At 36.3% G+C, this 72,089-nt stretch overlaps 4 protein-coding genes across 4 annotated transcripts; 1 reads left to right on the top strand and 3 right to left on the bottom strand.

Moving 5' to 3' along the window:
• Nucleotides 1-22,243: 22,243 nt before the first annotated feature.
• LOC142179961 (uncharacterized) lies at nt 22,244-24,032 on the top strand. The gene is made up of 4 exons (XM_075250867.1): nt 22,244-22,535; nt 22,619-22,710; nt 22,813-23,323; nt 23,773-24,032. The coding sequence occupies exons 1-4, from the start codon at nt 22,244-22,246 to the stop codon at nt 24,030-24,032; spliced, it is 1,155 nt and encodes a 384-aa protein (XP_075106968.1).
• An 11,674-nt stretch (nt 24,033-35,706) lies between these two features.
• On the bottom strand, nt 35,707-38,839 carry LOC107800107 (remorin-like). Its single transcript, NM_001325683.1, is given in 5 exon segments — nt 35,707-35,901; nt 36,098-36,179; nt 37,941-38,028; nt 38,117-38,164; nt 38,635-38,839. Coding segments are annotated over 5 exon segments (618 nt in total).
• Nucleotides 38,840-55,934: 17,095 nt separating this feature from the next.
• On the bottom strand, nt 55,935-59,145 carry LOC107759983 (transmembrane ascorbate ferrireductase 1). Its single transcript, XM_016577999.2, has 4 exons — nt 58,806-59,145; nt 57,571-57,619; nt 57,197-57,396; nt 55,935-56,523 (listed from the first exon to the last, which is right to left on the bottom strand). The coding sequence occupies exons 1-4, from the start codon at nt 58,947-58,949 to the stop codon at nt 56,221-56,223; spliced, it is 696 nt and encodes a 231-aa protein (XP_016433485.2). The 5' UTR covers nt 58,950-59,145; the 3' UTR covers nt 55,935-56,220.
• Nucleotides 59,146-63,842: 4,697 nt separating this feature from the next.
• LOC107759984 (transmembrane ascorbate ferrireductase 1) lies at nt 63,843-67,497 on the bottom strand. Its single transcript, XM_075250866.1, is given in 7 exon segments — nt 63,843-64,290; nt 64,292-64,372; nt 64,374-64,472; nt 65,281-65,480; nt 65,603-65,651; nt 66,853-66,960; nt 67,300-67,497. Coding segments are annotated over 7 exon segments (864 nt in total). The 3' UTR covers nt 63,843-64,161.
• Between the last annotated feature and the right edge of the window lie 4,592 nt (nt 67,498-72,089).

Here is a 72,089-nt window from a genome sequence, read left to right as displayed (position 1 = left end):
TTTACACACAGAGGTAACATAAATACAGTTGTACTCACCTCAACATTTTTCACATTGTATAAATTCTCATTAGTATTTCCAGTCACTCACAACAACAATATTTCCTTGGCTCATTTGGCCATTCACAAGATTCTTTATTCCTGGCATGATGGCCGTATTTCATATTCCACACTTTCACCTCTTTCTATTTCAAAGATCACCATCAAATATCAACATATAGAATATTTCAAAAATCATATACTTCAAATCCATTTAAAATGAGAACTTCAAACATAAAGGGTTTCTTCCCAAAGAATGAGGCATACCAACCAACAACAGAAACACACATGAAAAATCATAAACAATCAATACACCATTTATTCTTGCAATACTCTTCCCCAGAAATGACAATGTATAATGTACAATTTTAACACATGAGTATATAGAACTCGAATCACACTGGATATATTTATAAAGTAAAGCATTAGTTAAAGCAGCCACTAATGGGCATGAATGGAGTACAAAAGCTCTTAGGCAAATTCTATTTTCCAAATCACTTTTAAAACAATGGAGTCGAGGCTCATTTCATATTCTTTATCGCATCCTCTCAAATTATTTTCACTACTAGTCACAGTCATAACTTAGATTCTTGGCACGTTAGCCACATACTATATCCCTAATTCAATTATTTCATTTCCAACCACCTTTATAGGTTATCAACAATAAGACATTTCCAATTAAGACTTTAAATACATATATGAGCAATTAAGAGTCTTAAGAATATTGAGATTTTCTCACACATTTTGTCATACTAGCTTTCAGTTGAAATACGATTCAAAGCCACAACATTTTAATACGCAACCCATATTTTGAAACTCACGGGAACATTATGGAATTCGATTCTAAGAGAGAAAGTTTAGCCAACATACCTTAATGGAGCTTCCTTAAACTCTAAAATATTCCGGAATTCTTAGCAACTTCAATCTATTGTAGAAATATAACAAATTGAACCAAAATTAGGAAGATGCTCATGGTTCTAGCTCATTTGAGCATTTTATCAAACACTAGGTGTGCATTAAGGTTTCGAGGTCCTTTTATGGAGGATTCCATCATCCCACAACCCAATCTTTACTATTTTTAGCTTAACAATCTTCCTACACCCTTTGTTAACACATGCATGTAAGATGGACAACTCCCATGCCCAAAAATTATCTTGCTAATTACATATTTCTAGACAATTTGAAATTGAGGGATAGGGTGTAGAATCTTACCTCTAGGATGAAGACCTAGTGAGTTTCCCTTCTTAATCTTCCAAATTTGAGCAAGAATTGAAGAACAATTATTGAGGAACACCTTCTCACTCTAGGGCACTCTCTTTCACTCTAAAATGTCATATTTTCGCTCAAAAATGGCCCAAAGCGTGTATTTAACATAGGGTCGGGTTTTAAAAACCTAAAAATGGAGCTCCGGAATAAAGTCTGCGATCGCATAATCGATATGCGGTCGCATATCGGTCGCATAATTGTAGTCCAAAACTGACAAATATCTGCATGTGTCTGCGGTCACTATGTGGCCCGCAGACCAGTTCTGCGGTCGCATAGTCGACCGCAGAATTGCATCTAAACTGACCCTCTCCTGCCTCACTTCTGCAGCCATTATGCGGCCCACAGAGTGATTCTGTGGTCGCATAATGGACCGCAGAAATGCATTTCGCTGCCAAATATTTTCCTTTACTTTCCAGTGCATTGTTCAACCAACAAAGTCCGAGCCGATTTGGTGCGCACCTTTAGCGACCAGATTTGACACTTTTAGCGACGAGATTGGACTTTTAGCGACCACAATAGTGTTTTTTGGGCAGAAACTTAAGGGCCAAAAATGGTCATTTCCTTCATTTCGTTTTAGATTTTTGGAGCACGGTTCTTGGGCGATTTTGAGGATTCTTTCAAAACCTCAAGAATGCAATAAATTGGAGGATTCTTTCAAAACCTCCATGGTTATATTCTTTAAATAAAATAAATTGGGATTTTTGCAAAACCTTTCAAAAACGGAAATTTTAGATTTGGAGGCCGAGTTGTTATCGAAATTTGATAAAATTGGTATAGGTAGACTCGTAATTGAATGGGTTATCGAATTTTGTGAGTTTCGTCAGATTCCGAGATGTGGACCCCACGGGTGATTTTTGAGTTAAATTTCGGATTTTATTGAAAAATTAGTATTTTCATATGGAATTAATTTCTATAATTAGTATTTACTGGTTTGAATTAATTTGGATAGATTTGAGCTGTCCGGAGGTCAATTCAAGCAAGAATATAATTTTGAAATATCGGCCTAACTTCAAAAAAAAGTAAGTATCTTGCCTAACCTTGAGTGGGGGAATTATCCCTTAGGCATCGAGTCTTATGTGCCATTTGTAAAATGTGAAAAGCCGTTTACGCGAGGTGACGAGTATGTACTCTTGCTTATATGTGCAAATTTTATTGGGTTAAAGTCTTAGACATTCTTGTGTAGTAAATTGGATAATTGTTGGCATTTATTAAATCATCTATTTGCCATGCCTCAATCCTTATTTGTTGAATTTATTTTTATATGACAATTTGATGTGATTGTTACTTGAATATTTATGTAAATTATGTGAGTTTGGTGATTTGATATTTCCTGAAAATAATTATATTATGTATTTTTCATCTGCAAATAATTAATAAAATAAGTTTAAACCGAGGCGTTATATAATTATCAAGAATTTGGATTAATGAAGGTGTTGCCCTATACTGAGTATTTTCCATCTCTGTTGTTATTTTGAGGTGTTATACACATTGTGTGGAGCCTTGGACTATTTGTTGTGAAACTATCTGATTTTGTTATATCTTTGGAATTGGTTGTGGCCATTTGAGCAAATTGTGATATAAATTGATTTGTTATGTTTCCGTGATAATATTCCGTGTAAATTGTTGTGTTATTTGAGTTATTATTTTGAGGATATAAGGGAGCAATTTCACTGTTGATATTATGTAGATATAAGGGTGGCATTTCACTGTTGTTATGTGTATTGGGATATTATCTGGGCGGAGTGATAAGGGTAGCTATAGGAGAGATAAGGGTGGCTATATGAGTGATAAGGGTGGCTATTGATATTGTCAGGGCGGAGGGATAAGGGAGGCTATTATAGGAGTGATAAATATGGCTATATGAGAGATAATGGTGGCTATTGTTAGGGATGATATGTGATGATGTGGGGTTATTGCGCTGTTAATTTTCATGTGATGTTGTGATTTTTCTTGTGTTTATTTTTATACCTTGTTCAATTTGTCTTGTTGATGGTAAATTGATAATAGTCTGATCTATGTTGAAATTGGGAGCCTGTAGTTATTGCCAGGCGGATTATAAAATAAAATGTGGGCACGAGGTGCCGTGAGTAAATACTGATGATATTGGCACGTGAGTTGTCCATGCAGTTGTAATATGAAATGTGGGCACGAGGTGCCGTGGGTAAATAATGATGATATTGGCACATAAACTGTCCGTGCAGTTATGATATGAAATATGGGCATGAAGTGTCGTGAGTAAATAATGATGATATTGGCACGTGAATTGTCCGTGTAGTTATGATATGAAATGTGGGCACGAGGTGTCGTGGTTAAATGATGATATTTGGCACGTGAGTTGTCCGTGCAGTTTTGATAGAGAAACTGGCATGAGGTGCCGTGAAAATATGAAAGTGGGCTGAGACCCGTATTTTATGATTTTGAAATGTTGTGTCACAGAGTGACTTTTATTGGAAAAAGATTTATTTGAAAGATATTTATTTGAAGGAATTATATTTGAAAGAGATATATTTGAAAGTATTATATCCTGGATATTTCTATTTGAAAAACATATAGGTGAAAGATTTATATTGGAAGGGCTTGATTAATTGGTTATACTTGTATTCATTATTTGTTGCGCAATATTTATGGTGTTCTTGTCACCCTGCTGTGTATATCACTGGTTCATTATTGTTGCCATCATTGTTATTTGTTTCCTATTATTTTTATATACTATATTGCACAGGTTATTAGACTAGTGATTGTCTCAACTGTACCTCGTCACTACTCCACTTAGGTTAGTCTTGATACTTACTGGGTACCGACCGTGTTGTACTCATACTACACTTCTGCATATTTTTATGCAGAGCCAGGTATTGGAGCTATCGGACTCGGACAAAGTTAAAGTGTGATCGCAAGGATTCAAGATAGAGCTGCTTGGTCGTTGCAGTCCCTTGAAGTCTTTTCATTATATTGTACTGTTAATTATTAATCAAACATTATTGAGTATTCGATCCTTGAGATCATTTCATGTATTCAGTTAGAGTTCATGACTCAGTATTACCAGTCTTGGGAGGTTGTTATATTTGTAATTATTTCCGTTGTTGGTTTATATATAAAAAAAATGGCTTGAATTGTTATAAAATCAGCTTATATAGTCTTAGAGACTAAGTGCCATCACGACGCCTGTGGCGGGATTTTGGGTCGTGACAGTTAGGTGGCGACTCTCCTCTTCTAATACCCATTTAAAAGAGTTGTCACACGTCGAAACCCGCTTTCGCGAGCAAACGGGGCGCGACAGCATAGCGACTCTGCTGGGGATACTTAGGTTCTTACCATAACGGATTTTATCTTTATGTGGAATTTTTGTATGATTTCATTTCTTTTTAGATCAAATTTTTATATCCTTTTGTTTTATTTTCTTATTTTATTTGTTTACCTTTATATGCGTCTCATAATTTTACTGTTTTATTTGTGGCTTTCTTTGTATACCTTCTTCTTCATTCCCTTGGTTGTTTATTTTTCATAAATATCTTTATGTAAATTCAGTTATTTATTTTCATTATTTGTTTAATTCATATAATGTTTTTATTTTTACTTACTTTCGTATATATCTTTGTTTACTTGGTGATTATATTTTAATTTACTCTTCATGTACATCCTCTTCTTCTTTCCCTTAATTGTTTATATTTCAATTACTATTTATTTTTTTCTTTCATGCACATCATCTTTTCCTTAGTTGTCTATATTTTATGCATATCTTCTTCCTCCTTCCATTATTTATTTACTTTGAAGCATGCTTTGTTTTTCATGTACATCTTCTTCCTCTTTCCCTTAATTATTTATATTTCAATTACTATCTATTGTTTCCTTTCATGCACGTCCGCTTTTCCTTAGCTATCTACATTTTATGCATATCCTCTTCCTCCTTCTATTATTTGTTTACTTTGAAGCATGCTTTGTTTTCATGTACATCCTCTCCCTCATTCCCTTATTTATTTATTTTTTTTTAAAAAAATAGTTTGTTTTGACTCTTTTTTAACGATTTTTATGCATATCCTCTTCCTCTTTTCATTATTTGTTTATTTGAAACATGATTTTTTTCATGTACATCCTCTCTCTCCTTCCCTTATTTGTTTTTTATTTATTTTTAAAATACTTTGTTTTGCTTTCCATGCATATCCAACCCCTTTCCTTTATTTGTTAGATTGCGTATCTACTTAGTTTCTTTGCTTTTATTAGTTAACATGTTTTAACCATCTCTCTGGTTTATTTGTTTATGTTTTATTGATCGCATTTACCTTATATTTATCGCTTTCTTTAATTTACGCATTCTTTTATAGCTTTCTTTCAAATTGACTGGATGTCTAATGTTTTCAACTATATTTGCTATATGTTACCGCTTTGATAATTGTCATCCCGTTCATATTTTCTCCATTTGTAAATCTTTTACACTAGCACACTTGTAGCGGTTGCATATTTTCACGGCCGTGCACTCTCAAAATTCCATTTAAGGAAAAGTTCTGTGGTAGGTCGGTCAGCGGTATGCCGACGGTCACAGGCTTTCCACTCCCAAGTTGTCCACTTGGGGGAACCTTTGGTTTAGATGACCTACTCATGTTCCATAGAGCCAACCATGATATGGTTTTTAGAGAAATCATATTTTCTATAAGTTTGATAGTATGACTATGCCCAAGTCCAAAGGGGTCTACCACCCTAGAAGGATGTCATCATAATTATTTGCATTAGGAAATGAACGTGCCAATTTGCCGACTATTGTCTCTTAATTAATCAAATCTAGGAGGGGCAAGACTAACTCATTCAAAGCATCTTTGTCTCTTGTGTCATCCCCATAATAACTTATTTGTACATTTATATGTGTATCTATTTTCTTCCTTACATATCTATATTTATTCGCTTGCTATTTATTTCAAATTACTCAGAACCTATTCTCTCAAATCCCTCCACGCTTAACACGATCAATTCTAGGATAGTTCTTAGACTTCTACTCCTAAGCTTTACTACCCAAAATCTTGGGCCTCGCCAAGTTATATGTTTTGTCTCACGGGCATAATCTCCTATTTTATCCGTTGATTACATAACCTAGCTGGTCTATCATTATTATCAGTCATATTTAATGATATAATTTCTTCTCAAATGATGTTTCATCACAACTTTTCTCATGTGGGTATAGCTTTTTCAAGATAAGTGGTTTACCCTAAAATTATCGCTACCCCCTATTCAACTCAATTCAGATCATGCTTAGGGCTATCGTCTAATTAATATCATTATTGGATATTCGTTTTGTATCCCAACTTATGAAATACTCAAGCTATATAAAACCTTTTTAACCTTGGTTCTTCTGTCCTTTTTCAAATTGGCATAATATTCTATCTCAAAAGATAGAATACTTCTCTTAACAACAACAACAACAATAACCCGGTAAAATCCCACTAATGGGCTCTGGGGAGGGTAGTGTGTACGCAAACCTTACCCCTACCCCGAAGGAGTAGAGATGCTGTTTTCGAAAGACCCTCGGCTCAAAAAACAAAAAGACAAAAGGGGCAAAAAGGGAGACAATATTAGTATCACAACAACAATCATAGGATAAATAGGAACATCATAAAATCCAGAAGAAAGATGCAAAGTAAAGGGAGATAATATTAGTAAATATTAGTATCACCATAACAGTAAATATTAGGATAAATAGGATACTTCTCTTATTCATGCAATTAATCTCCGCTCTGTCAGAGTAATTCAACTCTATCTTCTAGTTAAAAGCAACCTAATCTAGTTCAGACATTATGGTCTTGTTTCTTGGACATCTTGCACCTTGTTTTTACATCCAAGACATAACATCTGAAGTCCAAGCAAGGTAGACTTTTGCATTTGCTTTTGGCACTTCGTTTGCTAAACTCCAAAATATTTGCATGAGTCCCAGATCATTGAGATTAATCTTTGCGCATTTGATGAATCATAGAGACATTCTCGAGATCTGTAGTCTCAATGGTCAATACCACTCATGCAATACGTATTACTCTACCAATCTCTACCCACCCACCCGTGATATTCTTTTAAAATTGGTATGTCAAAGCTTGATCTCGTAGTCACACTCTGTCCTTTTGGAGCATTCACTAGAATTTCAATAAAGGACTATCCGGTCATCTAAATTTTACACTCTCAAGCGATTCTATAAGTTTCAAATATGAACTTTGTTTTGACCAAATTTCTATTCAAGAGGGGATACATAGGTAACTCATTATTGGGTTCAGTCTTCTTATAAAAAAACTCCATTTCCCTCCAAAGACGAAACTGGGGCAAAATTTTGAGTTTTCTCAAAATTTGGGATTGTATCATCAGAGTCTTTGAGAAGGAATGATAGGTACAACAACGTCAAGAATTTCTCAACAGACATACGCTGCAAAGCACGAAGATCACCACCTGCATAGGGCCATACACCGCAAGGCACAAAGTCTTCATCTTCAAAAGGCTAAGAATTTCTTTCTCTTATTTACACAAGGCTAAACATTGCCTTCCTCTACTTACATGAGGCTAACCTCTACATCCATTCTTTACATGAGGCAAAACTTTGCTTCTATTACTTGCATAAGGCTAATTACTGCCTCCCCCTACCTGCATAAGGCTAAACTCTGCCTCCGTAGCACTGCCTTCATCCTTGTATAAGTTAAACACTGCCTTCATCCTTGTACAAGGCTAAACACTGCCTCACATTATTTTCATGGCTGAAAGATTGCCTCATACTGCATTGCATGGCTGAAAGATCGCCTCATACTGTATTTGCATAGCTGAAAGATTACCCCATACTGCATTGCATGGCTGAAATATCGCCCCATACTGCATCTGCATGGCTGAAAGATCACCCCATACTGCATTGCATGGCTGAAAGAGCGCATCATACTGCATTGCATAGCTGAAAAAGCGCCCCATACTACATTGCATGGCTGAACGATCGCTTCATACTGCATTGCATGGCTGAAAGAGAACACCATACTGCATTGCATGGCTGAAAGATCGCCACATACTGCATTGCATGGCTGAAAGATCGCCATATACTGCATCGTATGGCTGAAAGATCGCCTCATACTACATTGCATCATACTGCATTTTCATGGCTGAAAGATCTCCCCATACTGCATTGAATGGCTAAAAGATTGCCCCATGCTACATTGCATGGCTGAAAGATCGTGGCTGAAAGATCGCCCCATACTGCATTGCATGGCTGAAAGATTGCCTCATACTGCATCTGCATGGCTGAAAAATCGCATTATATTGCATTGCATGGCTGAAAGATCGCCCCATACTGCATCTGCATGGCTGAAAGATCGCCCCATACTGCATTGCATGGCTGAAAGATCGCCTCATACTGCATCTATATGGCTGAAAAAGCGCCCCATACTACATTGCATGGCTGAACGATCGCTTCATACTGCATTGCATGGCTGAAAGAGAACACCATACTGCATTGCATGGCTGAAAGATCGCCACATACTGCATTGCATGGCTGAACGATCGCTTCATACTGCATTGCATGGCTGAAAAGATCCCCCATACTGTATTTCATGGGCTGAAAGATCGCCAAATTATCCAAAGGCGTCATAGTCTAAAGGCACTATTTTCATGGTCGAGGACACCATTTCATGGCCTAATGATCCGAATTTGCACATCATTATTCAAAGGTGTCATAGCTCAAAGGCATCATCTGCATGGCATAAGAACACCATTTCATGGCCTGAGAATCTGTCATGGCCCAAAATCCCACCACAGGCATCGTGATGGCACTTAGTCTCTAAGACTAAGTAAGCCGACTATAACAACAATTCAAGCCATTTTTTTTAATCTTTTTTTTTTCAATACAAGTGCTAACACTAACAGCGAAAATATTCAACAAACAACCTCCCAAGGCTGGTAAGACAGAGTCACGAAATCTAACTGAATACATGGAATGATCTCGAAGACCGAATGTACAATACTGTCTGAATAAGAAATTAACAGTACAATAAAAATGGAAAGACTCCAAGGGACTGCGACGACCAAGCAGATCTACCTTGAATACTTGCGATTACACTTTAACTCTGTCCGAGTCTGATATCTCATATACCTGGCTCTGCACAAAATAATGTGCAGAAGTATAGTATGAGTACACCACAGTCGGTACCCAGTAAGTATGAAGACTAACATTAGTGGAGTAGTGACTAGGTACAGTCAAGACACTCACTAGTCTAATAACCTGTGTAATATAGTATACAAAGATAATAGAAAACAAATAACAATGATGGCAACACTAATAAACCAATGGTATACACAGCATGACAACAAGAACACCATTATTATTGCTCAACAAATAATGAATACAAGTACAACCAATTAATCAAGTCCTTCAAATATAAATCTTTTGCCAATATACTTTTCAAATAATAATCCTCAGGATATAATACTTTCCAATAAATATATTTCGAATATACTCCCTTCAAGTAAATATCTTTTAAATATAATTCCTTCAAATAAATATCTTCAAATATAATTCTTTCAATTAAATCTCTTTCAAATATATCTCTTTCAAATAAAGCTCTTTCAAATATAATTATTTCAAATAAATATCACCATGTGAAACCTCACTTAACTTTCATGATGTGAGAATACATTCAATATATCACATCAAATGGCACGGCAATACCTTCGTACACTTGTCTCATTCTCACCCAATGTATATATGTAGATCAAATTAATTGGCACGGCAACATCCTTCGTGCATTTATCTCTTTTCCACCGTGCATACATATAACAATACCAACTAGGTGGGAGAAATACCAATAATAATAAAAGAAATAAAATGGGAGGCACACAGGAAACAACAACGACTACAAGTCACATAGAAAATATAGGTACATAATAACATCTCAAGATAAAGGCCTGAATGATCACATAACGAAAAGATATCACAATATAATGTATATCTCTTATCCTCGCCTGCACGGAAATACCCTTCATTCCATGAACATATGATAATATAAAAATAATGGCACGACACCCTTCGTACTTTTACTCTCATCCTCACCTAATAATATAAATAAAATGGTACGGCATCACTCTTCGTGCTATAAATGAAATGGCACGGCATCACCCTTCATGCTTTTACACTCTTAATGGCACGACATCACCCTTCGTGCTTTACACTCTCAATGGCACGGCATCACCCTTCATGCTTTACACTCTCAAATGGCACGGCATCACCCTTCGTGCTTTACACTCTTCTTTACCAAGCACATGTATATCATTAACAAACAAGGTAGGAAGCATAAATAACATCAAGGAAAGTGTTTAGACGACAACATAATACAACAATTTATATCACAATTTGCCCACTGACCATAACCAAATTTCAAAGATGTAGCACAATCAATAAATTTCTCAACAAATAGCCCAAGGCTCCACACAATGTATATAAAACCTCAAAAACAAAAACATAGATGGAAAAATAACTCAGCATAGGACAACACCTTCTTTAATCTCAATTTTTTGATAAAATATCAATACCACTTTTAAACTTATTTAATTAATTATTTGCAGAGAGAAAATCCAGAATATAATTATTTCTAGGAAATATCAAATCAACAAACTCACGGAATTCACATAAAAATTCATATGACAATCACACTCAATTATCATATAAAAACAAATTCGACAAACAAGGAATGAGGCATGACAAATAAAGGATTTAATAAATGCTAACAATTATCCAATTTACTATACAAAAATGCTTAAGACTTTAACTTAATAAATTTTGCACTTATAAGTGCGAATACGTACTCGTCACCTCGCGTACACGGCTTTCAATCACACAACTTCAACATAAGACTCAATGCCTAAGGGGAATATTCCCCACTCGAGGTTAGGCAAGATACTTACCTTTTTGAAGTTAGGTCGATATTCCAAAATCGTCTTCTTACTTGTATTGACCTCCGGACAGCTCAAATCTAACAAAATTAATTGTATATCTTCATTAAAATTCATCGGAAATAATTTCGGATAATAAAACGTCAACTTAATTTTTTGCATTAAAAAGTCAACCAAAGTCAATGCGGGGCCCGCCTATCGGAGCCCGGCATATTTTTCACGAAATCCGATCACCCATTCCGATACGAGTTCAACCACACAAAAACTATCAAATTCCGATGTCAAATGGACTTTCAAATCTTAAATTTTCGTTTTTGGAAAATTTTATAAAAATATCAATTTTTTCCATCTAAATCCGAAACAAATGATGAATATAGACATGGATTTATGAAATATAATCACTTTTGGTTATAGAACATTTACCCAATGAATTTCTCGAAAAACCCACGAAAAATCATCACAAACCGAGCTCCCAAAGTCCAAACGTGAAATAATACCCAAACCCTCGGTTATATAGTACAAGAATCTGATTTTTCAATGTGCGGTCCGCACATTGAAAAATGCTGCCGCACATTTTTCAAGTTCTGCGATCGCACAAAAATAGTGCGGTCTATACTTCGCAGCCTCTCCACTAACAGACTTCAGTAAATTGGCCATACCTTTCACTACAAATGTCCAAATGATGATTTCTTTACTTTTCTGGAAACTAGACACGAAAAGCTACAACTTTTATTTTTGAATCATCTCCAAATTCCTTCTAGATCAAAGGATATAAGCTTCCGAAGTCAGACCAGTGAACCTGCGAAAATCACAAGAAGTGCGGCCGACACAAAATTGTGTGGTCCGCACTTGTCTTCTGCGGTCCGCACTTTTCGTCTAAAGTGCAGCCGCACTCAAAATTGTGCGGTCTGCACTTTTACAACAGTTCCAGAACAACATTAAGAGTGCCGAAATGCCCGGACTCGCTCAAAACTCAACCTGAAACTCATCCAGAACCTCCCAGACACAAACCATGTAGGAATTTCAATCATAAAACACGCAACGGAAATGTTCGCACACTCAAAAAACTGAAAAGAGGTCGTCTTGACCCGATATTGACCATGGCCAAACTCCCAAATTTCTTAACTTTACTAATCTCTCAATCAATGATCCAAAAATGCGCCCAAGCCTTTCAGGACCTCAACCAAATATACCAACACGTCCCAAAATACAATACGAACTTAGTGGAGGCTTCAAATCTTGTCAAACAACGTCAAAATTACGAATCGCGCATCAAATCTAATTATGAGTTTTTGAATCTTCCAACTTCTATGTTTTGCGCCGAAACGTTTCAAATCAATCCGGAACGACTTTAAATTTTGCACACAAGTCATAAATGACATAGTGTAGGTATTTCAATTTTCAGAATCGGATTCCGGCCCCAATATCATAAACTCAACTCCCCGGTTAAACTTCCAAACTTAAATTTCTATTTTAGCTATTTCAAGCCTAATTTAACTACGGGCTTCCAAATAATTTTTTGGACACGCTTCTAAGTCCAAAACCACCATATGGAGCTATTGGAATCATCAAAACTCTATTCCGGACTCGTTTGCTCAAAAGTCAACTCTCCGTTCAACTCTTTTCTTTTAAGCTTCTTAAATAAAAATTATTCTTCCAATTTGATCCCGAATGATCCGAAGATCAAACTCGACCACACACGCAAGTCCTAATACACATCACAAAGCTACTTGGGACCTTAAGTCACTGAATGAGACGCTAATTCATAAAACGTTAAGTCGGGTCGTTACAGAGTCTCTTAATATATGCTCCATGGCCCAAGACTTCATAATCCAAGGATATCATTCTCATCGTCCGAAGACAACTTTCTTGGTCTAAAGGGAATTTGCATCATGTTTAAATATTTTCAGCAAATTAAAGTCATCATATTAATGCTTACATATGCTTACATACTAATTATCTTTTACAGCAATACTTGAAGTTTGCAGGTACAAGGCACGAAAAATCACAATAAATTCTTGTTATCAAACTGGGGCAATTTTCGCATCTAGTATCTCTTTACTTTTTGATTTCTACTCAATTCCAACGTCACCACAACTTGTCACTGGAGTAACTTTCGAGAATTAACATTCCCTTCAAGTTGTAAGTGTGTATATATCCTCTTCATAAAATTCATTTTCACCGCTTACTTCTCTTTCCTCAATTTTTGCAACCATCTCTACCTTACTTAGAATCACATCACTTCCCAATCCTATTTTCACCATACACCCTTCTATTTTTATATGATCATAATATCCAGTATGATCATAATTCAATAATGGGGTAATTTTTTAGGGATTAATGTCCTTCCCTAATCTAGAACTACACATGGCCTGATTCTCGTAAAGCTTGAGATATGTAGGCAACTCAGAAAATTGGAGTTCGGCCATAATATTTTTCAAAACTCTTATTCTCCTTTGTTCTTACACTACTATATCATCAACCGGACAAAATTGGCTACTACGCTAATTTCTTTGTCCGACAACTCTTTCATCATTTTCGGACAAAGAGGGTCAACTGTTGACACCCAATTTTGCCCTTATATACCCGAATTATCTTACCGAGCTTCTATTTCACTTTAAAAGTCATAATGATACCTATGACATTTTTTATAATATTACAAGTATTATAAGGTTATTTTTTTCACCTTTTGTCGTAAATTTTATAACGTATTTAACAATTATTGGGAGCATAAGGTACTGCAATTTGTTCGAGTATATTTTCATAAAGGTGCATCTATCTATTTATTTTTTGCTTCACAAATTTTATTTAAGTATTTAAATTACCATTAGGTAATGTGTTTTCCTATTATTAACATTTTATTATTAGTTTAATACTATCTATATTATTATTATTATTATTAGTGTAATTATTGGAGTTATTGTTGTTGTTGTTATTATTATTATTATTATTGTGGTATTTTAGTTAAAGTAGCAGCCCAAACACTTCTATATTTTTTTTTAACCCAAGACTTTCTAATGTTCGGCTCTAATTCCTATTCTTAAATTGGCCCAAAATTCGTTAAGGCCAAAACCCATTTCCTTTTAGAAAAATTGGCATCCTATAACAACACATAACAGAAATTGGTAATTATTTTAGCCTTATATTAGGTTTGGCAAAGATATCCCCAAACAATTGGCATTATATATCCAAATCTTAAAAAAATTATTCTCTTTTATATTCTCTTTCAAAAAAAACTACACGTTTATTTTGGTTTACCACCCATTTTCTCTCCTTGTATTTCTTCTATCTCTTCTCTTTTCTCTCATAGTTTAGCAAAAATTCTTGCAAATTATGCAAAACAAATCAGTGGGATGAAAAGGTAAGGTTGATCTCACATCAGAGAAAATCAGAAACAAAAACTAAGAGAGAAAAAATATATTTCAACTTTATTTTTCTTCTCTTTTCTTTTTTTGGTGGGATTGAATGAGTGGGTGTGATTGAAATTAGTTGAAAATACCTAAACGAGGCTATATGCAAATTTGAGCAAGATTAACAAAAACTAAGAGAGAAAAAATATATTTCAATTTCGTTTTTCTTCTCTCTTCCTTTTTTTGTTTGGATTGAATGAGTGGGTGTGATTAAAATTGGTTGAAAATGCCTAAATAAGTCTACATACAAAATTGAGCAAGATTAGAAGTGATTTAGACTGGTTTCAGGTAAAAAAATCAGACCTAATAATCCAACTGCGATATGTGTATATCACTTGTATATCGTGTACATCAGTGTATATCACACACAAGTTTTTAAGGACGTATGTGTATATCACTTTGTATATCGTGTATACAACATAATTTGTTTATGGATGCCCGTGTATATCACATTGTATATCGTATATATAATACAAATTTTTATGGATATACACAGACACACATAATATACATGAGATATCACTGATATACATAGAGATATACACGGGTTACAATAGGGGATACACATGTGGAGTCGTCTTGAACTTGAGTTTTCAATCTGAAATGTGTTATACAAAGAAGGAAAATAAAATTTTAATAAATGTTTTTGATAAACACATTATTATTATGTTATACACTGTGATATACAAATAATATAATTATTAATTATTGATCAAAAAAGGAATTTTTTTTTATATAGCATGTTTAAGCAAGTTCTAAAATATAAAAATGATAAATATAATTGCGGGAGTAAATAATATTTTGGTATACAAAGAAAATTAATTTTTGATATGCACAAAGAATAATAATAAACTTATGATATACAAATGTGGTATACACATGTCTGATGTGCTATACACTGTGATATATAAATAATATAATATTTTTATTGTGATATACATTGATATAAAGGCAGCAATAACTATATATATAATTTTATATTATCGATATACAAAGAATAATATTATTTATATACAAAGAATGAAAATAAAATTTTAATATACATGTTGATATAGACAAAGAAGAAAAAAAAAGTTGTGATATGCATATTATTATTATTATTGTGATATACATTTATTGGTATATAATTTTATATTAGGGCTATTTTCTGCCTATTATATGGGCATGTTGTTATACCATACCAAAACCCCTTCCTTTTATCCTATATGCCAACCCACCTAAACCCCAAAACAAAAGCCAATCCCATATCCCTTCCCCCGAAGACTGCGTCAAACTCGTCGATGGCAAATTAGCCATTGCCTCCATTTTTGTCTCTTTCTCTAATTCTTTGACATATTTCCTTATATTTTTTCTTTACTTCTTCCCTTAATTATTCTTACATCTTTTCCTTCTTACTTCTTTCCTTAATCAAATTCGTAATGTTGCTAATTTTTCTCATTTCCTAGTTGATATTGTCACTATTTTTTGATTAAAATTGTTGTCACTCAAACACACTCCTTTATTGCTTTCCATTCGGATAGCCAAAATCATGGGGTTTTGTGGTGATTCTTCTTGGACGAACTTGGACAGATTATAAGGTAAAAGCTTTGATTTATTACCTTTTCAATAGCTCTATATTGGTTCAAATTTGAATTGATAGTCAGAATATATACCTAGCCCCAACTTCTCGCTAATTGCTATAATCTCATTTTTTTCCTTTTTCGAAATTCAAAATCTATATTCCTTTCCTTTTCTAATTTGTAGATTGCTTTTATTTGTTTAATTTCTCAACCACTCTTTCTTAAAAAGAAAAAAAACTTTTCTTTATTTTTACACAATTTCTTTCCATTCTAGTAGCAGAATTTACGTGTAATTCATAACTATAAATACTAATAAATTCTATGCACTGGGGGGAGGCGACTTTGGGGATCACTGTTTTTACTACTACTATAGCGATTTTCCGCCTTCACTGATGCTCTGCTTTGCCGGATAGATGCCATGTCAATAGGACGTTTAAATGTCCAGGATTATTAATCTTTAGATATCATGCGTATAAAACCATTAATCTTTCATGTTATTATTATCCTTTGTTTGGTTGAATAATTAAGGAACTTTAGTTAATTGCTTGAGATCATGTCTTCAGGAAAAGGATTTTTTTTTCTTATAAATTTGATAACTGCTAAAAGTCCATGCCATATCCATGTTCTGTCTGGAGTGTTAGTGAATCTAACATTATAGAGAGCATATGTTCGGAAGTAGTTAAATTATTAATGATTGGTTTAAAAAAAAATCAATTCTCGTGTTGAAGAACTGCCCATTTTCTGTGTCTCGGTGTGTTCTTATGTGTTTGAAGTTGCGTTTGAAGTTGCAAATGACCTGAATTCGCCATTAAAGAGCATGCTCTTAGGGAGTACTAGTTTTAATGTGTGCAAGTCTATTTCATGGTTAAAAAAAAAGAATACTCCATATCCGTGCATGTTTGGTGTATATTTTGAATGCTTGAAATCGACAGGAATATTTAGACGAGTTGAGAAGTTGCCTGGGATAAGGAAAAGTTCCGAGAGGATTTGTTTGAAGCTCATTTATGCCGAAGCTTTTATAGTCAGTTTGATTGTAGTTCTATCTTTATAATGACTTTGTAATGACGCTATAATAGTTAATGGGTTTGTTGGGATGAGACTATTGTCACGACCCAAAATCACACATGTCATGATGACGCCTATCTTAATACTAGGCAAGCCGAAAACCTCCATAAATCACAATTTCTTTTAAATGCGGAAAATATAATAATTAATTTAAGAGAAAACCCTACACATACTGATATAAATACACTCTCAAAACCTGGTGTCACTAAGTACATGAACATCTATACATTACAAGTCTGGGAAACCCGGTCTATAATAATCCGAGACCAAATACAATAAACAAAAGGGTAGGGAAGGAGAGACAAGGTCTACGAAATATAGCAGCTATCTCTGAACCTTCAAAAAATCAACTGTGTGAAATAATCAATACCCACAGTGTCCGGGATCACCTGAATCTGCAAACGAAGTGTAGGGTATAGTATGAGTACAACCAACTCAGCAAGTAACAATAATAAATAAGGAACTGAAAGTAATGACGAGCTTCCCAGCTAAGTCCAAATACAGTACTTTCCAACATAAAAGGGTAGGCATGCTCTCAAGTTCAACATTTAAGATTTCATTGAAATTTCATAACAAGTTTGATCGAAACAGAAAATAATGTTCCAAAATTTTCAAAATAATGATATATGACAAATGAAATGTAGCAAATAATAAAATCAATGCATCCTCTCAGAGTAATAGTCACTCAGTCCTCTCATTCACTCCAACTTCACAGTCACTCTTTCCTCACAGTCACTCTTTTCTCACAGTAACTCATTCCTCACAGTCACTCATCACTCGGCACTCGGCACTCGCACTCAGTAGGTACCTGCGCTCACTGGGGGTGTGTACAGACTTCGGAGGGGCTCCTTCAGCCCAAGCGCTATATCAAGCCAATCATGAAATAAATCAATAAAACATGTTGCGGCTTGCAGCCCGATCCATAAATATTCTCACAATTATACCCTCGGCCTCACTCAGTCATTAACCTCTCCAGTCTCCCGGGCTCTCAGAAATCATGCTAATCAGCACAACATTGATAATATGATGTTTTAATAAATAACAACAGAGACTGAGATATGATATGAAATGAATAAACATGACTGAGTGTGAAATTACAATTTGAATATATAATTCAACCACAGAAATGACCCAGTGGGTACCAATAATAACAACATATGTCTAAGCATGATTTTTAATACGAGTCTCAGCTCAATTTTCCCTAGCACGTAGAGAATGTACGGATATCAACAGATAATTCAACTATACAGTTCCATAGAATTTAACTCAAGTCACAATTCCTATGGTGCACGCCCACACGCACGTCACCTAGCATGTGCGTCACCTCAAAACCAATCACATAACACATGATTCGGGGTTTCATACCCTCAGGACCAAATTTAAAACTATTACTTACCTCAAACCGTGTAATTTCTTATTCCGCTATGCATTTGCCTCGTGAATTGGCCTCCAAACGTCTCGAATCTAGCCACAAATAATTCGATTCAGTCAATAAAAATCGTAGGAATTAATTCCATATTAAAATATAATTTTTTCATAAAATTCTAAAATTTCATCCAAATATTGCCAGTGGGGTCCACATCTCGGAACCCTGCAAAAGTTACAAAATATGAACGCCCATCCAACCACGAGTCCAACCATACAAATTTCACCAAATTTCGACATCAACTCGACCCTAAAATCTTCAATTAAAGTCTTCAACAAGCCCAATTCACCCATACATATCTCTTTTATCCTTAATAGATTTCATCTTTGGCCTTTAAGCCCCAATCTAGGTTATATGATTCAATAGTTAATCATTATTAAGCTATTGAAGCACTAGAATCACCAACCATCCTAACAAGATTCAAAACTTCACTATTCATTTTCTTCTCCATTCAAGAACCCTAACTCACAATATCCATTTCAAGGACTAGCATAATTCTTCAACCAATTGGTACTTTCTACTTCACAATACATTCCAAATACTTAATCCATAGTTGTATTTAAGTGTAGGGTGGAGAATTTACCTCTTGTAGCTCAAACCCTAACTTGAACCCTTTTGAATGATTCTTGAAGATTAGAGAAATCCCTATGAATTTCAATCCATGTAGATGTCAATACTACCATTAACTAGTGTTAATCCATTATAAAAATATCATAAAACTCACCTTTGATGTGTATTTGAGTTGAGGATGCTCCACCCTCTCTCTAGAACCCAAAACTTAGCCAAAAATGTTATCTTTTTCTCTCTCCCCGAACCTCCCCTGTTTTATAGAAAATGAGTTGTGTAACCTACTCAGATTGGCTACGCAGCTTAACCCTCCCCTTCACTTCCATACTGATTTTGCCTACGCAATGGTGAGTAGGCTACGCAAGACTCACATAGTTGTTCTGTCACTCTTTAGTTAAAAAGGTCATAACTTCATGTCGAAAGCTCCAAATGACGAACGGTTTAATGCGTTGGAAACTAGACTCAAAGGGCTTTAATTTGACCATATAACTCTTCATATCTTGAGAGTTATGCTCGTTTGAAGTTAGATCTTGTGCAAACTCACTTGAAACTTTATTCCATCATATAATTTTCAATTTGACTTAGCCTTAGGGCTCTCCTTAGACCCTAAACTATTTTTAATGCACCTCATACATATATTATCATGATCAATTGATATCATTCAAATTACCAGTCTTGTTCATACCCGAATTGATATAATTAGCACCCGCCAATCTTTTTAATGGTCTTAAAATACTTAGAAATTTTTTCGGGGTGTTACATTCTCCCCCACTAAAGAACATTCGTCCTCGAATGTTTTACAAGTCATAATTAGGCACAATATTATCCTCTTTTCACCTTAACCATCATCTCTAATCGTTCTTGACTTCATATAGATCTTAGATATTCTTCTAACATTTCAACTTCCTTAAAGCTCCAAAATTTGGCTAACTCCCAAATTTTTCAGAATTCTTTGCAGAGTGTCCTCTGCAATTGGCCTAACCACCTGCCAGAGAATCACCAAAACCAGTCCTAACAACATATTCATGAACCAACGACGTAATATAACGTTAAAAAAAAATGCCAACAATGGCCTTACGAGGAGTATACTACCAAAAAGGAATACTTTTAACAACAGACGTCTCTGTACCGATCCGCAAGACTCTATTAAACTTGCTCATGACTCGTGAGACCTATGTAACCTTGGATCTGATACCAACTTATCACGACCCAAAATCACACCTGTCGTGATGGCGCCTATCTTAACACTAGGCTAGCCGACAACCTCCATAAACCACAATTATTTTTAAATACGGAAAATATAATAATTAATTTAAGAGAAAACCCCACATATAGTGATATAAATACACTCCGAAAACCTAGTTTCACTGAGTACATGAGCATATATACATTACAAGTCTGGGAAAGCCGGTCTATAATAATCCGAGACTAAATACATTAAACAAAAGTGTAGAGAAGGAGAGACAAGGTCTGCGAAACATAGCAGCTACCTCTGAATCTCCGAAAAATTAACTGTATGAAATAATCGACGCCTATTGTGTCCGAGATCACCTGGATCTGCACACAAATTTCAGGGTGTAGTACAGTATTATTAAAAGTGCACGCTTCTCGCTTAAAGCGCAAAAGTGAGGCGAGGCGACTGACCTGCGCTTTTTTGCACTAAAGCACGACTCACATGAATAAGCGCACGCTTTACCCTAAAAAGCGAGAAGCGAGGCGATGAAAAAAGTGCAGAAAAGCTCGCTTAAGCGAGGTCCAGCCATCTGCTAGGGTTTTTTAAAAAAGAACTTGCAAATACACTTAAGCACAATACTTCCAGACATCTGCTTCTCTACTGCAAGCGACGACTACACTGTTCGAGTAAGTTTCTCTTCTTCTCTTCTTCTTCTTCAGTTCTTTCTTCTTTTCTCTTCTCTTCCTCTTCTGATTTTCTCTGCTTGTTCACTGTTCGACTCCTTTTTCTATTCTTCTTTCTATTTTTTTCAGTTTTTATTGCTCTGTTCTGCCCTAATTTATGCTATGTTTTTCTCTGTGTGCTCTGTTTTTTTTTTCTGTTCTTCACCGTTCACTGGTTCGACTCCTCTCCTCTGTTCTCTTCTTCTTTTCTATGTTTTTCAGAACTCATTTCTCTGTTCAGCCCTGTTTTCTAATTTATGCTTGTGCTCTGTTTTTTTCAAATTTTTGCTGTTATTCTCTGTTCACTGTTTAACTGTTCTATTTTTTTTTTCTTGGTTGTTGATTGTAGTAAATTCAATCTTATTATTCAATGGCATCAAGCCAAAAAAGAGATCCAGCTTGGGCGTATGAAGTTGCAATTGGCAGTAGTAGCACAAAAATGCGATGTATCTTTTGTCAAAATATTTATAACGGCGGAATACATCATCACAAAAGACATCTAATTGGTGGTTTTAGAGATGTCAAAGAATGTCCAAGTGTTCCGAATTCTGTTAAGCAAGAAATTAGAGAGTATGTTGAGAAAAAAATGAGTTAAAAAATCCAATGAGCCATGGAGCATTTATGATTAATCTTCTTGATGAAGATAGTCAAATGGATGAGGATGACCTTGAAGTCAATGATATATCAATGAGCCCACCTCCCTCAAAATCTCAAAGAAAGAGTTCAACAAGTGGAAGTGGATCATCCACCGGTAGCAATGTGAAAGGTCCTCTTAATCTTTATTTCTCGCAAAAATCAAACGAAAAGATAAAGGGTGAAGCTATTGACTTAAATTCTTGTAGGAAGAGTTTAAGGGAGCGCGCTGTAGATGCTTTTGCCCGGTGGATGTATGATGCGGGGCTCCCTTTTAATTGTGTAAATTACACCGATAGTTTTGGTGAATTCATTGAGGCCGTAGGCCAATATGGCCAAGGAATGAAGCCCCCTACCTATCACGAAGTAAGAGTTCCTTGTCTAAAAAAGGAGGTGGAGAAGACAAACAAGATTGTCGAGGAGCATAAGGTGCAATAAAAAATTTATGGTTGTTCCATTATGATGGATAAATGGACAGAAAAAAATGAAAAAATGGTCATTAATATTTTGGTAAATTCTCCGAGGGGTAGTGTGTTTCTTGAATCTTATGATGCTAGTGACTCTTCAACCGATTCCAATAAAATATTCAACTTGTTTGAGAAGACAATATTGATAGTTGAAAAGGAAAATGTTGTTCAAGTTGTTACTGATAACGCAAGTGAGAATACAAAAGCGGGTGACATGTTGAAAGGAGTTTTTTCGAATTTTTTTTGGACTCCTTGTGCTGCACATTGTATCAACTTGATGTTTGGTGACATTTTCAAGTTAGCCCCATATTCTACAGGTGAACAAGTGGTTCTTATTTTCTATTTTAACCTTCATTTTAATTGCTTATACTTATTAACTATGAAATTTGATTTCCTACAGTTTTTGCTAAGTCGATCAAGATACATTCTTACATTAGTCAAAGGCCGTTGTTGTTGAACATGATGAGTAGATACACAAACGAAAGAAATTTGGTGAAACTGGCTAAGACAAGATTCGCAACAACTGTCATGACTTTGCATAGTTTTTACTTGCAAAAGAAAAATTTGCGAACCTTGTTCATGTCAACCGAATAGAGTGAGAGTATCTATGCCAAGGAAGCTCTTTTGAAAGAAGTTGCGAGATTTATTGTTGGTCCATATTTTTGGAATGACACTGTTCAAGCACTTAAAGTTAGTAATCCTTTGGTTACTGTACTTCGTTTGGTGGATGGGGAGAGAAAACCACCAATGGGATACATTTATGAAGCCATGGACAGGGCTAAAGAAGCTATTGAGAAGGCATTTGATCATGATAGGAGGAAATATGGGAGAGTTTTTGAAATCATTGATGAAAGGTGGATGGATCAGCTTTATCAACCTTTACATGCAGCAGGGCATATTTTGAACCTCGAATTCTTTTATACAAATAACGAGAAGAAGACTTTAGATGTAGAAGTGTGGAAGGGGTATCATGCATGCGTTGCGAAGTTGGTGCCAGACGAAGCGATGCAAGACAAAATAGGGGAAGAGCTTGGTGTGTATATGCAAGCCGATGGAATACTTGGATTAGCTTCGGCCATTAGAGGCAGAACCAAATTGGCACCAGGTGAGCAAGTTGTTTCAATTGTTTTACTCTTTAGAGCTTTAACTTTTAAGTTATTAACTTCTAAAATAATACTTCTAGAGTTGAATAGTGGATGCAATTTGTTTATGAAGTTCCAAACTTGTAATAATTTGCTATTAGAGTTCAAAACTTAACTTGTAGCTCATCCGGATGCGAGAGAAATTGGAGTGTTTATGAACATGTGAGAAGTTATATTACATTATTACTAAATAAAAGTGTATCTCAATTGCCCTAAGTACTCCTCTTAATTAGTTTCTACAACTTATATGCAGATTCATACTAAGAAGAGGAATAGGCTTGAGCTAAAGAAACTCAATGATCTCGTGTTCGTAAAATATAATAGAACATTGGCTCGTCGTTACAAAGCTCGCAATATCATTGATCCAATTTTATTGGATAACATTGATGAAGCAAATGATGGTTAACCGGAGCGCCCAAAAAGCATGAAGAAGAAGAAGTATATGAAGGAGAAGGTCTCACTTTTGGTCATGTTGCTATGGAAAGTGGAGTTGAGGAGAATGTTTATGGTTTTAGGGGAAGTACTTTAAGGAGCAAAGAAAGAGTATCTACAAGTACAAGTAGAACCCTAATTGATAAAGCCTCTGATGAAGAAGAAGAAGAAGATGATGACCAATATAATAACTCGAACATGATGACACTTCAAGAGTTTGGAGATCTTGTTGAAGAATAGGATGTTGCTCCTTTTGTGATTTTATTTTGCATTTGCTTAATATGTTATGGCTTTTGAGGATTATTGACTATCTAGTTTTAGTATCTATTATTTATTTCTTGATTTAAGAATTGAAACATTTGCTTAATATGTTATTTTTATTGAGTTATTGGTCATTTATCTATGCTTATTTAATTTTTTTTATTTATGTGTTAAATTGCACTTCACATGAAAAAAGCGCGCGCTTTGCTTCGCGCTTCTCGCTTCGGTGAAGCGAGGCCTCCTCGCTTTTTTCCGCTTCTCGCTCTCTAAAATACTGGTGTAGTATGAGTACAACTAACTCAGCAAGTAACAATAATAAATAAGGAACTGAAAGTAGTGACGAGCTTCTCAACTAAATTCAAATACAGTACTTTCCAACATAAAAGGATAGGCATGCTCTCAAGTTCAACATTTAAGATTTCACTGAAATTTCATAACAAGTTTGACCGAAACAGAAAATAATATTTTTTTGAAATTCTTGAAATAATGATATATGACAGCTGAAATGCAGCAAATAATGAAATCAATGCATCCTCTTAGAGTAATAATCACTCAGTCCTCCCATCCACTCCAACCTCACAGTCACTCTTTCCTCACAGTCACTCTTTTCTCACAGTCACTCATTCCTCACAGTCACTCATCACTCATCACTCGGTACTCGCACTCAGTAGGTACCTGTGCTCACTGGGGGTGTGTACAGACTCCGGAGGGTCTCCTTCAGTCCAAGTGCTATATCAAGCCAATCATGTCATAAATCAATAAAACATGTTGCGTCTTGCAGCCCGATCCATAAATATCCTCACATTTAAGCCCTCGGCCTCACTCAGTCATCAACCTCTCCCGTCTCTCGGGCTCTCAAAAATCATGATAATCAGCCCAACATTGATAATATGACGTTTTAATAAATAGCAACAGAGACTGAGATATGATATGAAATGAATAAACATGACTGAGTATGAAATTATAATTTGAACATATAATTCAACCACAGAAATGACCCCAGTGGGTACCAATAATAACAACATATGTCTAAGCATGATTTTTAATATGAGTCTCAGCTCAATTTTTCCTAACACGTAGAGAATGTACGGATATCAACAGATAATTCAACTACACAGTTCCATGGAATTTGACCAAGTCATAATTCCTATGGTGCACGCCTACAAGCCCGTCACCTATCATGTGCGTCACCTCAAAACCAATCACATAACACATAATCTAGGGTTTCATACCCTCAGGACCAAATTTAAAACTGTTACTTACCTCAAACCGTGTAATTTCTTATTCTGCTATGCCTTTGCCTCGTGAATTGGCCTCCAAAAGCCTCGGATCTAGCCACCAATAATTCGATTCAGTCAATAAAAATTGTAGGAATTAATTCCATATGAAAATATACTTTTTCCATAAAAATCTGGAATTTCATCCAAAAATCGTCCGTGGGGCCCACGTCTCGGAACCCTACAAAAGTTACAAAATATGAATGCCATCCAACCACGAGTCCAACCATACAAATTTCACCAAATTTCGACATCAACTCGACCCTCAAATCTTCAATTAAAATCTTCAACAAGCCCAATTCACCCATACATATCCCTTTTATCCTTAATAGATTTCATCCTTGGCCTTTAAGCCCCAATCTAGGTTATATGATTCAATAGTTAATCATTATTATGCTATTGAAGTACTAGAATCACCAACCATCCTAACAAGATTCAAAAATTACTATTCATTTTCTTCTCCATTCAAGAACCCTAACTCACAATATCCATTTCAAGGACTAGCATTATTCTTCAAACAATTGGTACTTTCTACTTCACAATATATTTCAAATACTTAATTCATAGTTGTATTTAAGTGTAGGGTGAAGAATTTACCTCCTGTAGCTCAAACCCTAACTTGAACCCTTTTGAATGATTCTTGAAGATTAGAGAAATTTCTATAAATTTCAATCCATGCAGATGTTAATACTACCATTAACTAGTGTTAATCCTTTATAAAATTATCATAAAACTCACATTTGATGTGTATTTAGGTTGAGGATGCTCCACCTTCTCTCTAGAACCCAGAACTTAGCCAAAAAAGTTATCTTTTTCTCTCTCCCCGAACCTCCCCTGTTTTATAGAAAATGAGATGCATGGGTTGGCTGCGTAGCCTACGCAAATTGGCTAGGCAGCTTAACCCTCCCCTTCACTTCCATACTGATTTTGCCTACGCACCATTGCGTAGGCTATGCAAGACTCGCATAGTTGTTCTATCACTCTTTAGTAAAAAAGATCATAACTTCTAGTAGAAATCTCCAAATGATAAACGGTTTAATGCGTTGGAAATTAGACTCAAAGGGCTTTAATTTGATAGGTTATACACCATATAACTCTTCATATCTTGAGAGTTATGCTCGTTTGAAGTTAGATCTTGTGCAAACTCACTTGAAACTTTATCCCATCATATAATTTTCAACTTGACTTAGCCTTAGGGCTCTTCTTAGACCCTAAACCATTTTTAATGCACCTCATACATATATTATCATGATCAATTGATATCATTCAAATTACCAGTCTTGTTCGTACCCGAATTGATATAATTAGCACCCGCCAATCTTCTTAATGGTCTTAAAACACTTAAAAAAAATTTCGGGGTGTTACATTCTCCCCCACTTAAGAACATTCGTCCTCGAATGTTTTACAAGTCATTATTAGGCACAGTATTATCCTTTTTTCACCTTAACCATCATCTCTAATCGTTCTTGACTTCATATAGATCTTAGATATTCTTCCAACATTTCAACTTCCTTAAGGCCCCAAAATTTGGCTAACTCCCAAATTTTTCAGAAATTTCGGCAGAGTATCCTCTGCAATTGGCCTAACCTCCTACCAGAGAATCACCAAAACCAGCCCTAACAACATATTCATGAACCAACGACGCAACATAACATTAAAAAAAATGCCAACAGTGGCCTCACGAGGAGTATACTACCAAAAAGGAACACCTTTAACATCAGCTATACAATTGATACATAATTCATACAAGGTAACTCTTAGCATTTTCGTAGAACACAACTTTATAAATACATGACTATTCAAACAAATGAGGGTACTTCTTCTTCATTTCCTCCCCGGCTTCCCAAGTGGCCTCTTCAACCTGTTGGTTTTTTCACAATACTTTCACGGAGGCAATTTCTTTATTTCTCAACTTTCGAACCTATCGGTCTAAAATGGCCACCGGCTCCATATCATAAGTCAAATTACCGTCCAGCTGCACTGTACTGAAATCTAAAATATGAGACGGATTCCCAACATACTTTCAAAGCATAGACACATGGAATACTAGATGAACACTTGATAGACTAGGTGGCAATGCAAGTTCATAAGCCACCTCTCCAATCTTCTTAAGTATTTCAAAAGGCCTAATATACCGAGGGCTCAACTTTCCCTTCTTCCCGAAGCTCAGCACACCCTTCATGGGTGAAATCTTGAGCAAAACCTTCTCCCCAACCATGTAAGCAACATCACGGACCTTCCGATCGGCATAACTCTTCTGTCTAGACTGCGTCGTGCGAAATCGCTCCTGAATTAATTTACCTTCTCCAAAGTATCCTGAACCAAATCAGTACCCAATAGTCTAGTCTCACCCGGCTCAAACCAAACCATCGGAGACTGACATTGTCTCCCATATAAAGCCTCATACAGAGCCATCTGAATGCTCGATTGGTAGCTGTTATTTTAAGCAAACTCTGTCAGTGGCAGAAATTGATCCCAAGAACCCCCAAAATCGATAACACAAGCGCATAGCATATCTTCCAATATCTGAATAGTGCGCTCGAACTGTCCGTCCGTCTGAGGGTGAAATGTTGTACTCAGTTGAACATGTGTACCTAATTCTCGTTGTACTGCCCTCCAAAATCGTGATGTAAACTACGTGCTAAGAGTTGTTCCTAAACCTTCGAATCACTATTCCACCATACCACGCACATACCCGGGGATGATCCCACGTTATCATATTCTATATAGGCCTGACAACACAACATAACTTAAAATCATTAATTTAACCTTTGCCAAAAAACCTTGGAGCCTCATTTCTAACATCCAGAATTCTTTTCAAGACCCGAATCTCACATCCACACCAATCTAATCCAATCTGCAAACTGCGCAATCCGTGTACCCAAAAATGGAAAAATATTTCAAAGAAGAGAACCGTTTCACAAGTTCAACTAACACTTCTACAACCGACATGCTATGAGCTCACCATACATGGCAAAACCAAGACACACGAATCTAATAACGGTAACCAGCTCTCCTAGAGCTCACATTAAGATCAACCCACATGGACAACTCACGTGTCAATAACATAATCCGCCTGGCATGGTCACAGGCCTCTAGTCCAAGCATATCATATAGGAGCAACCAAATAAGTACACATGTCTATGATAAATGAAATAAAATTCACGTGCTCCTGGACTGGTATAAATAACACGCCATAGAGTAAGCATGTGCAAAGTGCGCTATCACAACTCAAATCGGCAAGTGAACGCAGAAATAGTAACTACCCAGTTTATTCAAGAAATTAGCCTCTTTGTAACCTCAAGTATAGCCAAGTGGTTCTCAACAAAGGTACGAATACGAGAAACGTCATAACTTTACGTTTAACCATCAACTCTAGGCATATCATAGTCTAAACATTTTCCCGAGTCTGAATACTTGCCCCGATGCCCGCACATGGGCTCAAACCTCACATATATATATACGCACTCGTAGCGCGTAGTCATCACAGAGGCAACTAGTGCCTCCACTGAGTTAAAATAAAATACTCACCTCAAACAGGCTGCAACCCTGAAGAAATATGTTTCTGAGAACCCCCAGTCTCCACATTCATAGAACACAGGAATCACCGTGACTGGTCCCAACTCCAGCACTCGAATGACTAACACATCTTTCATGCATGATCATCCCATGAGGAATACTTCCATATTTCCTCCCGTGCCACATAACAATAATTAGAATATCAACAGTCTATTAACCATGTGAGTATCGCAATACCAATGACATCTGAAAGTCAAAACACAATGCCCATTTTGAAATGCACACCCTTCTCAGGGATTATCGAGTATTTATAATATCCGTCTAAACATCTGAAATCGACCATTTTGTCCATAATTTGAGGTTTTGCTTTCCAAAATGAACTGCCACCTTGTACATGTAAGTCTTAATCCCGCACAATACACCACATCTATTATGCCATCATGTGACAAGCATGAGAATCTCCTTATTAACTTTGAGTCACGAGCATATTACATACCCGATTAATTAGAAACTTTCTATTTCCTCTCATCCATGAGGAATTCACAATGCACAACATGTCTCCCACACCGGTAGAAATATCTAGTTCAAACCATGGTAAAAACTATCAAGAACAATTTCAAATCCATTTGCACATAACCAAACTATCAAAACTGAATTCCTCTAACTCGACCAATCCACGCAGGTCGCCAAACCCAAGAATATTGCCACCGAAACATCTGTAAAGTCTCACCACATCATAATTATCCCAAAAGAACCGAACATACCCTTACCATACTGGTCTAGTCTACTACCCAGTTGTCCTATTTTCTTCGAGTTTCTTCTGAATTACCCTCAAGTTGACACTTCTCCTTGTCAGAACACTACGATCTTTACCCAAAGCTCACTATATTCTTCTTAAGCACCTCCATAAATACCACAACCGAGACATCCACGTATAAAGACTTTATTTGAATTTAAAATTGTTCCTCTTTCCTTTTTTTATATTGAAATATAAAATCCATAGTCAAACAGAATTATTGCACGTCCCGATACTATCCAGTGTAAGTAACCGATTCTAGTGATATAAAAATTCGAAAAATTTTCAATTGCCACATATACATTTTGAATCCATTAGAACCCTCTCGAGAGTCATCCACTATGTTCAAATATAATTTGCTCCGCCCAAACGGGCCGAAAGACACGTGTTCCTTTAGCACACTCAACACTCAAAGAAGTAACCTTTCCTTAACACGACCAATCAAATTCATAATTCATGCGCACTACATCCTTCAAAATAATAACTTAATCATTCCATAATTTATAAGTACAATGTAACTCGTATCCAGGAATTTCCTTATCCGAGTCATCCTCGATCTCCACTTCTGCAAGTCATAACTAACCCACAAGTATTCCTCAGACCAAAACAAAATTTAATATATATCCATGAAATTGAATTATCAATAGCAGGCTCCCCCACTTGGCTCAAAGCATACAACAAAACACTCCATAACTCACAATATCATACTTTATTACTGCCATAATACCGCAGTCAGTTCAACAAAAATTCTTCTCAAGCTTACGCAACAATCACCATAAAATACCTCAATCATCCGCTAAGTTCGCATTTATTCTCGTGACAGTCAAGTCAACTTTCTCAATAGGATTCAAATTCAAATCTCAACACATACGCCTAGCTGGTAGAAAAGAAACTCTCCATGCCTGCTGCCTGCGCAAATGATCTCCACACTTTATCTAATGTTGCGCTGTGTGGATCATTGAAATTACTACTACAGCTGGTTCGACTAACTGGACATGGAAGTTTCCGGCACATCCCGTTATCCACAGATGATTTTCTTTCTATGCCCAGGTATTCTCTTGTTCTGGCCATGACGAGGTGAGTCCTCAAGCTGGCAATAACAGAGGATATCACAGGTTACTAATTCTGGGAATGTCCACTGACTGCACTGCACAACTATGGACAGTTTAATTACCGTATGGTGTTGTACCTTCCCAGTGGTATTAGCATTTTATAATGCTCATTCTGATAATGGTGTAGAACCATATGGGAAAGAACTGTTATACTTGTACTAGATTATGGACTATGGGCAGCTAGTTGACCATCTCCTGGAGTTTCAATTTCTCAAGACCAATTTCAAGATGGAGAAATCAAAAAGGGAGAGAAAGAATGAAATGATCAAGAAAGAGTGATGTTAAGTCTCTCTAGTCTTCAATGAAAAGAAAGTGCCTCTAAGAATTGGCAAAGTATGAGCCGAGAAATGATATATGGAGTGCTTAAGGAAAGGTGTAACCACTCACCCATATTGTATCCGACCCTAATCCAAAAGCCTCCATTACATCCCGAAAGAAGTCCTACTTGATTTCAAGCCGAGTGAGCTTACATTAGTGGCGATCTATATGAGAGGCAAGCATGTGGCACTTGAAGCCGTACTTGTGACATTCTCTTGAGAGAGAAGAGTGAACCTTTTATAAATCTTTGGATTGAGTGCTAAATTTCTTAAGTGAGCTTGGCAAATGAAAATTAGAGGAGGAAGAGTTTGGAGTCCACCATAACCTACATGATAGAGCAAGAGTCCTTGATGAGTAAAGTCAATTCTTGAAGCTCAAATATCACATTAGAACTATATGTGCATGAATGTTTAACTTATCGCCTTGTTGATAATACATGAGTGTGTGGGTAATTGTTGGTCCCACTAATTAGTGTGTAAACCTTTTGGATATCTAATTTAGTGCTTGTTTATGATTGGGTGTTGATTATTTAGCTTAGTGCATGCTTCAATTTTAGAATTAATGATTGCACACATTGATTCATGCCTATTTGAGTTAGTCTCTACTTGAGAAAGTGGGACCTAGTCTAGGCTAACTTAGCTAATAAGAAATTGGGTTAATTGAGAGATTGATTAACCTAATTAAAGGATTCAAACTAGATATAGTAATAACCCGACTTGAGCTCTTATCAACTGTTTTGGTTGATACTCATTTGGACTTGAGAATGCCAAATTGGCAAAATCACTCTCTGACCGAGAGGTATTGAGTGCTTAACGTAGAGTTGAGAGCTATAAGACACCCCAATCAACAAAATAAGAATTAACGTCTTTATCCCATTAGGCAAACACCTAGGTTATGGTCACAGCCTTAGGCCTTTAACCCAATTGGAAAAACCTCAAAAACATTTATTTATAATCTATTTTCTTTGTCTTGTATTCATTAGAGTAACAGTAGAAATAAAAAATAAAATCTTGTTGTGGAAGTGTAATCTTAGATAACACATTTGCTTGCTTCAAATATATACTACTAACTCCTATCATAACTCCCGGTGGATTCAATACCGACTCCTAGTTGGGTAATTATTATTGTATACGACTGTGTCATATCTCTTATTGAGGTGTATTGTGGACGTGATCAGATGGCCTATAATATAGAGGTGGGCATCGGTCGGTTCGGTTCGATTTTGTAGAATTTCGGTTCGATTTTCGGTTTGTGATTTTAACAACTAAAACTGAACCATAATAACTTCGGTTCGGTTCGGTTTATTCATGTTCGATTCGGTTTAATCGGTTCGATTTTCGATTTAGCCATGACAAAAATAGTACAAAATAACGAAAATAGATTACTTTTTACCGTCGATGCAAGTGCTTCTACTGTCAATACAAAGAGGACATTGGACCTAATGCAACCCCAAAAGTTAGAGATGATTGCCCAAAATCAAATGAAACGGGACAATAGTTTGTAACATTCTAGGGAAAAAAGAAATTTGAGAAAGGTGGTTAAAGATGTTACAGATGGCTTTCCTCTCCGATCTTCAAAGACAAGTAGAAGCACCAAAGTGCAATATGTGTAACTGTAGCAGGCATATAAGGAAGAACCTAAGTACAAAAAGATAATTTCACGGTTGTCGCACCTACTATTCATAAGTTCTCCATGCAGCCTTGCTTTCTTCCTTGCTCTCCTTGTGGGCATTTCTTCATAACTTTACCGAAAATTTCCCATATTGTTCCCTTTCCTCTATCAATATTTTAGGTAAACAAGAAAAAGATTTTCATTTTATATGTCGAGTGTTTATCATTTTAACATCTGTTATTGCTCATGTTAGGCACATTTTTTACGCTGGGAAAGCAAAGAGGTGATCTCAAGCACCTATGGACAAGAGGAGAACCCGTTACTGAAATTCGATTTTTCGGTTTTTCGGTTAAACCGAAAACCGAACCATTAAAATCGACCACCAAACCGAATACCGAACTTGTTAAAACTATAAATCGCAAACCGACCGAATAAATCGGTTTTTTCGGTTTGGCCGGTTTTTTCAGTTCGGTCGGTATTATGCCCACCCCTACTATAATAGCCATTTGTTGTTCCCTCAGGATTCTCATTGTTTCCACAACGTGCTCGTCTTCAGTTTCATCAGGAATTGCCTCCCAAACATATCGTGGATATTGCTTATCATGGACCGGCGTGGCTTTATCCCCCTATTTGCGGTTATCGCTGATAGAATCTTCCTGTTGAGGCTGATTTCCTTGGGCCTCAATGTTGTGCGTGATGTTGACATCGTTATCTGTTATTTTTTATGATTTTTCGCTAAGAAACAAGGAATTAAACAGGTTAGTAATAGATGCAAGGATCAACCCAATTACGCAATTGTCTAAACCCCGTGATGGGCGCCAAATTGTTCACCCGTAAAACGGTATAGTTAAATTTGTGACGTGATTTATAGACAATCGAATCGATTTGATCCCAAAATAATAAATAAATTAAATAAAATACAAGATTTAGTATTGAAATCGAGAAAAGATAGCAAATAGTTTGGTTCCGGGAGCAAAGCTTCCGAAGGCAGCATTATGAATATAAGTAAGTAAGAAATAAAATGTTATTGAGTGAATAGTATATAGCATAAGTTTGTGAGAAAATCCGTGTCCTTTACAATGGCTGTTGAAATCACTATTTATAGTTATACCTAGGGATCAAGGTTCTAGGATCAAGCCCCTCTTAAATGATAATTATGGGAGCCATTGAAGAATGTGTAACGGCGGGCTATGAATGCCAAATTTCTCCAATGAATGCTATCGGGTGACATGCATTTGTTTGTCTCCATTAGCAATATTCCCTTCCGGGACTTCCCGGTGCTACCCGAAGCTGCTGCTCCCGGTCTTGGTTTCTACATGTCTCACTTTCCGTCTGTCTCTGGTTCCACGTGCCGCTCTATTATATGAGAATTTAATATAAATCGATTTTACCTTATACAATAGCTCCTCTTTATTTTTAGACTTCGATAGCAAGAAAGACTGTTTGAATCCAAGATGCTTGATTCCTTTCTTCTTTTTATTAAGATGAAGACAAAGGTGATAAGTATTTCTTTATGCTTGTTCTTGAAGTATAAAACGGTCCATTTGTTCCTAAACAACTTCTTTCAAAAGGGCTTTTGCTTCCTCAGTAAATGTCTTGGTAGAAGATATGATTTCTTAGAACTAAGGTTTTTAAGTTTTTCAAGTAAGAACGTAGCTCAATAAGAAATTTCCTTATCTGTCCAACTTCTAATGAATCAAGATAGTCATTTTCTTCCGGTATAAGTAATCATTATCTGCTCTTCTACCGTGAGAGGAGCTGATTGGGATTGTTAAAGCAATTCGCGCAATGGTTGACCATTTGCCAATTGATTTTGAGAGGCTTTATCAAGGTCAAAAGCAAATTGTGCAAAGGCTTCTAATTTTGCGAATTGTGCTAGTTCTAATTTTAATTTACCACCTACTTGTTTCATGACTTTTATTTGAGCCGCAGACCCCACTCCAGAAATGGAGATACCCGTATTAATAGCATATCTGATTCCAGAATTGAATAGGTCGGCATATAAGAACATTTGTCCATAGTAATGGAAATTACATTAGTAGAAATATAAACCAAAACATACCCCGATTGGATTTCAACCATTGGTAAGGGGTCATACTTCCTTCACCTAAACTAGAAATTTATTTAGTGGCTCTTTCCAAAAGGCGTGAATGCAAAGAAAAACATCTCCTGGATTGGATTTTGGCTATGTCGACATGTTCAACAGTATAAACTACTTCAAAAGCCTTGTGTAAACTTAGGTTCTGGCAGAAGCATAGCACTGCTTTTGTAATCCCAGCCCTCCCACCAGTTGATAGCCATAACCTACAAAGGTACATTTGAAGAACACATACTGGAGAGTACTGCAAACTAGTCGATAAAACGAGCAAAACAACTCTTGGTTCCTATCCTAGCGATTACAGAAAAGATAACAATCGACAAGCAGGAGGAAACATGGCCAAACCTGTAAGTATAAATAACTAAAGTTCTCTATAAGATATTATGCACTTGTCCTTACGCTTGCGTGTATTCTTTTACATTTTCAGGAGGCAATGGCAGGAGTAGCAACACAGGAGAAATGAGTGGAACTGATAAAAGCGCGCTAAGTTTCTCTAAGACGGCAAGAGGCAAGTAATCACAACCCTCGGGGGCTCAGACTTCTTTAAGTCGTTCGTTGCCATAGCAAAACATTTTACTGCAGTTATAAGTATCTGCATTAATTGGTACCATGATGACAAAGCGGATATATGTGTACTATAATATAATAGCGAAACTTCTAAATAGAGAGGCTTTCTGTGCAGGAGATGGGTACTAACATGAAGATTTCCTTCAACACTGGTTCATACAATCCCGCAAAGTTAATTTTGTCCAGGTGATATATACACTGGAATACATCACTATGCACACATAATAATAAACAATGATTGATTCTAAAATACATAATCACACAATGTATCTAATAAGAAAAAAAAAATTCCAATTGCACAAACTTTACAAAAGCATTTTCAATCACCATCGATGCAGGTCTAATGCTTGCTGCTTCAAAAACATCCAAGGAGTTTCTTTGGAGCAGTTCCGGTGGCACGGTATTTTGCTGCCAGTTCCTCTGCCTTAAGAAGATCTTCTCCACGTTTAGCTTCAATCATCGCTCTTTTTTCTTCTGCTTCCTTGTGGAGTAGAGCGATTTTGTTTTTCATTTTCTCAATATATTCTGCCTTCTTTTTCTCCAGCTGCTCCTGCTCCCCACAAGATATGTAAAGGTTAATAAAATGAAAACTTCTTGAGAAAATATTTCTCAGTTAACGATCTTAGGTTAATATTGAGATTTATAGTAAAATCAACAAAGGGTTGATCTTTATCATCAAAATAGCAACAAATATTGTATTTTATACAACTGATTATGTATAGCAAAATTGAAGAATAGCCACTCACCTCCATCTTTTTGAGCTCAGCCTCCAGGTTTGCTTTCTTGCTGTTCTCCCATGCACCAATTGCAGAAACCTTTTTCTGAGCTCTGTTAACAGATTCAGGTTACCATACTCAGTAAAACATAAACACTTGCAAAAACAAAGGCAGCACTTCCCCATAGTTTGAGTAGAAAATGTGACCATTGCCCACTCCTTTTAAGAAAATTACATTTAAGGTATATGCAGATCTTACATTGGCTACAGGGCTTTCTCAAAGAACTGATCCAGGTTATAATTGTTACAAAATTTATACTAGTGTCATGACTCATATTCCGCATGTCGGGCAAAGTTTGCAACAGATAAATGGGAAACAAAGAAATAAAGGGATTGGCCTCTTGAGTCACAACATAAATCACCTCAAATCAATTGAAAAAAATGGCAAATGAAGCAAATTAGTGCACTGTCCCTGCTGAATCCATAATCAACTATTGGAACACACCGTCATTTACTAGTTTACACATGAAGAAAATTCTGGAATTACTCTCTCAAACATAGGACAAAAAGGATTGATACTAAATGTGCAAATGACATAACCAAGTGAAGCTAACTGGGAAACACTAATAATTTCCTTGAGAAAAATGTCTCACAAATAGGCTTCCACACGAGTAATCAAGAGCTGCCCGGTGCACTAAGCTCCGGCTATGCGCGGGGTCCGGGGAAGGGCTGGACCATAAGGATCTATTGTACGGGGCGGCCTGACCCTAAAGCAAGTGAAGAGGCCCCAAAAATTTAAGGGCCCCAAAATAATTATTATTTCTCTATATATAGTAGTATATTATTTATATAATTATCTCTTATTATTGATAAATTTATTTCTTTATTGTCATATTAATTTTTGATAACTCGATTTCTTCCTCTAATTAATATAACTAAAATAGTTTTCTGTCAATCTTATTTTACTTTTTTACTTAATTATATTTCTCTATTCATTAGTTGGTCACGTAACTATATCTAATAATCTAACTTATTATTTATTTTCCTTACATAAATTATACTCTCTCCGTCTCCGTCCCAATTTATATGAAAATATTTGACTGGACATGGAGTTTATGAAATAAAGGAAGGCTTTTGAAACTTGTAATCTTAAATAAATCATAGAAATTTGTGGGCTAGAAATTATCTCATTAATGGTAAAAAGAAAAATCTAAAATTGAATTGTTATCAAATATAGAAAGGGACTTACTAAAAAAAGGGAGTCACTTAAGTTGGGACGGAGGAAGGATGTTTTCTGGGTTCTCCCATTTCAGTTGTGATGCAATCAACGTTAAATTCATTTAATTTTCTGTACTTTATAAAACTAAGTTCTCATTTTTTTTAATTCTACATCCTCACTTGTCTAATTTTTTAAAAAGTGATGTTCTTTAAATAATATATATATATATATATATATATATATATATATATATATATATATATATATTAAGTCCTCTTTAAGGCTTTGCTTTAGGCCTCAGATGTTGTTGAGTCTATTGTACGCACTCTTACCCTGCATTTCTGCAAGAGGCTGTTTCCGCTGCTCGAACCTGTGACCTCCCGGTTACATGGAGGCAACTTTACTAGTTGTGACAAGGTTTCCCTTCCACATGAGTAATCAACAAGATCTTATTTCTGGGGAAACAAAGTAAAAACTGATAGTATACTGAAACTTCTTTTGCTTATTCATTGTGTACTTTGGAAACCACTGTTTTATTTGTAGTCAGCATAACTTATACAATTATCTTCCTACACATTCTAAACCAAATCATGTATATTAGGCCTCAGTACATAAGCATCAACATGTATGAGAAATTAGCAGATTGAGTACATACTTGTTTTCGGCTTTTGATTTCTCACTTTCCTCCCATGCTTTGATTAGTGACAGTCTCTTCTGTGTTGCAACTCGAGCAAGCACAGCATCTGAGGATGATATAACCAAATTACTCAAATACCCTTAGACAGTAAATGATCCAAAAACAACTGAAAGCAAAAGAAAAGTCCAAATTACCTCTGTCAATAGATCCCTCCTTTTTCTCCTCAGCAGGTTCTGCTGCTTCTGCGAACGACACAAGTTGCACAAAGTTAGAGAGACCATAAAAAAGGTTTAAAAATATTGATAGAGCAGTCTAAGCTAAGGACTGAAATAGAAGTGAAATTGGTCAAAATTTTGACTAGGCCTAAGGAAATAGAGAGGACAAAGCCACAAATCAAGCCTGACTGAGAAAATTTTCAGGATCTTTCTTCAACATGGGTGATAAAACGTACTATTCAATTGTTCATCAATTGCTTCAACAAGCAATTATTTTTCCTTTTTTACACTACTGCTGACATGTTTATACTACAGAGTCCGTAGGAAGGAAAACTAACAAAACTAACTTTTCTACAAAAGGACAAATATTATTCACAGAGTAACATAAAATTCAGCTAAAGACTGCAGATAACACAGAGTATATATACCCAAACATATAGTATAGTAATAATTACTAAAATATATGAGAACAGAGACAAGATAAGGAGAAATCATACTATCTTCGACCACGACTAGTGCTTTAGAGTCATCGGTTTTTTCTTTGACTTGTTCAGGAGGAGGCAGAGCTGGTGCAACTATTGCTTTCTCATCAGCCACTTCTTTAGGAGATTCAACAGCAGGTTCTGCTTCTTTTGCAGCTGCAGGGGGAGTAGGGTCCACAACTTTCTCACTCTCCACTTTCTTAACTTCTACTTCTGCCATGGCTACAAACAGAATTTAGAAAAAGAAGAAGAATTCTGGGATTTGGAACAAAATCAGAGTCTCAGAAATGAAAAATGAAAGATCTTTTTTAGTAGTTGGCGGAAGGTAACTGTCAACTTAATAAATTGGTTTGGACATACTTATAAATGACCATAGAAGAGTTGACAGATGGGACTCTAAGGCCTTAGCTGGCTTATGATTTGTACAGTCTTGCAATGGTGAGCTGTCACATGTCGTTTGCTCCTCTCCCACAACTTAGCGATAAATTATAATCATGACAGAGCCGTTGGCCTAAAGTATTTTGGGACAAAATCCTCTTTTAAAAATCATGTTACTACTTTTGATTTACAACAATTTATGTGGTCCTTAGGTCCAACGTTATATTTACCTTGGCATGACCGTTTCATCTCTTCTTTATGCACCAATTGTGTAAAAAATAATTACAGAATCAGATTGATAATAAGTAATAAATTTTATAATAAATATTAATCAATAACATAATAAAGATAACTGTTTATCCGAAAAACGGATAGAGTTGAATTTGTACGTAGTTCTAAGGATATGTGGTATCGCTTAATGCAAATCGTAAGGATATATAGATATATCAAATATGGATTGCAAAATAAACAAGGTTGGAAAGAAAATAATTTTTAGGACTAAGCAAGATGAATCAATTAATGAAGCCTAAAAGAATAATCATTGAATATAAGAGAATATGATGCTTGAATTACAATATAAGCAGAAACTCAAAACTGTCCTTTACGGAAATGTAGCCATCATCTTTATAGTGGAGGATCCTACTTTTGGATATAATTAAAAATACATAGTGGGAGACCCATGATAAATCAGTTTTTCCATGATTCCTGCCAAGATTTTCTCCTCTAGTGGGATTTCAACGGCTTTTGTCTGTGAGCTCGATATTGACTCGAGCTCTCGATCTTGACTCGAGCTCGATTCTGACTCGGGTCCCTGTATTGATTCGGGGTCAGTGTTGGTCGGTCTCTGAACCATAAGCTCGATAACTTTATTTTCCATCATAGTTCGATTTGGACTCGAGTTTGATGATAACATCGAGCTCGACGTTGATAGATCCTTCGGGCTCGAAGCTTGGTGACCTGAGTTCGGACATCGAACTGGTGTTACGAAGCCGCCCTTCGATCAAAGTATTATCATACCGACCAGTCCGTACGACGAACTAATCGGTTTTGACCGTATACAGATAGTCCCCGCGTTTCTCGGGAAGAATGTAACGAGAAATGATATGATTTTTCAACGGTATGATCAGATATATACTGACGTGTGCATCGAATCCGATCGTGACGTATACGATAGTTGTCCCATCAGTTCAGTTTACCGAGGCATTTAAAGCATGTCAGACGGTGGTTGGTCATTACCGATATTGGACCGCCACTGCTCAGCCTATAAATATCCCATTCTTTCACCACTAATCACTTTTACATCTTCTAATTTCAAAATTTCCTAAGCATTCTCACATACGTCTCAATTAAGTGCGAAATTCTCCTTCTGTGGTTTTTACGCAAAATTTTTCTTTGAAACACCGCATCTTCTTTATTCCTTTCTTCTAAATTCAAAAAATGGTGAAAACATCAAAAATCGTCCCTCAAAAAGAAGAAGCTTCTTCTTCACAGCCCACTGTCGATAAAACACTGGTGGAGCCACGGCCTGAGGAATTTGTTCCCGGAACATGTCTTCTCACCTCCGATTTTAAGGTCGATAAGGGCTCGCTGGTTCCCGGTCGGTGTGAGCAGGTATCAAAAAATTTGTGCTCGATAACCAACAAGAAACTTGCTCAGTTAAAAACAGATTGCAACTGGGATAAGAAGGAAGTGGTAATTTCGGCTCCCGATGAAGATATTACCACCCACGTGGAAGGGTTCCTTAGTGTGTATACTTACCCTTTTACGTTAGGGCCTCTCGACCCGGTTATCATCGATTTTGTCGTCAATACCGAATAACTCTTGGTCAGATTCATCCTTCCTTTTGGCGGATCGTTATCTTGATCTGTTTCTTTGCAAACAAGATCGAGGGGATGCCTTTCACCCTCGATTATCTCATTAGATTGTATAGTCCCCGCCTCTTTCGAGGTGGATTAATAAAACTTCAACGCCGGGCTACCAAGGTATTGTTCTCGAACATAGATGAGGACATAGATCGAGGTTGGATGGGCAGGTTCATTCGAGTGAAGACTTCGGACCTAATCCCAGCCGAAAAGATGCCATTCCCCGAAGAATGGAATATGAAGCGTAAGTGTAATTCTGCTATTTATTTCCTATCGCCTTGTCTCTTCGTTTCTTTTTTGCTAATATCTCTTTTGTGCTGCAGTGGTTCCTTGGATGCCCGGTGACGTTCCCGATCTTAAGAGCTGGGTACGGGCCGTGGCTTCGACCTCCACATACGCCGAACGTTCATGGCGTGATTTGGCGAAGGGCCGATGGGAGGCCAAGAATCATGGTAAGCCTATTTCTCATGTTTTGAGAGTTTGAACGAAATATTTTCCACATATTCAACCGATTTTATTGTGTACAGGCCTGGGCAGAGATGCGGTTTTGAGGCCCCTGCCCGGCGAGGAAGAAGCTTCAGACACGGTTCCTAAACTGGCAGAAGGAAATAAGAGAAAAAGGGCCTCCGCTTTCGAAAATCCGAAACCGAAGGCAAGGTCGACTCGTAAGTCAAGGAAAAATACCATGCCTTTGACTTTAGAATCGGTTCAGCATCTAAGGGATGAAGATGAGGAAGAGGAAGAAGACGGGTCCGTACTGGTGGCCCGATCGAAGAAGACCACCGACGTTCCACAGGCTGCTGGATCGATGGTGGTTTATAAAGCTTTGCCTCGAACTAAGGATATATCGGAGAAAGATTCGGGCAGAGTCCCCGAGTCATTGGAGATTGAGGATGCTTCCCATCGAAGCCAATGGATGGGGGATATGTCTGAAGGGGTCTCCCCGAATCTCTTCGAACCGAAGAGAATGCCCCAAGTGACTCACTTGGGGCAGTAGCAATCGAAGACTCGCCCACCCTCCCTGCTTTTTTCGAATGGGCGATTCGGGAAGCCCAAGCATTAGGGGCCCTCGAACTAGACGGTCCTCATGATGGAGAGGATCCTTTTCGTGATCTGTTTACCAGAGTCTAGGACGCTGCCGGTACTATTGACGCATCGGATCTTTTTTATGGAGTGCAGCAGGCTTTGAATCAGGTAAGCCTTAAATTATTTTGTTGGTATTATCTCTTATGTCTGTTTTTATTTTCTTACTTTGTTTCTTCTTTCTTCGTAGGTCATGGTAGCTCATCGAGAAGCATGTTCTCGATCCCAAGCTAAGCTGCGTCGATACGAGGACGATCTCCAACAGGCCACGGAGGAGAGGAAGGCCCTTAAACTCCTTTTAGGGCAAAGGGAAAAAGAAATCAAGGACCTCCGAGCTGAGTTGGCCAAAGATCAAGCTGATCTGTCCGAGCAGGTAATGACACTATTAAAAGCCTATAGATTCGATACTGGAACGATGGCTAATCTTTCGGTCTCACAGCTGCAGCAGAAGCTTGAGATGATCGGGAAGCTCCGTGAGTAGGTCGATGTGATAAAGGCGGAGTCCTTGAAATGGAAAGGAAATATGGACCGCTTTGTTGCAGAAAAAGAGGCTGCTCGAGCCCAATTATCATCGGCCGAAAATCAACTTCAAAGTTTAAAGGAAAAAAGCTTGGTTCAAGCAAGGAAAATAGAGGAGCTCGAGGCTCGGTTGGCTTCTGAACTTGCCAATGTGGAAAAGACAAAGGCCAATGCAGACGCATTTGTGGCCGTTTATCGGGCCGATGCTGAGGCCGCTCAGTCGCATGCAAGAGAAGTAGTTGAGACCGCTCGAACTCGAGCACATTGGATAGCCGAATTTGCCAAATGCTAATCTCATAGGGAAACCCTTGAAGAGATCTATGCTCGAGGCTTCGACCTTATTGAAGAGATAATAAAGGCAAAAGAGCTTGAAGTCGATGCTGGTGCCTTGGCCTCCGATGATGATGACGATGATGATGATGACGATGACGATGACGGTGATGGGAGCAAGAGCGGGTCTCAGAGTAGGGAGGAACCCGATGGAGAAGAGATCGCCCCGGGGGATAACCAAGAAACTTAACCCTTAGTTTCCATTTCGGATTTTGCAAACAATTATGTAAACAATCTTGTAGATATATATTCTTTTCCCGACTTACCTTTATTTTCTGCCTTATGAAGATTTTGTTTCATTTATGCCTTATGAAGGTTTTCGTAAGGCTTTAGGCAATTTAGTCGAGTGAGTGATTCGAACTTGTAGCCCATAAGCTTAATGGTCGAGTGAGCGCTTTGCTTCGAACTCGAAATAAGAGTAGCCCGTAGGCTTAATAGTTGAGTGAGTGATTCAAACTCAAAGTAATCTAGCTCGTAGGCTTAATAGTCGAGTGAGTGATTTGAACTCGAAGTAATGTAGCCCGTAGGCTTAATAGTCTAGTAAGTGGTTGCTCGAACTCGAAGTAAGATAACCCGTAGACTTAATAGTCGAGTGAATGATTTGAACTCGAAGTATAACCCGTGGACTTAATAGTCGAGTGAGTGATTCAAACTCGTAGCCCGTAGGTTTAATGGTCGAGTAATCGCTTTGATTCGAACTCGAAATAAGAGTAACTTGTAGGCTTAATAGTCGAGTGAGTGGTTGCTCGAACTCGAAGTAAGATAGCCCGTAGGATTAATAGTCGAGTGAATGATTCGAACTCGAAGTATAGCCGGTAGGCTTAATAGTCGAGTGAGTGATTCAAACTCGTAGTCCGTAGGCTTAATGATCAAGTGAGCGCTTTGCTTCGAACTCGAAATAAGAGTAGCATGTAGGCTTAATAGTCAAGTGAGTGATTCGAACTCGAAATAATGTATCCTGTAGGCTTAATGGTCGAGTGAGTGGTTGCTCGAACTCGAAGTACGATAGCACGTAGGCTTAATAGTCGAGTGAGTGATTTCAAACTCGAAGTAATGTAGCCCGTGGGCTTATTAGTCAAGTGAGTGATTCGAACTCGAAGTAATATAGCCCGCAGGCTTAATAGTCGAGTGAGTGATTTCGAACTCGAAGTAATGTAGCCTGTGGGCTTATTAGTCAAGTGAGTGATTCGAACTCGAAGTAATGTAGCCCGTAGGCTTAATAGTCGAGTGAGTGATTTCGAACTCGAAGTAATGAAGCCCGTAGGCTTAATAGTTGAGTGAGTGTTGCTCGAACTTGTTGATTTACCTTAAGCCTGTTTGCGTAATAAATCTCGAAAAAGGGGAATCTTTCTTGGATATAAGATATCGGTAAAGAAGAAATTTTTCTTTGCAAGTCATTGTACATGTGTCCATGTTTTGTGTCAGGGGTCGGGCCAACTACATGAGCATGGTTCGTTTTAACCATTTAGCTCTTACAATTTTTCCTATCGGAACCCTGTTGTTATGAAGTAACTTTCTTGCATCGAACTTGATATATTTGAGGGCTAATTCCCCCCCCCCAGTATTCGAGGTCGATTGTAAAGAAGCCTTGGATACTATTAAAATGTCCTCAGGTAGCACATAGTTGTTGTCTCGTTAAAAACCTTGCCGGAAAAACCCGGTTGGGATAAAAATCGATCTAAGGGAAAAAGAGTGCAACGCGTACTTTAAAATCTGAGGTCTCGATATTTTTGGCTGAACTCCTGCAATGGGTTAGTATCGAATATATATAGACGAAAGAAGGGAGAAAATCATACCATAACAATAATATGGTTTGAGGTGTGACACGTTCCAATTGCTTGGTAGTTGTTCGCCGTTTATAATACCGAGTTTGTAGGATCTTTTACCGACGTTTTCGAGTACTTGGTACGGTCCTTCCCAGTTCGGACCTAGTTTTCCTTCATTTGGATTTCGGGTGCTGAGGGTGACTTTCCTTAGCACTAAGTCTCCGATTTTAAAATGGCGAAGCTTGGTTCTTTGATTATAGTATTTTTCGATCTGCTGCTTTTGGGCGGCCAATCGGACGAGAGTGGCTTCTCGTTTTTCATCCAATAATTCGAGACTAGTGTTCATAGCTTCGTGATTTGATTCTTCTGTTGTATATCGAAACCTGGCACTGGGTTCTCCGACTTCGACTGGAATCAAGGCTTCGGAACCATATACTAAGGAGAATGGGGTTGCCCTCGTACTGGACTTTGATGTTGTTCGATACGCCCAAAGAACTTCGGGTAGGATTTCTCTCCATTTCCCTTTAGCGTTATTCAACCTTTTCTTTAGATTTTGAATGATAGTTTTGTTCGTCGATTCATCTTGTCTATTCCCACTAGAGTGATACGGTGTTGATAATATCCTTTTTATCTTATGATTTTTGAGGAATTTCATAACTTTGTTGCCGATAAATTATTTCCCATTGTCACACACTATTTCGGCGGGTATCCCGAATCGACATACGATATGATCCCAGATAAAGTCTATAACCTCTTTCTCTCTTACTTTCACGAACGCCTGTGCTTCAATCCATTTAGAGAAATAGTCAGTCATAAATAGAATGAACTTAGCTTTACCTGGGGCCGACGATATCCATTCCCCATTTCATGAATGGCCATGGGGATAAGATTGAGTGAAGTTGCTTTCCGGGCTGATGGATCATTAGTGCAAATCTTTGACATTTGTCACATTTTCTAACAAACTCTTTTGCGTCTTTATTCATATCGATCCAATAATACCCTGCCCTGATTATTTTTCGGACTAATGAGTCGGCACCGGAGTAATTTCCACAAGTGCCCTCGTACACCTCACGTAGGACGTAGTCGGTGTCTCCTGGACCTAAGCATACTGCCAATGGTCCATCGAATATCCTTCGGTATAACGTTCCATCTGCAGTTAATGTGAATCGAGCAGCTTTGGTTCGTAGGGCCCTCGAATGTTTAGGGTCTGATGGGAGCTTTCCATTCTTTAAGTATTCAATATACTTATTCCTCCAATCCCAGGTTAAGCTTGTAGAATTTATCTCGGCATGACCTTCTTCGATCACGGATCTCGAGAGTTGAACGACAGTCCTCGAGCTTATCTCGCCTTCCTCGACCGATGATCCCAAATTTGCAAGTGCATCAGCCTCACAATTTTGCTCTCGTGGAACATGCTGTAAAGTCCATTCTTTGAAATGGTGCAAAATGACCTGCAATTTGTCTAAATATCTTTGCATTCTATCTTCTCGAACTTCGAAGGTTTTGTTTACTTGATTTACCACCAGCAAAGAGTCACACTTGGCCTCAATGACTTCTGCTCCCAAGCTTTTAGCTAGTTCGAGACCTGCAATCATGGCCTCATACTCGGCCTCGTTGTTAGTCAACCTAGTAGTTTTGATAGATTGCCTAATAATGTTACCTGTGTGTGGCTTTAAAATGATGCCTAGCCTAGACCCCTTAACGTTCGAAGCCCCGTTCGTAAAAAAGATCCATACCCCCGATGACGTACCCGATTTTAATAAGAGTTCTTTTTCAACTTCAGGTACGAGGGTCGGCGTGAAATCGGCCATGAAGTCCACTAAAATTTGAGACTTAATGGTCGTACGGGGTTGATATTCGATATCATACCCACTGAGTTCGACGGCCCATTTGGCCAATCGTCCTGATAGTTCGGGCTTGCGCAAAATATTACGGAGTGGTTAAGTGGTCAATACGCATATGGGGTGATATTGAAAGTACGGTCTTAACTTTCTAGAGGCGCTTGTCAGTGCAAGTGCCAATTTTTTTAAGTGTGGATATCTAGTTTCTGCTTCTCCTAAAGTTCCACTTACATAATAGACGGGAAATTGTGTGCCTTGCTCTTCTCGAACTAGAACACTACTTACCGCGATTTCCGATACTACCAAGTACAAGCAATGTTTTTCGTTTATTTTTGGAGTATGAAGCAGTGGTCGGCTCGATAGATATCGTTTTAATTCCTCTAATGCATGTTGGCATTCCGGGTTCCAAGCGAAATCGTTCTTCTTTTTAAGTAGAGAGAAAATTTTGTGACTTCCATCTGACGACCTTGAAATGAATCGGCCTAAGGCTGCAATCCGTCATATTAGCCTCTGCACGGCTTTTATACTGTCCACGATGGCGATATCGTCGATGGCCTTGATTTTATCGGGGTTAATCTCGATCACCCGATTTGATACCATGAAGCCGAGGAACTTGCCCGAACCGACCTCGAATGCACATTTATCGGGGTTGAGCTTCATGTTGTATTTCCTCAAAATCTCGAATGTTTCCTACAAATGATCCAAATGGTCCTCTGCACGCAGGGACTTAACTAGCATGTCATCAATATACACTTCCATCGATTTACCTATTTGTTCTTCGAACATTTTATTTACTAGGCGTTGGTAAGTAGCTCCTGCATTTTTTAGCCCGAAGGGCATCACAGTATAACAATATGTTTCATACTTGGTGACGAATGAAGTCTTTTCCTGGTCTTCCAGGTTCATTTGGATTTGATTATACCCGGAATAGGCATCGAGAAAAGTAAGAATCTCGTGGCCGGCCGTGGCATCGATCATGCGATCCTTATAATCTACATACATTCTAAGTTTGTTCCCTTTTTTAGGCACTACAACCACATTGGCTAACCATTCAGGATATTTCACCTCCCGAGTGGACCCTATTTTAAGAAGTTTGGTTACCTCGTCCTTTATTAATGCGTGCTTTACCTCGGACTGAGGTCTTCTCTTTTGCTTCACCGGTCTGAACCTAGGGTCCAAGCTTAGCCGATGCGTCATTATATCCAGTGGGATCCCTATTATATCTAAATGGGACCAAGCAAAATAATATACGTTATCGATAAGAAATTGAATAAGTTTTTTCCTGAGTTCGGGGGTTAACCCCGTTCCCAGGTATACCTTCCGTTCGGGCCAGTACTCGATTAGTGTGACTTGTTCCAATTCCTCAATCATTGACTGGGTAGCGTTGGAATCATCGGGAACCACAAAGGATCGAGGGATCCTTTGATCATCATCTTCATCAATCTTCTGATTTTCTGGTCGGGTTAAAGCTGATGTCTGTGATTGCTATTTTCCCGTTCCCCTTTTGAGCCCGATCCCTTTATTGGCGAAGGTAAGGATATCGTATTCGCTTCCTCAATGGAAAACATTTCTCTTGCGGACGGTTATTCTCCGTACAATATTTTGACTCCCCTTGATGTTGGAAATTTAAGGACCTGGTGTAGGGTCGAAGGTACAACTCTCATGTTATGGATCCATGGCCTTCCAAAAAGGGCGTTGTATCTCATGTCGCCTTCGATTACGTGGAGCTTCATTTTCTGGATGGTCCCAGCCACATTTATCGGCAGAATTATCTCGCCTTTGGTGGTTTCACATTCCATATTGAATCCGTTTAGAACCAGGGTTACGGGTACGACCTGGTCTTGTAGACCGAGTTATTCTACGACCTTCAATCTAATGATGTTGGCCGAGCTACCTGGATCAATTAACACACGCTTAACTTTAGTTTTATTCATAAGTACGGATATTACCAGTGCATCGTTATGAGGTTGTATGACTCCTTCTGCATCTTCATCATTGAAGGACAAAGTTCCTATGGGTGCTTAATCCTGAGTTCGAGATCGCTTTTCTCTCACAATCGATGTCTTAGTGCATTTAAGCACCGGTCCTTGAGTGGTATCGGCATCGCCGATGATCATGTGAATGACGTGTTGTGGTTCTTCTTATTCGTTTTGCTTGCCGAAATCCCTGTTTTTAAAATGGTTCTCCGCCTTGTCGCTTAAAAATTCTCGAAGGTGCCCTTTGTTGAATAACCGGGCTACCTCCCCTCTTAGTTGCCTCCAATCTTCCGTTCTATGGCCATGGGTGCCATGATATTCGCACATTTGATTGGGGTTCCTCTGGGCAGGATCGGTCTGCATGGGTCGAGGCCATTTAGTGTCTTCGATGCGTCCGATAGCCGATACGATGGCGGATGCATCAATGCTAAAGTTATACTCCGATAATCGAGGCGCTTCCTTAGATCTGCTAGGCCTGTCAAACCCACTTCTGTTCATCATCCCTCGAGACCCTTGACCTCGATCACTTTTTTTGTTATTTTGTCCGAGGTTACATCTCGATTCATTGATTCTATGGTTTTCGTTATACGGTCGGTATCGATCCCTGATCGGACCTTTTTCTCGATTAATATCCCTTCGAGCACCGGGTTCAGACCCCAATTGATTATCTTCTACCCTAATTTTTGATTGGTACCGATTGTGTACATCGGCCCACGTGATACTGGATATTCGATCAGGTTATGCTTCAACCGCCGTGAAGCCGCCGAATTTCGTTCGTTTAAACCTTGAGTGTAAGCCTGAACATCCCAATCGTCTGTGATGGGTGGCAGATCCATTCGTTCCATTTGAAAAAGAGATACAAACTCCCTTGGCATCTCGTTATCCTTTTGTCTTACCTTGAAAAGGTCTGATTTCCTTGTTGCGACTTTTATGGCGCCGGCGTGTGCCTTTATAAAAGAATCTGCTAACATGGCAAACAAGTCGATGGAATTCGGTGGTAGGTTGTGATACCAAATCATTGCTCCCTTCGAGAGGGTCTCTCCGAATTTTTTAAATAATACAGATTCGATTGCATCGTCTTCTAAATCATTGCCCTTGATGGCACATGTGTAAGAGGTGACGTGTTCGTTGGGGTCGGTCGTTTTGTTATATTTGGAAATTTCGGGCATACGGAATTTTTTGGGGATTGGTTTGGGGCTGCGCTTGACGGAAAAGGCTTTTGCACGAATATTTTGGAATCCAACCCTTTTATCATTGGTGGAGCTCCCGGAATCTGATCGACCTTGGAGTTATATATTTTTACTTTTTTATCGTTGGCTTCGACTCTCTTTGTGAGCTCCTCAAGTATTTTAGCAATTTCGGGAGTAGTCCCCGATTCTTGCTCATTTGACCTCACTATGGCTGGGCTCCGTTCTATGGGCAATTTTTCGAGGTGGACTGGGCTCTGGCCTGCTCAGTAGCTGGGTTTGGCTCTGCAACTGAGCTATCGCTGCCTGTTGGGCTTGCAACATTTCAAAAATTATACGCAAGCTGACGCCGCTTTCCTCAATGTTATGGGTATCTCGGGCTGCAGATCGAGCACCTCCATGAATGCTATGTTCAGGTTCAGAACATTGGTTTGCCTCAAGGGCCATATGCGAATTAACGTCTAGTAGTACTTCGACTCGAGCTTCAACGACATCGACAAGCGGCCTTCCGGCCCTGGACGTCAAGTTGTTGGTTTCATCTTGAAGGTCGGCTTCGTTGTCGATAGGTAAAGCCATTAATCGGGGGTTTGTCCTTGCTAATCCGAAGCCAAAGATACTTTCGAAAGACAAGCGTAAAACGGTGTGTGTTGTAGGTTTGTATCAAATAACCACTGTTATCCTTAGCCCCACTGTGGGCGCCAAACTGTTTACCCGAAAAACGGATAGAGTTGAATTTGTACGCAGTTCTAAGGATATGTGGTATCGCTTAATGCAAATCGTAAGGATAAATAGAAATATCAAATATGGATTGCAAAGAATGCAAAATAAACAAGGTTGGAAAGAAGATGATTTTTAGGACTAAGCAAGATGAATCAATTAATGAAGCCTAAAAGAATAATCCTTGAATATAGGAGAATATGGTGCTTGAATTACAATATAAGCAGAAACTTAAAACTGTCCTTTACGGAATATAGCCATCCACTTTATAGTGGAGGATCCTACTTTTGGATATAATTAAAAATACATAGTGGGAGACCAATGATAAATCAGCTTTACATGATTCCTGCCAAGATTTTCTCCTCTAGTGGGATTTCAACAGCTCTTGTCTGTGAGCTCGATATTGACTCGAGCTCTCGATCTTGACTCGAGCTCGATTCTGACTCGGGTCCCTGTATTATTTCGGGGTTAGTGTTGGTCGGTCTCTGAACCATAAGCTTGATAACTTTACTTTGCATCATAGTTCAATTTGGATTCGAGCTTGATGATAACATCGAGCTCGACATTGATCGGTACTTCGGGCTCGAGGCTTGGTGACCCGAGATCGGACATCGACCTGGTGTTACGAAGCCGCCCTTCGATCAAAGTATTATCATACCGACCAGTCCGTACGGCGGACTAATCGGTGTTGACCGTATAGAATAATAATTAATATGTTAGAGTATGTTAATCCATTTGATTATTTCTTCCTCGTTGTTGATATCGGCAAGACCCAGCCAGATGATGTGTGTTGGTTGGTAGTGAGAAGATGTAACCGAACGAAGTGAAAACCCTGCAATACGAGAGCAAAAACCTGTTGCGCTAGCAGGTACTACGAGCCCTCTGTCCCACGCATCTAACCAGCTCGCGTGGAGGCATAAAGGATTTGATTGAATGAATGCCACCTTGACTTTGGGCGGTGCTTTCTCGATCAATTATTTGCCTTTCTGTTAAACATTTCTTCATCTCATGAGCGGATTTATAGCCTAATGTATGGGGCACGTGAACTGATGATCTCTCCACCAAATTAGGTATTTTGTGTACATATTTTTTAGAATTGATCTAATATAATTTATTGTGTAAGTGGTTGAATGTTGAATTATTTACCTAGAGGAACATAGATTAATTCCTCTTAATACTTAATTTTTTTGAAGCTTCAATCAAAGATGAAGAAGAAAAGCAATGCGATTATTACTTGGTGCGGTTTGCACCTACTTCAAACTCCATTTTACATCTTAAAAATGATTCACAAATGAAATGTTCAAGATACAGGAAAGCAAAATAGTTTTCGAAACCATACCAAAAAAATAAAACTTTTAGGCCAAGAGTGCTATGCCTACTCTAATATTTTAACCATTTACCTTTTTATTTTATATTCCATCAGAGATAAAATTTCGCTTTTTGATTCTCACCATTGTAAAATCTTGAAAAAGACAATCTTGGTCCAATGCGCAAAGGAATAGAGTTCAAAATTAATAAGCTAAAGGGACAGGGTATAGAAAGAAAAGGAAAGTCTAAATGAAAGGGTGAAGATGGTACACTAACAAGATACGCAATATCAAAAGATATTACTAGAAATTAAGAGTGTCATGGTAGGGCCTCTAATAGTCTGTGCTAGTAGGAAATCTTTTTTTTTTCTTCTTTTTGGTTGCGTGATTAATTGATAAGAATTAAAAGAGTTGGTTGGAAGATTGTGGTAAGCACGACTTCATCCACATGGAACTATTAATTGATTGCCACAACTCTCAAGAATGTATGCGTTGTTCAAAATTTCCAAATCATGCCCAAAAAGAGGAGCACTGAGTACAGGGAATTATTCATGTTTTTCTCAACTAGTATAGTCTTATCAAGAAAACACAAAAGAGGAATGCACTCATTTGCCATGCACCTGAGGGTATAAAGTCGCAGAATTTTCAATGAGAATCTGTACACTTCGCATTTGATTAGTGCGTGTTAATGGGATGTTATTCACTTTAATAAAGTATTCCAAACATCAAAGAACATATAGAAAGGAGGAGCCCCTTGCCGACATTAAGAAAAAAGAGCTTTTTTTCACTTTTAACCCGCCTCCAGAAACTATTTATATTCGGTAATCGAAAAAATATATAAAATTTGTATAATTTTTTTTATATAACATACAATATATATATATATATATATATATATTTTTCGACTATTATTTTAAAAACGACTATACAGTATCATTATTTTCCTAATCAGAATGAGAACACGAAAAGAAAGGGGCCAATTATTACCTTAATGATAAGATACTTTAGATTGGAAGAGAGGGAATATAATAAATGTTGTTAGAGCTATAAGGTCCCCCCATATTCTCAAAGAAGAGTATCAAATTTAGCTCATACGGATATAATTCGCTTGATCGGATTAAGTTTTGACAAACTGAGTTGGACCCCAAATCATAATGGGTAAAAAGATCCATATATAAAAGTAGTCAAGACATGCGTAATGAGGTGTAGGTGTATGGTTGGGGGGCCAAAGTTTTGTCAGTTGGCAAACCCACAAAGCACAAAACAAAACGATAGGTTCGGGTATTAAGAAAGCGTCTTTGCTTGGCTGAACGAGGGGTCCCCCCACACCACCTATTAAAGCAGTTTGGCATACGTAGCCTTCAGAATCTTTCGAAAATAAACGACATGTGGTGTGGTCATTCTTGCAAAACAGATCGATTGCTATTTCTTTGCTGGCCAAATGGCTTCTTTAATTTGTTATCCACACTAACCTTATTATTGTACATCCATTTGTATTAATTTTCTGCTGCTATCATTAATGTGTTTACTTTCTAGCTTCTTTAATTTCTCTCCGAGGACCCTAATATACATCAATGTGATGCATGAATAGTATTTGTTATGTTCCAGTCCAAGTTCATGTAACATAGCTTTGATCCAATGGGTCTTTTGGATTTATTTTTTAAGCTAATGTTATTATCGAGCTCAAAAGCGTATGTACCATGTGAACTAGTGATATGTTTTATATTTATAATACTTTACTCTTCTCTATCTGAAAACATCTTTCTATTTCTACCTGCAGGTTGCATTTCTTTATTCGTCAAAATTTCCCTAGCTTTCTGGCGTTGCTTTAATTTTTCTTGCAAAAAGGATTATAGTTGCTTTGAAGTTCTGTCTGCCCTTTGCTGGATCGCTCTTCCATAACAGCGTGGATTATCTTTACATAAGATAATTGATTGCACAGTTTACAACTTATATATGCCACCAATAGTATTTAATTGCACAAGTTGGGGAAAGATCTAAAGGGAGGTTCGAAATATCTATTATGTAAGTTTGGTATTCGAGATGATATGAAAGGTTGCTACTATACTCGTTCAAACTTACACAACTTTTTTTAACCAAACACGGACAAAATTCTTGAAAAATATATATTTTTAGCTGTTCTTAAAAATAATAGCCGACAAAACTCTATATTTTTTGTATATATGCATATTATATAAAAAAAATATACATATTTTATATACTTTTTGACTAGAAATACAATTACTTTTGGCCAATTGGTCAATTTTATATTTTGCCCAAAATTCTTCTTTGCTTTCTTAGAAAATTGGAAAAATTATTCAAAAACTACTTTTAACTAGCTTTTATAGTTTTCATTTTTTCTAAAAACTTAAAAGTTTTCTTTTATGGCGTTTGTTCTTACAAAAAAGTTCGGAAAAAAAAATATCTTGATTAAAACCTTTTCTCATTTTAAAGATTTGAACTCAAGTTTTTCATGACATTTTAACCTTATCAACATAGGAGGATATAGTTGGCTATATCACAATCATATTTCAATCATTTAATATGGAATTTATCAGCCGACAACGGGTCGGGTAGACCTTTCTGTTAGGCCCTGGTTGTCAGCTCCCCTACATGAATTATAGTAACTATTTCCCTAACCCCTAGGTATCTTTGCCATGGATTCTCCAAATTTAAATTAAACAGATAAAAAAAGGTTATGCTCCCCACCAACATGTTTAAACAACCACATGAACAGAATAAAAGGATAAAGACCCTCCTTAGTAAAGACATTAATTGTTCAAGTATCAAGCATTTTTTTAAAGGAAATATGCGGAGTATTTAAGTAAAACAATGATAATTAAGGAATTCAAAATGATTTTATGAAAAAATGGTTCTTCGTAAGATTTAAAGTTCAAGATTCGTGCATATTAGAGTTCGATATTTAGCAATTCAAATTTAGCACAATAGCATAGGCGAGCTATAAATTTTTCAACATCATATAATTTACTGTTGAATATCAACTTATAACTATCTAATCAGGAGAGGATGTAGAGTAATTGATCCAACAAGATGTATGTCCTTTAGAGTTAAAATATTAATTTTTGATATTTAAGATGTATTTTGCTAAAACAATTGCATATGAGTTTTATGGTCTTTACATTTCAAGTCAAGTAATTTACATACTGATTAGAATGACTATTATTTGTATAGAAGGGGGTATTCTTAGTCTTAAAGAACTAATTGTCACTTAACAAAAGTGGTGCATTGTCTATTTCTCTTTCCCCTTAATGTGAGTGTTTAAAATTACGTTGGTAATCATTTACACAATTACACCAATAAGAATGTATCTACCAATTCTCAGAAACTAAGTGTTTAGTGGCCATTCAACACATTTAATGGTCTAATCAATAATCATCTCATCTAAAAATTTCGAAAACCACTTTAACTTGGAATAATCGTGCTAGTTGATTTGGAAAGAAAGGCTTCTTGGTATGTCACCAATATAGATTTGGCAAGTGACGTGGCTCTGCATCTGATTCTAGTATTAATTACCAAATCTAAAGAAGATTGATACTTAAAAGTTAAAATTAATTTAACGAGAAATAAAAACGGGAAACTTTGAAAAAATGAAGAGAAAAAGGTGAAGCGAATACCCAGTCAGCTATACTTTTTAAGTTTTTTGAGAAAGCTATACTATTTAAGTTTTAACCTGCACTGACACTAATAAATGGATCTCTCATCTCATGTAGTTTTGACCTACAGTTATGCAAACCATGTAGCCAACTTTTCCAGCTCAATATTATCTCCTTGAGATTGGTACCGATTACCAAACATAGAAGAAAACCAGATCTTCATTCATATTTTGTCATTAAATGCAAAGATTACATCCTTCAATTGACTAAGTTCCAGCTATGGAAGATTATGCAGATTGCACGTTAACTCAGGAAGTGGCTACTTTCGATCGCTGTGTAAACCAAATCCAAGATTGTAATAACTGATTAGTAGTAGTAAGTGTTTGTCTCACCACTTCCAACTAAATAATTCCAGTTTACTTATAGAGAGATGGAAAATTGAATTTCAACAACACTCAGTGTAATCCCACAAATAGGGTCGGGAGGGTAGTTTTTACGCAATCCTTACCCCTACCTTGTGCAGGTAGAGAGTTTGTTTACGATAAATTGAAATTTTAACAATTTATCAAACTATTCTCAGACAAAAATATGTTGAGATAAAGTTTGAAGTTCCAGTATTATATATCCACCGCAAAGATATAAGCAGGTACCAGCATTTTCATCCATTTTAAGTAGGAAAATTTTTCAAACAAAAAGAAGAGTTAGTTAGAGTAATTCAGACAATTGAGAAAAAAATAATTTGAACAAAAGAATTCAAAGTATTCAAGGCCTCCCACCACAATCATTTTAACTACAAATATTAGCTCCCATATAATAACATGAACATCAAGATTGTGCCATCATCAAGATGGAGATATATGATTACAATAGTGCAAAGAAGTCGGATCATACTCCACTATACAGGCAGATGATCAAAGACATCAAAACAAGAAGACCAAAGTAGAAAGGTAGAGGCACCAATAAGAGTATCTGCTAGTCGACGTGCAATAGAACACAATATGCAACAATAGTTGAGTGGAACTCATGAGATGGCAGAGTAACTATAATCATCCTCAGTAGGAGCCTGAGAAAGAATGGTCAGAAACACAAAGACCCCATATAGAACTGTAGCAATAGCAGTAAAGTTGACTAGAAAAGCCTCAGAACCATATTTAGCTAAACCGTTAACCTCAAGGAATGTAAGCTTCTCAAGGAGTCCTAGACAGGCATTACCAACAGCCATGACATACACAAACATCCCAAAAAGCACATGCCAGGGAAGTGAATCGCGTCTAACTTCAGCACTACCCCCAGGGTAGAAGAACACCACAAAGCCATAAATCCACTGCAAATTATGTCATCAAGTGATGAGAAACAGCTCCTCACCAGCATATTTCTAGTTAAACAGATAAATATTGGATTAAGCTAGGAGCCACACTACATGATCAGCGTACTAAATTTTTCTGCTAATATTTAGACGTTTTGAAGAACCCGCTAAAAGTGACAGATCATACCTATGTACACCTTACATTGGGTATATCATGGCAGATAAATGATTAATAACATAGACCAGGAGATTCAAGGAAGAACGAATGGACATATTGCGAGTCAGTCCACTTGCAATGGAAGGGCCTTTAAAAGGGGGCTTTCCCACAAAGTTCTCAAGGTTGAGATCTAAGAAGTGTATTTCCTCATTGTAAACAGCTATCATTTACTTCTGTATAGTAAAGAATAAAGATCAAGAAATGCAAAATAAACAAGAACTATTATGAAAATGTCCTAACAAGAAGTCAAACTCTGTTAGGATCAGAAAACACATGAAAGAACCTACTTGGAACTTCATCTCATGACAATTTACCAGCCTCAAACTATTATTCCTTCACTCATCATTTAGATAAGAGGATTAAAACGGAGCACTGTCTCAGTTATTAAATCTGATCCCACAAAATGGCAAGGAGATGAAAACATAGGTAGTCATATTACCAGGTATATGGAGTACTCAATAATGGGGTGTTTACCTGAATGCCATAGAGAATAATAACACCGATCCCGACCCAGGAATGTAAACTGTACATGTTGGGGATGTTGCTTTCGTTGTGATTTTTGAATGCAGCGCAGATTCCAACTATACCAAGTACGAGTGCAATAGCATGTAAAATGAGATGTATTACTTTCTTCACCTGCTTCTTCAGGGGGAAAGATTTGTAACTCATGATGGCTGCACATTTTGGATTAATAAATCATTAATCCTCAAATGGAATAATAGAGAACAAACCTAATTCTTCCGAAATTTTCTATTCCAATCAACGGCATCTTACCAGGTGATAATGAATATCGTAAAATAAAATAAATAAAAAGACGAGGAAAAGATGTCTATAAACATCTCAATCACCTTCTCCCCCAAGAATAATGAAGCCAATAAGCATCAGTACAGGGTGAATCTGGAAACAAAAAAACAAAATGAGAAAAGATGAAAATACTATAACAGGAAAAATGATGTTATAAGCATCAGTATCAATACTGCTTAAAGTAGGGAAACTATCATGTATCTACTTAGCTAGAAGAAACCTGGAAGTGAAGGTTGAGGTTGTACCAGCTGAATCCATAACAAGAAAAGATCTTCCTCTAATTTTCTCTTTATAAGTAATTCAATAACGTTATCCTTAATTTTCATAATTTGACTAAACTTTCATCTAGCAACATTGTGCAACTACAAATTATCCATCATTAGTGTAGGAGGGCCACAGGGCCGATAGTTGTATTCTAGCTTCTGCAGTCATAAGGTTCTCCCATGAGTATTGAATATTAGGTACGCGTAACAATAAACTAATAAATTCACTGACTTCCCTACATTTTGGATTATTGTTAACGATTTGTAAAAATAATCAAATTGATCACTCACTGTGCTGCCTAAACATTAGTATTAGAAAGAGAATTGTCTTGGTCCAAAACAAGTGATCACTACTTCTATGATGTTACTGGACGACCTACTGCATCAAGATTAACAGACTCCTAATTTGTATAATCCAGTGTTTCATATTTTAGAGACAGATACCTACCAGTAAAGAGTAAAGGTAGGTAGCCAAATGATCAAAAGCATGGATGTCAACTTCAAAATACATACTACAAAAGAACACACCAAAAAAGGGAGAAATATCACCATATCATTCAACCTTTTCCTAAATCAACCCAACAAGGCAAACACCACTAAATACTTCCGCTTGCACTTCCCTCAAATTAAAGCCTGGAATTTCTAATGCGTAAAAAGGAAGAAACTAATCAGATTCAGTTCTTGCCTGTTAAAATTTAAAACCAGGAGGAACCACTTTATGTCAAAAAAACCCAGAAGAAAACATATCTCCTCGTCTCGAATAGAGTTGACTAGTATTACAAAACTAATTGCAGCCCAACATATCATGATCCATACTACAAAGTGTTATTATCACTTTACAAACCAAATCTTCTAATCCTCATTTATTAAAACCATAGAATGATAAAAATTGCCCAAAAAAAATTATGCAGAAATAGAAAAACAGCAAGATTCCATATATCCATGTCAAATACTATTCCAGAAAAAGGGGGCAGAGATAAACTTGAAAATAAAGAAGGCAAATATGAAGGGCTTACATTAAAAATGAGATTTTTGTTATCAGCTTCCCAAGCTAAGCCACCCCTAAAGTGAATAGACCAAACCAACACCATAATAGCGGCAACTAATGCTAGAAAATGTGCCCCAAATGAGAAAGGCAGTGCCTTCAACCCCGTTGCCATCTCCCTTCCCACTCTCTGATTTTCTTCCTCTTCTGTGTTACTATGCTAAAACGTGGAACTGCACAGAAACAGAGAAAATGTGGAGTATTATCCTATTTTTCTGAACTTCTGGATTTGATTTCTGGGAAATTCTCAACTTGTAAATTTTACAGGTGATAATCTTTAAGCCGTCGGATGATGAGGATCTGTCCATCATACGTGGGTCTTTGACAATTGTCCAAATTGGATAGGTTCAGACAGTAACACACGTATTTCGTCGTGTTTCGGGATTCGTGTTTCCCTCTTAAGCACTGCGTTTGTCGCTTTTTAGTTTTTACTTCCCCTGAATTCACACGTGAGAGATTATCTTTAGTCCAACACAATAAGAAAAGTACTCCTATTCCTATATGGTAAAAAAATCGGTCTCGATCCGCATTCCAAAATTAGGTGCGATCTATGTAGAAGAAAGGAACACGTTTGGGGGTAGGTGGACCGTGGGAACTCGAAAGGAGGAAACTGAGCATTATTATTACCCCATTATATACCACAAGTTTACTTTAATCCAGAAATAAATTTAGAATTTATATTTTATGAGTTCAATTTTTAAATTTTAGGTTTGAATTAATTAAATTATTAAAATTACGGCTTCATATCTATTATTTTGTAATTTTAATGAATTTTTACATATAACTTTATATTTACATCAAAAGTTATGAGTTCAATTGAACCTGTCATTAACGCACTACATCCGCGCTTACATCTTATATTATCCTTTGGAAGAGGCACTATCAGTCTTAGGAGTCTTTAATATAGATTGGGGGTAAAGATGACTCCATACTAAGATTAGATTCGAGATCTTTGTTTAAAAGTATACAAGACTATTTACCATTTCATCATAATTTTTAAACAATTAAATGTCAATTTATGTTTAACAAAAGCGAATAAATTAATGAATTTATTATCTATTGGAAAACTTACGTGAGAGAAATTTTACATGAGACATGATAATTATGCACTTGCATGAGTCAAATGATAACTTTGCATCCATATGCTTTAGAACTTAATTAACTTTAATGATTAAAATGAAATAAATTCCACCTACATAAATATAGAAAAAGAGAAATTTTTATACAAGCAGCATGAATATGTTCACACAATTTTATGGCTAAAATTACTACTATAAATTTTCAAGAAAATCTCTATAAACTTCTGTTTTAGGTTTTGAAAATATTTACCTTACAAATTTAGCACATCCAGACTTTTATACAAAAATTTAAAAACCGAAATTGCAAACTTAACAAATTCCCAAACTTAATGTATTCATAGACCAACCTGGTTCCATCAATCACGGTTCACGACTACTACATTTTTGTTTGCATCTAACCATTTCCTTCATACGGGCCCTACTAATAATACGGTATTGGCTGAGCAGAAGAAAAATATGCTCCATGGATCTTTTCTAAATCATTAATGTTTGTATTTTGACCCAATAAAAAAATATTTTGAGAAAATAGTCCTGTGCCAGATTTTTAAAGCATATTGGGCAAGATTTTGCTTGATTACTAGAATTCTAAAGTACGTTGAACATAATTTAAGAGCATGCAATAATTTTGGTAATCATCAAAATTTTATAGCAGAATTATGACCATCACCAAATTTTCAGCTACAATCTTAAAATTATGGTGATCTATCGGGATTTTGTAGCGTGTTTTAAAATTCTGCATAGCGTATTTTAAAATTCGCACTCGAGAAAAATCTTTTCCAACTTTATCCCAAAAATTCTGTTATCAAGGTTAAAAAATTATTAGTGACACCGAAATATTCTAGTTACGTCATTGTCCATTGAAGAACTTATCCCCATAAGAAAGTGATCTTTAAATATTGTCCCCTATTTTTACTTTGTTGCAAAAATAAACTTCTTTTTCAACAGGAACACCATAGTTTTTCAATATTGAAAGCTTGAAATTCTTATTTAGGGGTACAAATTTGAAAAAATAAAATTAATTATTGTTAAAATATTTGAATTTTGATAATTTATACTTAACTTTCTAGTTCAAACACTACTTTAGTGATTTGTTTTAAAATCCTCATTAACTTCATTAATGCTCCTTAGAAAGTGATAAAAAGATAAAGTGAGTCTTCTTAATTTGGTGCTACTTGACATTTGTGTTGCTATTTGAAGGCTTTAATTTAAATTTGAGATCATTTGGAGTAGATTTGATGTGGTATGATCGAAATTGAAATTGCAAATTACTTTGTTGTACAACACTAATAGCAGGCTATAATTATGTAGTTTGGCCACTATTTGCACTCTAAATTGGCTGCACTTTATTGATAATAAATTGCTCTGATTGAGAACTTTATGTTTTGCAGGAGCAATTCCGGGCTATGATGAAGTTAAGGAGCATTTTGGAGCTAATATGGAGCATTTAAGGCCAAGTAAAAGCTTATGGAATAAATTGGAATCCCATTTGAGTATCGAAAGAGGTTAGCGCGCTTAAAAAGAAGAACGAAGAAGAGTGCATGAAATTGCCCAGCTGCGCGGTTGGTGCGAGGCCGCGCACTGGGCCGCGCAAGTCAAGCAGAAACTGGCCAAAATGTGCGGCCAGATACGCGGTCACCTACCCAGGTGCGCGGCCGCGCACGTCCCTCCGGAAAAAAAAATTTCCAAGGCTAAAATTGTAATTCCAGAGGCGACCATCCTTGACCTATATGAAGCGCAGCTCACCCAAAAAGATGGTATCTGGTTTTTTAGAAGAACTTTGAAGGCAAGAACAGACAAGGAGCGAGACGGAAGAATCGAAAACGAGTTTTTATCTCTCTTTCTCCCTTTTTTATCATTGATGATGAATTCTTATGTTGTAATTGTGAAAACAATTATGAGTAGCTAAACTCTTTATTCTAGGGTTTAATGGAACCTCTTGGAGGATGAATCTTTGTTGAGTTTAATATAAATTTGCCATTGAAATTTTCTCTACTTATTCAACTACGGGATTATTGTGATTGATTGAAGGCCCCTCAATCGGCTATGCCTATTTAGTGTGTATTACTCGAAAAAGGGTACACGTTTAGGTAGTTGTTGAACAATATCACTCCTAACGTATATGAGGAATCAATACATAGGATTTAAATGTGAGTTTAGGAATAACGAAACCTTGGTGTGATTGTAGTGAGCGGTAAACTAGTGCTAGCTAGCGTAATTCGGAAGAATACGTTTAGTAAATTGTTGTATTTACTCGGAAGAGAATTACGATACCTAAAGTGCTCACGATCGGTAAAGAGTGTCTAGGCGAATTTGTAGCAGACGTAGCAGGGAGGATTCCTATAAGAGGGTAAATCGTAACTCTAGATCTTCCTAATCTTGTCCACAACAGTTGCTTTGTTAGTAATAAAATTTACAGCTTTATAATTACCTTGTTAATTGTTACTAAACACTCAAGTCATTATTCAATCTTGTTGGAAGTTGATTATTTGTATTCTTGTTCAACTAGAAGTTGTGATTAGTACGTTAATTCCCCGTGGGATTCGACTCCGGACTTGTAAACCGGATTATATTTGCAACGACCGCTTAGTCCTTTTTATAAGGCATAGTTATGCGTGATCAAACACATACAAATTTATGCCAAACAAGTAGATTTTGATGAACAATTTAACACCTAATTGTGTAGAATAAACGTGTAGATGGATAATTGGAAGTAGAAAATAGATAACACATGACAGTGTCCGCCATCTTCCTTCTTCCTGGATATGGAGCTTCCACGGCAGAATAAAAGTGCTCTACGTATTGTGCACCCATCACACGACTCTTTAAACATTTTGATTTAGGATTCTTTTTCTTAGGTCACTTGTGATATACAAGGACTCGTGCAATCAAACTAGCAGAAAATTGATATATATCATTGCCTATACTACTGTCTGAATGCTTATCTTTAAGAATCAATCAATCAAAGAAGCAATCAATCAATCAACCAAAGAAACAATCAGCAAGTTAATTAACATATGAAAAGCCTTTACATTATTGAGAATATATATGAAATTCTAAAACTTTAATCTTGTTTTCATCATTATGAAAAACAGAAGGATGAGTTCTTTTGTGGAAGAAAAAGGGGATAGGGTAAGGATGTCCCGTTACTTCACGCATTTACAGATCACAATTGCAAGGATGCAGGAACCAACAATAAGAGTATCGTTATGCAATTACACAAGACTGGTATATATAGACTAAGAAGAATGAGCTTGAATTTGAAATTTATGGGTTCAAAATTCTAGTCCATTTTAAATTATTGGGTTTTAAATTAATAATTTATACATATTCAATAAATTTTTAAGACATTATAAATTTGTATTAAAGCCACTGGGTTAGATGTGTTGTAGTTACTCCCCTGCTAAGAAGTCAACAGTTAACAACGTCTTTGTTGGGTCTGGAAAAACTCAAATCAGTTCAGCGGTAGCATCATATTTTACCAACCTACACTTTTTTATGGTCATCGGTAACTCAAATCGGACTCTTAGGTGTCAGAAAGAAACCCAATAACTAGAAACTATCAGTTGTCGAGGATCTATAGTTTCCAGCTTAAACAAGAAAAAAGTTAAAATAGAATGAAAAATACCGCCCATTTGATACTTCATTAGTTACCAAATCCAAAGAAGATTGATACTTAATTAAATTAATGAGAAATAAAGACTGGAAACTTTGAAAAGATGAAGAGAAAAAGGGAAGTGAAGACACAGTCAGTTAGTACTTACAATCTTGGATTTCATTTTTCTCCCCATTTCCAATTAAATCATTCCACCTGACTTATGGAGAGATGAAAAAAAAAATGAAATCTCAACAATGTATCAAATTTTTCTGAGACCAGAAAATGTTGAGATAAGAGTCTCAAGTTCGAATATTATATATATCAACCGCAAAGATAAAAGCAGGTACCAGCCTTTTCATCCATTTTATGTAGGAAAATTTTTCAAACAAAAGAGAAGGTAGTTAAAGTAATCCAGACAATAGAGCAAAAAGAAGTTTTCAAGCCCTCCAACGACACATCAAGATTGTGTCATCGTCAAGATGGAGCTGCATGATTACAATAGTGCGAGGAAATCGGATCATACTCCACTATACAGGTAGATAATCAAAGATATCAAAACAAGAAGCGCAAAGTAGAAAGGTAGAGGCACCAATAAGAGTATCTACTAGTCGACGTGCAATGGAACACAATATGCAACAATAGTTGAGTGGAACTCATGAGATGGCAGAGTAACTATAATCATCCTCAGTAGGAGCCTGAGAAAGAATGGTCAGAAACACAAAGACCCCATATAAAACTGTAGCAATGGCAGTAAAGTTGACTAGGAAAGACTCAGAAGTCAGAACCATATTTAGCCAAACCGTTAACCTCAAGGAATGTAAGCTTCTCAAGGAATCCTAGACAGGCATTGCCAACAGCCATTGCCATACACAAACATCCCGAAAAGCACATGCCACGGAAGTGAATCACGTCTAACTGCATCACTACCCCCAGGGTAGAAGAACACCACAAGGCCATAAATCCACTGCAAATTATGTCATCAAGTAATGAGAAAAAGCTCCTGATCAGCATATTTCTAATTACATGGACTCATCATAGGTACATATTCAATATGTATGTTTTCAAGTATCCAGTACAAATATGTAATTTTTTCTGCTGTAAATCTTCTGCTAACTTTAGATGTTTTGAAAAATCCGCTAGCTTTCTTTTTTTTTAGTTCTTTTTCCTTTTCGTTATGGTAATGCAATGCAAGAGGTCGGAAATCCGGTTGTTTCTGACGATGAAAAGAGCTTCTATCTTATGTGAAATTTATGAAAACCCGAAGTGAAGTGACCATACATATATACAACCGTTCAACATAGGGTACATCAACACAGATAAAGGTTTATATAGCATAGAGCAGGAGATCAAAGCAAGAAGAAATGGACATATTGCAAATCATTCCGCTTGCATCGAAAGGGCCTTAAACATGGGCTCTCCCACAAAAATTTCAAGGTTGACTCTAAGTAGTGTGTTTTCTCATCATAAACAGCTATTATTTTACTTATGTATGGTAAAGATCAAGAAATGCAAAATAAACAGGAAGCATTATGAAAATGTCCTACCAAAAAGCCAAACTCTGTTTGGATCAGAGAACACATAAAAGAACCTATGTGGAACTTCATCTCATGAGAACTACAAGCCTCAAACAATTATTCCTTCATTTTTCAATTAGATAAGAGGATTAAAATGGAGCACTATTTCAGGTATCAAATCTGATCCCACAAAAAATAGCAAGTAGATGAAAACATCATATTACCAGGTATATTGAGTACTCAATATGGGATGTTTACCTAAATGCCATAAAGAATAATAACACCGATCCCGACCCAGGAATGTAAACTGTACGTGTTGGGGATGCTGCTTTCATTGTGATTTTTGAATGCAGCACAGATTCCAACTATACCAAGTATGAGCGCAATAGCATGTAAAATGAGATGTATTACTTTCTTCACCTGCTTCTTCAGGGGGAAAGATTTGTAACTCACGATGGCTGCACATTTTGGATTAGTAAAAGCATTAATCCTCAAATGGAATATCAAAAGGAAGAAGGAACAAACTCATAAGAAAACAAAAAAGATGAAATGAAAAGATATTTACAAACATCTCAATCACCTTCTCCACCAAGAATAATGAAGCCGATAAGCATCAGTACAGGGTGAATCTGGAAACCAGAAAAATGAGAAAAGATGAAGATACCATAACAAGAAAAATGATGTTATAAGCCTCAGTATTGGTACTGCTTAAAGTAGGGAAAACTATCATCTACTTAGCAAAAAGAAATCTGGAAGTGATGGTTGAGGTTGTACCGGCTGAATCCATAACAAGAAAAAATCTTCCTCTAATTTTCTATTTGCAAGTAATTCAATACCATTATCATTAATTTTCATAATTTGACTCAAATTTCATCCAGCAATATTATGCAACTACAAATTATCCACCATTAGTGTAGGAGGACCGCAGGGTCGATAGTCCTCATTCTCTTGTATTCTAACTTCTGCGGTCATAAGGTTCCCCCAAGAGCACTGAATATTAGGTATGCATAACACTGATATAATAAATTCACTGACTTTCCAATATTTTGGATCATTCTTAATGATTTGTAAAATGATCAAATTTTGATCACCGTGCACCTAGACATTAGTATTAGAAAGAGAAATGTAGTGATCACTACTTCTATGGTGTTGTTGGACAACTAACTTACAGACTCCTAATTTGTATAATCCAGTGTTTCATATTTTAGAGACAGATACCTCCCCATAAAGAGTAAAGGTAGGTAGCCAAATGATCAAAAGCATGGATGTCAACTTCAAAATACATACTACAAAAGAACACACCAAAAAAGGAGAAATACCACCATAACATTCAACCTTTTCCTAAATCAACCCAAAAAGGCAAACACCACTAAACACTTCAGCTTGCACTTCCCTCAAATTAAAGCGTGGAATTTCTATTTATAATGATCGCAAATGCGTAAAAAGGAAGAAACTAATCAGATTCAGTTGCTAACAGCCTGTTAAAAATTAAAACCAGGAAAACCACTTTATAGTTTATATCAAAAAAGAACCAGAAGAAAAGCATATTTCCTCGTCTCAAATAGAGTCGGCTAGTATCACATAACTAAAAACTCATTGCAGCTGAACATATCATGATCCAAACGACAAAGGGTTATTATCACTTTGCAAACCAAATCTTATAATCCACATTAATTAAATACATAGAATGATAAAGATTGCCACAAAAAAAAGACAAATATACAGAAATTGAAAGACAACAAGATTCCATATATCCATGTCAAATACTATTCCACAAAAAGGGGGCAGAGATAAACTGGAAAATAAAGAAGGCAAAGATGAAGAGCTTACATTAAAAATGAGATTTTTGTTATCAGCTTCCCAAGCTAAGCCACCTCTAAAGTGAATAGAAAGTGTGCCCCAAATGAGAAAGGCAGTGCCTTCAACCCCGTTACTATGCTAAAACGTGGAACTACACAGAAACTGAGAAAATGTGAGAGTATTATTTTTTCTGATGTAGCTATTGGCTTCTTCTGGATTTGATTTCTGGGAAATTCTTTTTTTTTTTTTTGAATAACCTCATTCCTCCATAAAAATTAGAATTGTCTTCTAGTTCTACTAGCTGTCGGAGCAGTACATCCTATGAATGAAAATTTCAGTTTTGGTTCTCCAATAGAAAAAAATAGCATTCAAAATCGTGTCTACAACTGACAAGAGGAACATAAAATTAAAGATAATTGGACAATATGCGCCAAATCAATGGCCTTGCATATCAAGCGTCTCATCCAAACGTTTCACTCTTTCCAACCCTTCACTAATCAAGAACCGAATTCTCTGCTTGTCATTGCAACTCCTGTTATTCTCCATCTCTTGTCTTATAATCTGCCTCAAATCAGCTCTAGCATGAGAAGGTGCTCTATTTGAGATTCTCAAAGCTTGTCTGTACAGCTTCAGTACTCGGCCACGAATAAGGAAGTCCTCTAATGAGAGAACCATTACCGAATCTCCAATGCAATGAAACAGTTTCAATAATCTAAAGAGTATTGCAAGATTTCGCCGAACAAGAGATGGGAAGGAGCGAATTTATTCAGAATTTGGATTTCTGGGAAATTCTCAACCCTAGTTTTTAAGTTTTTACAGGTGATAATCTTAAAGCCGTCGGATGATGAGGATCTCTCCATCATACGTGGGTCTTTGACAATTGGCAAAACAGGATAGGTTCAGCACACGTGTTTTATCTTGTTTCTTACTGCGATTGTCGCCCTTTACTTTCCCTGAATTCACACGTGAGAGATTATTATCTTAAATTCCAACACAAGAGGCAATTTGGTAAAATCGGTTTCGATCAACATTCCAATATTATGTACACTATCTCAATAAGAAATAATTTTAAAATAATATATTAAAATATTATGTTTGAGAGATAAAATAAAAGTTAATATTCCCTAAAATAATTAATCTTCATACAAGTTCTCAATCATCAGTCAATATATTCAATTAAAAATTTATTTCAATATTTTAATTCAATCACTTTAAATTCATAAATTATCATGCTTTTTTTAAATTTCAGCAATCACATATAATCCTTGAAAAATTAAGAAATGTTTTGATTTTTTTTTTCTGAAAAACTCTTCACAAGAGATTCAAACAGGATTAACAAATTGATAAAAAATAACAATTTTTTGTCAAGAGTAAAATGTAAATTATTTTATTTTTTAATTAATAATAAATGTTATATGAATTATTTCCAACATATTAAAAAAGATACATTACTGTATCTCGTTTTGTATAATCAAATTATATAAATATACGAAGAAAATGAGTTCTGAAAATGAAAGAAAATAAACAATACTAAATCTAAAACTTTTTAACCAAAAAAAAAAAAGAGCTCATAAACACTAAAAGTGAAGTAAGAAAAGGACAACAAGGACTCTTAAAAAAAATTACAACAAAAAGATAATGCTCGTAAACTTATAAAATACTTCTAGCTATAAACATATTTGACAGTGAAGGACTTCTAGAACCGGAACGAAATTGAAAGAACTCGAATTAAATAATTATATGATTTTTCATATCAAAGTCCTAAATATTAGGTAATTAATTAAATAATTGTATCTAAATATTAGAAAAATAATTAATGTCTATTCCTACGTATTAAGAAAATAACTAAAATTACTACTTTGTCTAATATAAAATATATTCTTAAAGGGTAAAGAAGACGAACGATATTTCTCTAAGGGTTTTCGAGCTTTTAATATAGTATAGATATATATAGACGGAAAAAGGCCTAAAATACCCCTTTACTATGTGAAATAGGACGGGCTAACCCTCCATTAAAACTTGGCCTCTATTTTGCCCTTGTGGTGCACTTGCATAAGTCAAATGATAATTTTGCATCCATATGCTTTCGAACTTAACTAACTTTATTGATCAAAACAAACCAAATTCCACCTAAATAAATATAGAGAAAGAGAAATTTTCATACAAGTAGCATGAATATGTCCACACAATTTTATGGCTAAAGTTATTATAAATTCTCAAAAATTCTCTATAAACTTTTGTTTTAGGTTTTGACACATTTGAAAAAATTGAGTTTACAAATTTAGTTCATCCATACTTTTATACAAAAATTTAAAAATAGAATTTTCAAACTTAACAAATTCCAAAACATTAAACAAGTGCATGATAATGGCACATAACAATCATAAACTTATTTATTTTGAAAATAGAAAGCACATGTTTTGACATAAAATTTGGGAATTTTTTCCCAATTTGTTTTCAAATATCTGTTTGTTAAAACTCCCAAATTTTATTTTCGATTATCTGCTTGTTTATAGATTTTAATTATTTTTTAGCAGATTTTGAAAATAAAATCTTCAAATCCCAAAAACAGAGCTAGAATAATTTTTGAAGTTCTCTACTCACAAAACTTCAAATTATTTTCAAGTAAAATGTATGTCCAAACATGATAACAACACGATAGGGGATTCAAGAATTACTAAAGAAACTCAACAAACGTGCGGAAGCTAAAAGAAAATAGGGAAACGAAAAAGAAGACATAAATTAAAGATAGATTGAATTCAAGAAAGAGTTTCTTGAATTCAAGAAATCTATTCTTGAAGTTGAATCCTAGCAACAACAATTAGCTAACGAATAACTAATTGCCTTTGGTAGAAAATTAAAAATAAGAGATAGATTGTGAAACCCGATCCTTTTAGAATAACAAGAACAACAATAAGCCTAAACTTATCACCTTTCTTGAATACCTAGAAGTGATCTAAGATTTCGAAAAGGGTTTAATCTTACCACTTTGAGTTGATTCTTGAAGGTTGAAGAATAAATCCAAGAGTAACCACGCACAAGAGTGCAAGAAAAATCTCACAATTTTTGTTGATATTGTCTATATTAATCTGCCCTAAAACAAATAAGACACCCCTTTATATAGAAGGGAGTCACAAAATTCTACCACAAAAACAAACAAAAAAAGTCCTAACTACTTTAGACAAAGTCCAACTACTTTAGAATAGGATCTTGAAAGTCCAAAATCAATCTTGAAAATCTTAGAAATGTTGAAAAAGAAAGAAAGTCCTAACTACTTTGGACAAAAAGTCCAACTACCTTAGGATAGAATCTTGAAAATTCAAAACCAATCTAGGATAGAATCTTGGAAATCTTGAAGGACATTTGCAAACAACTTGGCACCAACTTGCACTCAACCTCTAGCACGACTATTGGACCCTTCTTTTACATCAAGTAAGTCCTTTTTATGTTATAAAAATGTGATTTCATGCACGACTTATTGGGCTGCAAGTTTGGACACATTTTAGGTGCCAAAATAGTCCAAACGTGGACTGATTAGGACCTTCTTCTAAGGATATCTCTTGGGAATCAATACTCCTCTTCTTGGACATAAATTTGGACCATAAAATAATTATAACACCTAGCCAATTCACATCCGTTATCCTTGAGCTCTTCCTCCCAATTAACAACTTCTTTATTTGCACTTGAAGTATAATGATCTTATTTTGAAACTCTTTAGCTTGACATCTTGTTAAAGGCCCTCTTTGAGATTCCAAAACTTCATTCTTGTCCTTGAATATAGTTGAGCTCCCTAGGATGCTATCAAAACACAATTTCAACTTTCAAAAACTATTTTCATCTCATCTTTAATAATTTATTTTTTTAAATTTTAACTAAATATATGTTCAAATGCTAGCAAACACGTATGAAAAACGAAATTGGAGTATCAAGGAGTAGATGGACCTTACAGTACTCAGGTATCATGGACCAATCTGGTTCCATCAATCACGACTGCTACATTTCTATCTCCATATGAGCCCTACTAATAATACGACAGTGGCTGAGAAGAATATGTCCATGACAGGCTTTGAGGTATCGAGGAAGCAAAAAATGACGTTGGAATGATCTTTTTAAAATTATGCATGTATTTTGACTATTAAAAATATTTTGGAAAAATAGTCTTGCGTCAAATTTTAAAGTATGTTGGGCAAAATTTTGCTCTATCGTCAGAATTTTGAAAAATGTGGGGCAAAATTTTAAGGCATGCAGTAAATTCTAGTGATCGTCAGAATTTTATGCAAAATTGTGTCCATCACTAAAATTTCATTTGCAATGCTGAAAAAGTGTGATGATCCATCATCATTCTAGTGGCAAAATATTGATGATCAACATAACTTCTGTGTGGTTTAACATTCTGCCCGGCGTGCTTTAAAATCGAAAAGAATCCCGCCAGCGTGCTATAAAATTCGGGCACAAGGCCTTTTTTCACAATTTCTATTATTAGGGTAAAAAAATCAATAGTAGCACAGAAATATCCTATTTATGCTATTCTCCCTTGAGGAACAAAAAATTGCATCTGTTATCCCCTTAAAAAGATGGTCTTTAAATATTTTTCGCATTTTTTTTATGTAATTACATAAATAGGCTTCTTCTTCACCAATAATACCACAGTTCTTTCATATTGAAAGCTTAAAAATCTTGTTTGGAGGTGCAAACTAAAAATAAATGGTTGATTATTATTAAAATTATTTGAATATTTATAATTTATGCTTAAGTTTTAGTTCAACCACTATTCAGTGGCTTGCTTTAAAAATCTCAAAACTCCATTATGGTCCTTAGAAAATGTTGGAGAAGACAAAGTGAGTCTTCTTGATTTGGTGGTATTTGACTAAAATTGAAGATCATTTATGATGGTATGGAGAGTCTTTGTTTTAAATTTAAGATCATTTGGAGTAGATTTGAGGTTATTCAATCAAAATTGGAATTGCAAATTTCTTTGTTGAATCACATAGATAAATTATGTTAATCAGGTAGACTTTAATGAACAATTTAATAAATAGGCCGATTACAGATAACAAAAAATTATGTCAATCTCATAGAGCTTGGTGAACAATTAAACAACCACAAATTCTTATTAATCGGGTAGAGTTTGTGAGCGATTAATAATATAAGTCGAGTAAATATAATATAAAATCTAACAATTTCAATTGAGAAATTTCTGACAAGCAATAAGTATGTGTAAGACTGAAAGTTATTTTCACATATTCAAAACGGGACAAATTTATTAG

Source organism: Nicotiana tabacum, chromosome 4 (assembly GCF_000715075.1).
Source record: "Nicotiana tabacum cultivar K326 chromosome 4, ASM71507v2, whole genome shotgun sequence".
Lineage (NCBI taxonomy): Eukaryota > Viridiplantae > Streptophyta > Magnoliopsida > Solanales > Solanaceae > Nicotiana > Nicotiana tabacum.
Note: the sequence above shows the minus strand (reverse complement) of the source record. Positions and strands in the feature narration are given on the sequence as shown.

What these genes read in the sequence shown, in the direction of transcription:
- LOC142179961 (XM_075250867.1), top strand. Translation starts at nt 22,244, where the DNA reads ATGGTCATTAATATTTTGGTAAATTCTCCGAGGGGTAGTGTGTTTCTT. An exon ending in GTTAGCCCCATATTCTACAG is followed by an intron (nt 22,536 to 22,618) that starts GTGAACAAGTGG and finishes GATTTCCTACAG; the next exon opens with TTTTTGCTAAGTCGATCAAG. An exon ending in CAGAACCAAATTGGCACCAG is followed by an intron (nt 23,324 to 23,772) that starts GTGAGCAAGTTG and finishes GGTTAACCGGAG; the next exon opens with CGCCCAAAAAGCATGAAGAA.
- LOC107759983 (XM_016577999.2), bottom strand. Translation starts at nt 58,949, where the DNA reads ATGGCAACGGGGTTGAAGGCACTGCCTTTCTCATTTGGGGCACATTTT. An exon ending in CATTATTCTTGGGGGAGAAG is followed by an intron (nt 57,397 to 57,570) that starts GTGATTGAGATG and finishes CAAAATGTGCAG; the next exon opens with CCATCATGAGTTACAAATCT. An exon ending in TTATTCTCTATGGCATTCAG is followed by an intron (nt 56,524 to 57,196) that starts GTAAACACCCCA and finishes CATAATTTGCAG; the next exon opens with TGGATTTATGGCTTTGTGGT.